Source organism: Chelon labrosus (assembly GCF_963514085.1).
Source record: "Chelon labrosus genome assembly, chromosome: 11".
Lineage (NCBI taxonomy): Eukaryota > Metazoa > Chordata > Actinopteri > Mugiliformes > Mugilidae > Chelon > Chelon labrosus.
Window position 1 is genome coordinate 6,259,049 of NC_140344.1, and position 58,919 is coordinate 6,317,967.

A 58,919-nucleotide genomic window follows, 5' to 3' on the forward strand; every position below is an offset into this window, starting at 1 on the left:
CTCTTAATACAAGATCAGTCATTTGATCGTAGTATAAACGGGTTTCTGTAGTTAAAAAGAAAAGACACCCACCATAGAATTTTACAGGTTACCTACTAACAACTCTTAATAATAGTTCACACATTATCAGGGTGAGATGATCAAGTGTGCTCCATAATTCCTAATGGGCATAATATGTGCTTAAGTGCAGATTCATATAGTTTTAATTCTGAAATTTGTTGGGGTGTAGTGCATTTTAAGAACATAATCATATATATCTGAGGTCTAAGATTAGACTAGTAACTACTGCCGTCAAATAAATCTAGTGGAGCAAAAAAAGTACACTTGCCCATGCAGAGCTGTAAACTGCAATCATGTACTGCTGCCAAGTCCAAACCAACATCTCTATAGTGTAATTTAAAACTGGAAAGTAATGCTAAGATAGTGTTTACACAATACAAATTTACATTCCCAGACTTAACCATTGTGTATGGTGTTGTCTTTGTGTTTGTTTTTTAATATTCAAATGATGAATATTCTACATATTATGTATTATTTACTATACTAAAATTTAAATAGCCTAAATAATCACATACTGTATATATTTCTATGACCTATAGGTATTTTTGCATTTGAGGCGAAGTAAAGTTGAAGGCAGCAGTTTAACAAGCACTCAGGTATACAAAATCAACTAGTCATTTAATCACACTTTTTTTCTTTAATTAGAAATAGCATTAGCTGTACACTGCACTGTGCACTGTGCACCATAAACATTAGAAAGCATTTTTCACCTCTCCCATATTTTTTGGTTGAGGGACAAAATAGCATGGCAGAACTCCAGTTATCAAAATCCTATGTACACATAAAAGCTAAGTTTGTTTGTGGAAAAAACATGGGGGAAGACTCATGATTTCTCCTGTCAATATTGTCTTAGTCCTAAATCATTGTCCATAATGAGTCCATCAATCATCCAAGCCTGGTGACTCCCCTTGCTGTATTCTTGATGCTATTCTGATGGCTTCCTCCAGCGAAGGCTGATCACTGATCTTCAGAGAAAAGGAAAACAATGTGAACAATACAAATATTGGCTGACATTCTGATTATCACTGTTAATCAGTCAGTACCAGTGACTTAAACTATTTTTCTGCCACCCCTTTAAAAGACAATCTGTGCTCTGACCGTGAGTGATGGTGCTATAAAATCCGGAGTTTCATGCATGACCATCACATGATAGAAAATGCGGAAAAAAAACAGTGTTTGCTTTGTAATTACCATGATACAAAGGTGCAAAGAGGTTGGTCACCAGACCAGCAGCCTCTGATGAGATCATTGTCCCTTGGGGGGTGGGGGTGGGGTAGGATTAAATTGTTAAAGTATTTAAATTAAATGTAATCCTGTACTATGCAGAAAAAACACAAGTTTGAATGGACGAATGTTCCTTTAATGTGGTGAATTTGTTAGACTTAGAGATAACCTGTGTTTTTATTTAAACACAAATTATTTGTTCAACACCAGCTTAAATTAATCTACTTATTCTTTTAGTGATGAGCGTTAGTACTAGTGTTAAGAGAAAAACAACATCTTTTCTTGCAGGAGGTCAGTGATCATCATCAATTTGCATTACATGTAAACTTCCACATCATGTGGATGTAACTTTTGGTTTAGTTTGATCCCCAACTGAATGCACCAGCAGGAGAGTAACAGCACACCTACACCTTCTGAGCTGAACCCCACCTACCCAAGATTTTTGTTAAAGCATTTACACAAATAGCTCAGCAGGGTGGGACCTGACAAAAGATTATTCGGGGAGAGTAACTTCATTACCATTAGTCAGGACTGAAACTACAGTCAAGATCCTATAAACCTCCAGCCAGTATCATATAAACAAGCAGAACAAAAGAGACTCTCACAGAAACGACTCTGTAAGACCAATACCAAGTTTAAACTTATATCTCTACATTTTACAAGTCTCTACTGTTGAGCTTTGATTTCCCAGCAACAAACTACACATTTGATTACTTTTAACAAATATAACAAATATAGATATATATTATTTTTTTAAAAACTTGCTGCGGCAGGTGAATCTGGTTGTCTTCTTTATAAAGCAAACGAAACTAATTGACTGACTGAAACTCACCCAGCCAGCTAATTCACTCCTATGGTGTCTTTCTACCAACCTGCACAGCAATGTGAGTGCCATTGGAGGTGGCCAGTAATGTGACGGGATGAATATCATCCTGCTCTTGGCTATAACCTGCTTCCTCCACAGTTTGGAATGAGGCCATGTCGGGTGTCATGATGGCCACCTGAGGGCGACAGAAACATGGTTCTCAAGTCACAGTGTTTGGACACAAATCAAATATGAACAACCTCTACTGCCATAAATAAGGTTTACCAGAGAACTTGACCATACAGTGTTAATTGCCCAACAATAAGGCTAGAAATGGACCAACATTTGGCCGGTCTTTATTTCCAAAGTTAAAGGAGACATATTGTGCTATTTCCTGCACACAATAAACATATAATGTTAAAATACTGGAAGTTCATATTAAATGCAGCCAAAGTATAAAATAATGAGGTAAACCTTTCTCACAGTAATCCCTGTGAGAGGATTTCTCCATATCATCATCTACTCCATCCACAGCACACCCACAGAGTCAAACAAGTCTTTCTAGAGAATGTATGTACTCATTTTCACAAAAATATTCGCATTATAGGCATGCCAACTATATGCTAGAGTAGTAAAAATAGTTTAGAAGCTGAAATATCTCTAATTGATCAAATGGGGACAATGAGAAATTGTAACCCTGTGAATACCCTGCCCTAATAAGCAGGTAATCTCTGTTTCTGCGGCTATCTGTGCTATCATTTATGGATTGGTTTGAGAATTTGCTGTTTCTAATCAAACAATGGAACAGTTTGCTCTTGGAACATCCACAAAGACATGAGGAGGACACATGCTCCTTTGTGAAGGTTTCTTCAAACCCTGTTGTCCAGAGGTACGTGGGCCTGTATGGAGGGGACCACAAAGAGCCCGGAGCTGATATACTCTGTTTTCAAACTTATCTCAACTCAACTTGAGATAAGTAAGATTTTTGTGAATCATGAAAAGCTACTCAAATAGAATCCCAGAATAAAAGCACAGAACTGGAAATTAATCTTTGTTTGTAAGAGCAGTCAGTTCTAATAATTTAGTTATGCATTGACATTTTACACAACTTCACACAAAATCTTTCTAAAGCAATAAAGAAAAAGAAAAAACACATGATTCTGATGACATTTTTGTACAGCCTACTGAAAAATAATGTTTACCTGTTCATCTGAGCCGTCTGTTGTTACCATGGTAACAGAGTGAGCACCTTGTGTTGCCAGTTCATGTGCTGGGATGGTTATGGTTGTGCCTTCTTGGGTTACCATGGTGATTGTGCCACCCATAGCTTGTAAGTCCGCTTCAGAGATACTGACCTGATATGGAACACAATACAGAGAGAAGAGCATACGGTTACACTGTAAATCATTCGGCACAACACTACTTAAATCCTATGTGTTATTGAGAGTCTGCAACAACTCTTCATGTTTTTTTGTTTGTTTTTGTTTTTCTGCAACAAGAAAAAAACAAGAAAAAGAGAAAAAAAGTATTAACTAAGTAGTATGGATTAGGTTTTTCTTTTAACATGAGTCCATTTTAATAGATGCATTCATAATGTATAAATTTACTGTGTGGGTACAGCTACATTTACGCTTAGATACAAGACACTCTGGAGAATTTTAGTGGGAGTGTGTCAGTACATAGCATCACATGGCATCACATATAGTTATGAAAACATAACTACTATATATGTGATGTTGCTACCTTCTGTTACCTGCTGTTGTGTTCCATCCTCCTGAGTTACCAAGGCAACATGCTGCTGACCGACCATATCTGAGCTGTCCACTGGAACCTGCTCTGAGCCGGAGTCGTCTGCCTCGACCACCGCTGTTGTGTAGCTCACATTAGGGTCATCAATGGCATCTGATTTGACATCAGTTGTTAATCAGTTTTATTCTATCATCACCAATCTTTACAGCAAATGATCTGAAACCATTTTTTAATGAATTTTGCTGCCTCATTAGTTTTACACTTACCTGTCGGGGGTTCAAAGTAGGCCTCTTGCTCCTCCTCAATGGGCTCTGTGTCGTTGTGTGCTGTGCGTTTGTGCATGGCGAGTGTGGAGATCTGCTTGTAGGTTTTTCCACAATGGTTGCAGTTGTAAGGTTTGCATGGTGTATGAACAACATGGTGTTTGTAAAGGCTGGAGTATTCTGTGAAGCGCTTTTCACACCCAGGCACTGTGCACACATACGGCTTTTCTCCTGGAAAAAGTAGGAAAGCAGTCAGACAATGAGTTTGTTTACTTATCACAACTGTAAGAAGTTGTGAAAGCCCCTCTTTTTAATTGCAGCCTGGTACAGAAAATAAAGAATTTGTACGTGCTTTACTTACAGCTTGGTATAAGGACTAAACTGGAAGACACTTAGACTCTAAACCTCAGCTGTCTCAGTTAACTGGAAGAGAGCAAGTGATGAAGTAATGTGGAAAAGGAATTACCGGTGTGAATCCTCATATGGTTCTTGTAGTTTGTGGCACTGGCGAATGACCGTCCGCAGCTCGGCTCAGAGCAGTAGTATGGCCGCTCGCCGGTGTGTGTGCGGATATGAACTTTACGAATGTTTGAGGTGGTAAATGACCTGCCGCAGCCTTCGACTGGACACTTGAAAGGCTTCTCTCCTGCAACATAAAAGATGAGACAACAAAATAAGAAAAAAGCACTCAATTTGCAGTTTCAAATCCCCATACCATACTGATGAGGACCAAAATTCACAAGAGGATTAAGAACATTATTGAAGACAATCGTTGTTCTACATGGCACATGCTAGTGTGTTCTGTGAAACACTGTATGGCTGTTAAATGTGTGTTGTATTTCAAAAATAAACAGCAGCATCTTGATGACCAAGTGCCCGCCCTCCGCCAGCCCTCTGGTGGGTGTGGAAAAGTCGACTCCCCGCATTCAACACAAAGCCTCAGGTTGTTCAGCTAGTACTGGCAATCTGTGTTGTTTCAAAAACCACTGGTGTGTGACTTGAGTCTGTTAGTTCAGACTAAAATAACACAAATTCAGCTACAGACCTCAAACAGCCTAATCTGTATTAAACTAAAAGCCTGGAATCCAATAGGTTTTTATCAACTGTAGCAAACTGCAGTTAAACTCTGTGTCAGCTCTATGACACAACGTAAGACTCACTATATGTTGCAACAAATGATAGCTGGTCAGTGAGTTTCTGGGTGTGGCCGTGTACCTGTATGAGTCCTTGTGTGCTTTTGAAGGTCTCCAGAGGTTTTGAAGGACTTGCGGCAGTTCAGCTCCTGACATCTGTATGGCTTCTCCCCCGTGTGTGTGCGTGAGTGACTCTTCAGACCATACCCTAAAATCATCACAAAACAGAAGTCAAAAAGTTCAGTTACTTAAATTCCGCTAAGCCATTATTTGTGGTGATAATAATCTTATGTTTGTTTGGCACCACCATTAGAAAGCTCAGGCTGGTTTTATTTTGATAAAATAATTTTAATATAAATAAAAACTAAATCTAACAGCATTATTATCCATAGCTACCTGTTGCAAACTTCTTCCCACAGCCAAGATAGTCACAGACATACGGTTTGTCTCCAGTGTGAGAGCGCTCATGTACCTGCAGGACACACAAAGTTAGCTCTTTTAATGGTGGCTGAAAGAAGATGCTGTAAGGGAAATATTGTCTCAAAACAATGCAATACTTGAGGAGGCATAAGTAAAGCAGCATGTATTTTTTCATGAACACCTAAATGTGCGAACACATTTACAAAACACCCACACTTACCTTGAGGTGGTGGGCTGTGGTGTAGAGCTTTCCACAGCCTTCATATTCACAGCGGAAAGACTTCTCTCCAACGTTTGTGACCCTTCCTGGCCTGTTGTCTTGACCCTGTAATACAATCTGCCAAACAGGAAGCAAATTTCAAAACCTAAACCAAAACCTAAAGTTAAATGTCTTAAAATAAAAGCAAAATAAGAATACAGTACCTGCATGTGGACACCGTTGTCTGTTTCCACTCTGCCAAACCCCAAGGGGTTTTCTATATTCTCTACCTGAGAGGGAAAAGAAGGGACACTTCCGTTTATAGTCTGCTGAATTATTGTAAATAATTACAAGCAAGGTAAAAGTATATATAATTACCAACTGCACAATTACCTACTGTACAATTACAAAAGTTTCACAAGATAAATGAGGGATCTCCGCAATAGGGAAATGTTAAGTTAGTCTATATTACAAAAAATAAACATATTATGGAATACATAATGGAAAACAATATTATAAAATAACATTTAAGTGTAACACTACCTGTTCATATAGCATATTTGTCTAAACATCTAGACATTTTTCAGTGGGTGAATATTCCGTCTTTTTTGTGCGGCCGTTTTGAATTTATACTTATTACAATTAATTCTAGTTATAGCATTTCTGAACATTTTCATACTGGTGTCACTGTTGCTTCTTTCTGGGTAAACAATCATATTGAGACTTATCATTATAGTACCCAATAATATTTAGGAAAGGCTTGCTTTGGCTGCGTCTTTCTATTAAGAGCTGCACGATACATCAGGCAGACATGACCACAACTAAAACAGAAAAGGCAATTTGCGAGAGAGGATGGGCCAGGCACTGAATGTTGCTGGAGAGTGCTGATATACTGTTACAATATTGTTTTCGTGGGGAAAAAGAATGATGAGATGAAGTGCTCACAAGCGCCAACACAAAAACACTTTTCAGTATAGAACTTGGTCACAACCTGGAAGTGTATACATCAGTGACACAGCACATTTACCTTGGTTGTGTACTGTTCCAGCACGCTGATGGTCTCTGGGTCGATGGCCGTGGCCTCAGCCTGCAGGTCTGCGATGGTGCCATCAGCCTGTATGGCCAGGATGGTGTTGGACTGAGGCATGTGTACTGTGTGCTGGATGTAGGCGGTGCTACCATCTTCCAGTTGCACTTCCTGCAGGCTGCTCTGGTCATACGTATCTGAACAAGAACGAAAAAGATGGATGCAGAAAAAAAAAAAAAACAGGCTTGGATCCAGTAAGAAATCTGAGCAATGCACTCACTCAGACCAAGTTTAATGGAGTTTAATGCAGTTTAAACACTGCATATTGTGTTTAAAGTAAAGTGTTTGACATGTTTATAAAAACTCTGCATTGTCCATAGAATATCTGGATACCTAAACTGTGTTAACAAATCTACTATTCCATTACTTCTCTAGAATTTGTAAAAGGACATTATAAGAAAGAAAAAGCAGAGTCAGGATGAACTAAGAGTTAAACAAAACATGACATTTCAACACAGTTTTTTCTTTCTTTACCGTATCTCTCTTTATCTCTCTGTTCCTCTCATTATGACACTGACTTCACATTGGTATGTAATAAATGCGAAATTTTAGAACATACATGAATAAAGATGACCATAAAATTCTCAGGTTATTAGGTGTTAAATGTTTACCTTTGGGTGTGTGAATATAGGCAGTTGTTCCATCTTCTAACTGAACTGCCTGTCCATCTTCAAGCTGTAAACTGCCCCCTCCTATAATATATAACAAAAGTACAGTCAATTCCCCCTCACAAACAAAATCTTATATACAGGAAGAATACTACTAAGCTTCCTATTGGTATTTAGTACCAAGAGTTTTACCTGCTTTAGGCATTGACACATGCTGAACATAGGCAGCAGAGCCATCCTCCAGCTGGATCACCTGACCGTCCATAATCTGTCCATCTGAAAAGGAAGCTTTGGAGTCGTGCTGGATGTATGCGGTGGATCCATCGGCTAGGGTAACAGCCTGCAGGCTCACTGTGTCCATGCTTTCCATCTGATCACCATCTGGGAAATGATTTGACAGTGGCACCACTTCAACTGTCAGCTAAGAGATCATGTTGTCGTAGATGCAAGTTCATTGTGTTATTTTGCAAACTTTCCAAAATGACAGTTTAATATGGACAACAAATGCAAATTTTAAACTATATTTTGTGTCCACTTTATTTATGATCCGAGTCAATTTTTACATCATTCACTGATCCTAAATATTATCTCAGTTCAGGTTTGTTCATTTTAGGTCTTTACTGTCTTGCCACACTTACTTTAGCTTCTGTGAGTGGATTAACTGCATCATGTGCTATTTCCAGAGAAAAAACTTTACTATTCTCTTTTTCGATTGCTTTAAGTTATATTTACTGCACATAATTACATTATTAAACTAATGTAAACAGTAAACAGAGTTAGAAAAATGACAAGTTGAAGTCCTGGAGCTCACCTGCCACTGTCACAGCCTCTGTCAGACAGAGTGTAACCGGCTGCCCATCTGCATCGTGAAATTCTGCCATTCCCTGGGAGTCCCGGTTTATCTGGGCCAAGAGCATGCTTTAGCTGCTGTAGTGACAGTGTAAGACAATGCAGTCTCGTTAACATAAAACTTGTAAACTGCCAGTCCCTCTTTAACTCCGATTGCTCCCACAAGTGCAACAGATCTAGTTTTTAATATGCTATATGATGTGGACAATAATATGCAACAGTGGAAAAAAAAATAAAGATAATGAAGGTCTTACGACTACATTCAACACGGACATCCTCTGTGTGTCAAGATCTCACAAAACATCTGATGCCCTTGTAATGTCAGCAACCGTGTTGCTTTTGTAAAATATATAACACACCTTCTGTTTAACTATAACAAACCATTTTAAGCAGTTAACCTAAAGTTTTGTGGCCCCTGGAGCGCAGGCAGCAGACATTTGGTTTCCCAGTCTGTTTGAGCCCCGTTTGACAAATGTCAACTTTAGCAGTTCATATCTTTGACATAAACCCCGTTTGATTTTTATCTTAATGAGTTACCACTATCCGCATAGGGTTTAATTTGAGTCAACTTCTGTAACCGCTAATGTTTTTGGCGCTTGTTTATTTGAACATAGCAGCTAGCTTCCGCAGCTAGCTACGGTGATGACACAACCATAACTTGCCGCATTTGACTCCATTATTTAACATTATTAAACCAGCGTATTGTAGCTGCATCAGTTAGACTAGGTTAGCACACGTGACAGTATGTCTGAATGGTCAATCACTTGACACCCACAGTCGCCCAAACGATATGTCAGAACGGCGTGAGCTAGCTAGCCGCTATGCTAACAGGAGTGATAACTGCGCAAACCAGAGCTGTCACGACTTTCAGCGGTTGTTACCAAACTGATTCTTGAATATTGTGCTTAACGAGGGTACAGTTGTCTTAAATAGGTGCCGTCTAAGCAGGCTGTGTATGACAGCTAGATGGCTAGCTAGCTCTCTCAATAGAGCCTCTAGCCTAGTTCGACGAACAAGCGACGCAGTTAGGTAACAAGAACGAGGAATCCATGAGCTAATTAATGATAACATAAGCATTTTGGCTCGGTGGATGTCATTTTATTTATTAATAAAACGGCATTCTCTGGTCTTCGACTGAATCCCGGTAGCCGCCTATCACACCCTCTCACAGAGATGGCTGTGGGAATAATGCACACTGGGTAAAAACCAATTTATATACTAACCTCCGAAAAATTTCCAACAATTCCTCCTGTTCGACCACCATGCAACAGTGCAGGAAACGATAGCGATGTCCACACACCAGGAACATGTATGACAGCACAATCCTGCAAGTCCTGGCCCGCCTACTCCCCATAGAGGAAATCTGATTGGTTAACAAGTCATAAATCCCACTCCTATTGGTCAATGTGTTTGTCCATCGGGTCCGACTCGAGCCAGCGTTGCTGTCATTCAGCCTCCTGGGCCCCTGGCAGACGCCATTCCGCGTCGGTTTTCGTATTGTGTCGGGTTTTTGACTGTAAAGGCGCTGCGCCGCCGAAGAAAATAAATATTTAAGCTTCAGAGTAAGACGACAGTAAGCCGGCAATGTGGATTCCGAACCACTGTGCACCCCAGGATGTGGTTAGATTGGCTCTTCGGATATGTAAACAGCGGTGTGTGGGGAGATTTTTCGGCATCCATGTTGAAAACAAGGTCGTGTGGGAAAAAAGGGGGAATGTGGGCAATGCAGTGAAAAGAGGCTCGATGGGATGAAATGTCACAGTGCAAACTACACAGAGCACACCCGAAAGCTAACTCATCAGTTTCCAAGACCTTCCAAAGTGGATTTCAACTCATGAATATCTACAAAAATAAATATTAAAACGATGACATTAGAAATTTAATTTAGAAAGCCAAGTCAGAAATTAAATCAGTGACATAAATATTAACGAACTCAAATCTGCACTGAGAAACTACACTAAAATGAAGACAGTAATACAGGGGGCTGTCATCCTGAATAGACGGGGGTGTCAAATGCAGAAATTAGGTTTTAAAACTATACAAACATTTATAACCACTAATCGACTATATAGTATTTAGTAACGTATGTAATTATATAGTAATATGAAATAATATTTACAATCTTACAAACATGTATGCGCGAGACTGGAGACTGCGACAACTACTAGCCTACATGAACACTGTACAGTAGGCCTACACAGACAGAATCAGCTCTAACAGTGATGGACATTTATAATTTGAGGCACTTGTAGTTTGAGTATTTTTTATTTTATTTTATTTTTCATGCTGATTCATTCCTGCTATATTTCACAGGGTAATATTGTACTTTTTTCAAATTTTGAACTGTTTTGTACAGATTAAGAATTTTGGATCCAAAACAAAGCATCAGGGATGGCGTGTTACTAGTTGCCTGTTTTTAGAGCCGAAGTAATATGAGAGTCTATCTCTATAATAATCTGTAATCGGCAACATTTGTTGTGCCATATTTACAAATCATTTTAATTGTTCTTATATTAGATTTATTAGTAGGGTTAGGGTTTTAAAGTTTGAACAAAACAAACATCCGTGGGTTCCCCTTTCAATCAATCAATTAATTAATAACAACAGAATAATATTTAAAAGCAATATTAACGTAAACATTAATTGCATGAAAAGTTTATATACGAATGTATCAGTAATGTATAAAGGTAGACATTTTATGTATTTATTTATCTATTTGTTTTAATACTTCATGAAGGTACGTTTTCGACATTATACTTTAGACCCATTCTTTTATTTGCAAGTGTACATTTTCAGAGCAGGACTGTTGAAAATAGAAATATAAATCAAGGCTCATCGCCTGAATACAGAACTAAAAAAGGTAGCACTCCCATTTCCATAACCAACATCTGAACAAACTGATCAAAGGAACAAATGAGGATATAACACAAAAGTAGACTCATGTTGTCCTAATTTTGATTATGCATTAAATTTACTTCGTTTCAATTATTATGTTAGACTATAAACCAAATAGAATGAGGCCTGCAGGCAAATAAAAAACAGCCTTTGGTTTGGTCTGCATGTCTTCCGAGTGAAATTACAATCGAAATGTTACGCCTCGGTGCCGTAATTATAACGCATAACATTTCAAACGCCCTATGGTCAATTTTCACTCAAAACATTTTTAACGGAGTCACGATTCAGCAAAGTGACGTATTGTTTCGGTGTTTTCTGCGTCAAGTCAAACCAAAGTCACATAAATATGGACTGGCTCACACCGGAAGCTGCTGTCAAAGTAAAATCACAGGTTTCAGATCCCAATACTGCACGTCCAAAGAGGCATTGATGGGCTGCAAGCCTATATGCTGGTATTTTAATAGGAAGCTAATAGTGGCTAAGTCTACTGTTAATGTAGCCCATAGTCTATGAAAACATGGAGCGTAATGATGCTGGTAACAGGTCAAAAAAAAAAAAAGTCGCCACCTGGATTTAACTAAGCAAATAGGTACAAGCCTCCTGGATAATTACTGCATGGGTGATTATCTTTCAGCTGCCAACAAGTTATTTAACCCATATTGATGTAATGAGTAGCTTCTCATTTCTTAAACAACCATGTCTAAAGACACATCCTGTGGTCGTGGAAAAGATGTTAGTCTGTTTGAGAAGGGTCAAATCATTGGCATGCATCAAGCAGAGAAAACATCTAAGGAGATTGTAGAAACTACTAAAATTGGGTTAAGAACTGTTCATCGCATTATTAAAAACTGGAAGGATAGTGGGGGACCATTGTCTTTGAGGAAGAAATGTAGTCGGAGAAAAATCCTGATTGATCATGATTGGTGATCACTTAGATGTTTGGTGAAATCAAATCGAAGAAAAACAACAGTAGAACTCAGGGCTATGTTTAATGGTGAAGGGAGTGGGACTGAACAGCTGTGTAGCCTTAAGAAAACCACTAATCAGTGAGGCTAATTTAAGATTAACCATCTTAATTAAGATTAGACTCTGGAGCAATCGAAGAAGGTCATGTGGTCTGATGAGTCCAGGTTTACCCTGTTCCAGAGTGATGAGGGCAACAGGGTAAAAAGAGAGGCAGATGAAGTGATGCACCCATCATCCCGAGTGTCTGCTGTACAAGCCTGTGGGGGCAGTGCTATGATCTGGGGTTGCTTGATTTTTTCTTCCCTGATGGCACGGGCATATTCCAAGATGACAATGCCAGGATTCATGGGGCTCAGATTGTGAAAGAGTGGTTCAGTGGTTCTTTATCTTTTCCAAGACTGTCTTTGTTTTTATGTGCAACCGTGACCCAGCAATTTCCCTTGTGGATCAATAAAGTCTATCTAAATCTAATGGACAATGTCTTTACACTCTTTCTGGTACTTTGCACAAGGCCACACATAAAACATCCCAGATGATTAAAATGTAAACAGAATCTGTGATGCTACATCACCAATTTCGTTGCCTTTAGAGCTTTCTTTTTTCAAGAGAATGAAAGTAGCAGAATAAGAATATTCGTTTCGAACCTGTGGTTTTATTTTGAAAGTTTAAACCGGAAGTTCTATTGTAAACCAACCTGACTTGACTGGGGGAGTCTCCTCTCCGCACGTACAGTACCGGGGATTCCTCAGCTACAGGCTCGGTTGTGTGCAGGCAGGTGAAGAGCAGGGTAAACAGGACGCGCACCGTCATGTTCACGGGGATGCGGATGGAGAACCGGGGAGACTCCGGCCTCCTGGACTCGGCGGCTCTGAGGCAGCAGAGGAGGCTGAAACAAGCGATCCAGTTCCTCCACAAAGACTCAGCTGATCTGCTGCCTCTGGATGGACTGAAGAAACTGGGGACGTCTAAACAGGGGGTGAGCCTCATAACAGAGGCCTTACATTATGGTGTCACCATAGACACATTTTTGGATAATTACTGGTTTAATCAAAATAAAATAATTGTTAGAAAGTTTCTTAACTTACCACAGTATGATATTTTATTGATGCTTTTATTATTCATTTGAAGCATATATAATTTCGTAGTGGCACAGCCCATATTCTCATGTGGCATATGGTAAAATTGCCTAAAATTAACGTTTTAATTAAATGCAACTGCAGTTTTCAGACCTTTTTGCACAGCTTGTGAATGTATCTCAAAACAAAACATGTCAAAAAAACACTGACTAGTACTTTGGCCATAAAGAAAGCAGCATCATATGACCTATCTGTTTTTAAATCCACATAGCTAAAGGCTTAGTTTCCTCTTTTATCTCAACTGTAGCAGCCACATAATATTCTCCAGAAGCGCCTGCTGGAGGCCAAGCTGTCCCGAGGCAGGATGAACATGTGTGGAGAAGTCCTTCTGAGTCGTGGCCATGTAAATTTGCACGAGGATGGGAATGAAGAGGAGGAAGACTTCATCCATGTGCTCTGCAAAGTGTGTGCAAGATAAGATTTGCCCTGAAAAACAACAAGAGGATCTATTTCTTCATTCTTCTTCATTCATTTTAATTATCAGAAGAAATATATAATTGCTGCGAATCAAATGATGGTTTTTCGTTCTGTTCCTGAAGTGTTTTTTTTTTTTTTTCATTTTTTCCACTCTGTTTGCAGTGTTTAGGACAGGAAGTGAATGTGCTCATCGACACCGGCTGCAAGCTGAACCTGATGTCCTCACTGACCGTGGAGAGATTAGGGTGAGATGACTTCACATTCGCATTATCTGCCCCATTTGACAAGCACTTTCAGTATCCCACGAGTATAGGATCCAAACACTTGCTGGCCAGACGAGAGAGAATTGTTGACTCACTTTGTTTCAGTCTGAAAGAGCTGGTCGAAGAGAACAAAATGGAGACGGATGGCTTTCCATTTCAGCGTCAGCTCTGCATCGACGGTCGCATCAAGGAGCTCGGCCTCACCATCGGACAGCTCAGGATAATGTGTTCATTTGCTGTAGTGGGTGAGTAAAAGTGGCATGAGTAGAAGTGACAAAGACACTTTCATGGGGTTCAGCGTCATAATGGTGTTGTCCTCCAATTACATACATTTGCAGAAAGTAACAAGCCACTGGTGTCGCTCGGCAACAAGACTCTGAAGTCACTCAAGGTAAGTCGCCTATTTCTGAAACTTCATCAATCGTCCAGTTCCAAAGTTCCAAATCATCAAGGACATAATGATGTAAATACACACAAGGTACAAGTCCATAGACTCACCATGATGTAAATGTGTAAGGTTTTGGTGTGCTGTGTGTTTTGCAGTGTGTAATTGACACTGAGAAGCAGATGCTGGTGTTCGGGACAACCGTGAGGGAGCAAGTGGAGTTTTCCAAAAAACCCTTTAATGAAAGGTAAGATGGTCATTTTATCATTTCATATCTAAGACAGTTTTTGATATCTGTATATAGTTTAGTCGTGTAACATAGTGTTACACATCATGCGCCTCCAGCACAGAATGTTCTACAACGGTTGCATTTTCCAGGCATTGGGCAGAGAACAAGTCTGAACATTTTGTTATTTGAGTGTCAGCAATTTCTTTAGAGTGCGTGGTGGTTAGCACTGATGCTTCACAGCGAGAAGGTTCCGTGTGATATTTCCCGCTGTTCCGACTGGGCCTTTCTGTGTGGAGTTTGCATGTTCTCCCTGTGCCGGCGTGGATTTTCTTCGGCTTCCTTCCACATTCCACAGACATGCTTGTTAGGTTAATTGTCTTCTATGAGTCTTGTTATAGACTGGTAACATGTATAGGGTGTACCCTGCCTCTTGCCCAATGACAGCTGGGTTAAGCTCCTAGATGATAAGTGGTTACAGATAATGAATGAATGAAGATGCTGCTCACACATGAACAAGTAGATGAGGCACGTAAAATAGTTTGCAACACCTAAATCCCAAATTGTGACTTTGTTAAAGTTTGGCTTTATTCTCACACTATAATTACAGCATAGAAGCTGGAGAAATTATATTCTACAAAGTAATCTAACCAAATCATTTCCTCTTTTTTTTTTTTTTGCACACCAGCTCCTCCGACTTCAGAGACCTGGGTTACTGATCGTCCTCCCCCAGAAACACATTGACCAAGAGCAACAGAAATATTTACTCTTGCAACTAGATGCCTCATTAGGGAACATTGGATGTCTCACGTCACATCACACCTTTACTTCTCCTCTGCTGGTTCGTTTGCCGCATTTAGCAGCAACATACTCTGCTCAACATGACTGCACAGATTTTTTCATAAACGCAGCCATTCACACTAACAGTTCCTTATGTAGCATTGGCATCCTTGTAGCCCAGAGTATGTATCTTGTACTAGCTGTCACTACAGTAGTGTGTTCTGTGCAGGTAGTAAACAGAAGCTGTAGTGTTGTAGCGTTTAAGATTCTGATAGAATTGTGATTTATACTGTAGATCTTGTATCCTACAAATGAGTAACTGTTGTGCCAGAGATAGTATTTTGCAACCGTGGAGAACTTAGCACAATCTATTGCATACAGATTTACTGTATCTACCGTGTTTTATAAAGTTGTAAATGTGTTTTCTAGTCTGAAACATGTATTTGCATTGAAGTCACTGCCTTTTGAACGTTTACAAAATAATAGTGACACTTGTGATATGTTTTATCACTCGACTGTAGCAGGAGTGCAGCACTGATTAACCAATAAAATCCAAAATAATGTGACTTTTTTCATGAATCATTTATTCATTTTTCGCATTAAAATTGCCCGGATAACTAGTGCTTGTTCCATTTTTATCTCCGAGCTATTTATGAAACTGCCTGACATAATTAAAGCTGTTAATAAGAGAGAAGTGGGCCTGCGGTCGAGCACTCCCGACACACCAGCAAGGAATATGTGTCATTTCTCACGGCTGTGTTCCTCAGTAAGGCTGTTCCATAGCAACTGTAACATGACAGGTGTGTTTGGCAATGCACCCTGGTCAGCCGGCTGGAAGGAGAACAGCCCCTCCAGTGGCCACGAAGAAGACGACTTGAACACCATGGAAACCAACATCAACAATGAGGTGAAGTTGTCGTCTGCAGCTGACTGTGAGCAACGCAAAAACTCTCGGTAAAGTACTCTCAGCATCGCCTAATAAACTTGTTAGCTATCCATTCAGAGTAAATAACAAGACTTAAATATGTAGGTGCTGCCTTTAATGTTTGTGGTGTTCCTGTCACAGAAGTATTATGAATGTGTTTCCTATTATTGGCAGCCATGGTAGAAAAGTTCTCATTTTCAGTTCTAGTGGTGAAATATACATTTACTCAAGTACTGTACTGAAGTGGTGTTTTCTGAAGCACTTTTATTTCCATATTTCCATTGCCTAATACTTCATGCTTCACTATATTTATCTTATAGCTTTAGTTACTTTGTAGTTTCAGAATAATAAAGTAGACTACAATGAATGAATATCAGTTGTGCTGCACTGTAGGTTAAGACTTTACTAATCTACCAACCAGTTGGTAGCCATTTATTATTACGTAACTGTATGTGGCCTTATGGTAATATCTTAGTTAAGCCAAATGATAGCTGGATGTTTGGCCTGATAATGGAGTATATACACAATAGTCCCTTGTGCCTCCAAAACAGTTGTGACTCATCAGAGAATGGACAAGGGCCTTCTGAGGGTGTCCTGTGGTGTCTGGCAGCAGAATGTTGTTAGTGGGGGCCTTTGGGTCCTATGGGTTGAGCGGAGGGGCCTCTGTGTTTCATCCCACAGACTCTTGATCAGTTTTTAGGATCTAGTGAATTTGGAGGCCAGGTCAACACCTTGTGCTGTTCTTCATGTTGTTTGAGTAGTTCCTAAACCGTTTTTGTGTGTGTGCCTGTGTCAGTCTGCATCCTGCTGGGGGTGGCTGCTGCCACGCATCACAGTGTTATTTCCTTCTCCCGTCAGTGGTTTTAATGTTGTGGCTGATCGGTGCAAAAGCAGCGAACAATTTGACTACAATGAATAAACTAAATGAATTGCTGAACTTTTTCCATATTACATTTCAGATGGTTAATATATTTTAACACATCTATACACAACAAATTACATATTTCTAAAGCAAATAGACATTTTAATTTAAAGGTCACTTAATCCAACAAACTGCTATGTTAAATGTGGTCATCCCTGCCTCTCATTCTCTGACTCTGTCTTTCCTTCACATCATTATAATGATGTTAAAACGACATCAAGACAGATGGAGGCCTCTGAGGCTGCACTTGTTCCACTGTTCCAGGGCAAGCGAGCGTGGAACATCACTTTTGTCCTGGAGAGCTCAGAGAACATGAGAACTGTCCTAGGGTCAGTGAAACGCCTGCTGATCCATTCCCTGCTGACTAAAGCTTCTCTCAGAGACTCTCTTTTCAACATCGTGACATTCTCAGACAAGGTGAGGCGCCACTGACTGCTCATTACAACACAATACTAAATCACAGGGTCTTACATATCGTACTGATACTCTCTTCAATGACATTCTGTTGAACTGCTGATTGGGGAGGGGTTATGGACACATGCATACTGTATTTTTAATCTCAATGGATGAATTTGCTCTGGGGAACATAGACGTAGGGTGGCACAAAAGTGAAGATTTTTAAGTATGTATATAGAAACTAATTTGACCTTAATTCCAAGAATAATTTCAGAATAATCCTCTGGGAACCACAATAGTACGCATGCTAAATTTCAGATGATGTTATGTGATGCTGAACTGAATGAATGAATGATTTAGTCATTACTAAATAACATAATTCTTATATTAATGAAAGTCTATAATGTCCTAACATAATATTATAAACCTATATAAAGCTCATCATTATTTATGTTGGGAGCACACTTAACTTTAGTTCTACAATGACATTTTCTCAGCTGTTGGTGGACTCCTCCTAGAAGTCACTGATTCCTTCTTTCACTGTGCAGGTGAACTGCTGGTCCCACCACATGCTTTCCTGCACTCCGGACACAGTGTACGCAGCTTTCTCCTGGATCCACTCCATGGGCTGCAGCCCTGGCGGGGATCTCCTGGCTGCCCTGAGCATGGCTCTCACCGACCCCGCCTGTCACGCTGTCCACCTGCTTTGCACGAGCCTACCCGAGCAGCCAGAGGCCGTGCTGAGAGCGCTGCCTGCCCTGGCAGCCGGGAGGCCTGTGAATGGTTTTTACCTGCAGGACTCGGGCAGTCATCTGGACGGGAACGCTCAGGACTTCCTGCAGTGTTTGACCCAGGCCACAAGAGGAAGCTGTTATCTGATTCCAGCTGATATGAATGGAGTGTTGCAAAAGGTATGGGCGATTTTTACTGTGTAAGAATCATTGGATTGTTCATGAGAGTACTGAAACACATGGGGTTGGAGAAGTGGAGCCAGGCACATAACCTCCCAAACTGCTGCCTACTGCTGTAAGGGGCTGGCAACTCTTAGTGTGTATGAATGGATGGGCTCATTATGGGCTCTAATAAGGAATACATTTCATATTTAGAGATACAAGAAACAATGTGCCCTGATATTATTCACATTTTCACTGAGATCCGTTTATAAACTCTATTCAATTGGACAATGATTAACATATGCTGTCTTCATGCTTCCATAAAAGAGGGTCAGGTCACACAGTGCATCAGTACTGCACATGCAGTGTGGTAAAATGTTCAGCGAACTTGTATCATCCAAATATGTTTCAGTGCTCATTTGAGTCTGTGCCTCTTTCCAAATGTTGTCAGGCGATTCCTCTGTATGTTGCTGAGAGCCAATCAGCAGGGCCAGCTGTCTCTCCATCCAAGTGCTGCTGTGTGCCCACCTCTATCATTACACCACACCCGCACCACACACCTTCACCTCTGCTCAGGTTGGTTTGCCTGCAGGTCGTGCTACCAAATAGCGGCCTCTTTGAACATGGGACATTTCAGGTAACACGAATTGACACGCCAACTGTCAATTTTGCTTGACTTTGACTCCCAGGTGCAGTCTGGGTAATCTGATCCGTCCTGTTAGCTCCTGCGTGCTGTCTGGTCAAAACACAGGCAGTTGTCCAGAGTTCTTCCCAGGATGCAGAGTGCTGGCCAGGAGAGAGGTGGACGGCCTTTACTATCTGGGCAGCGTCATACAGCAAGTACAGGTGAAAATATACAGCATGCACTGGCAGATAGTGTCAAATAGTGAAATGAATACAGACCTCTTCATATGCTGCGATTCAATTTTAAGACTGCTCCTAAGCACACAGCCAAAAGCAACCCAATTAAAGTCCTAATTTTTGCCTCACATTTACAGTTATACAGAGACGACAGACCTAAAAAGGTGCCACTATATATTTACACACTGCTCTAACATCTTTGTTCCACTTGTCCAAACTCAGGGCCGCAGAGGAGTCTGGGTAGTCGAGTTTGACCAGTCAGGAAGTGCCAGTTTGGGAGCTGTCTCTTCCCAACGGCAGCTGGTTTGCTCACTCGACATGGTCAGCGACAGTAGATCTCACAGACACTGTGTTATACCTGGCGACGTTGTCCTGTCGCCATGGGAACCAGATGGGAAGAGATTCGGTCCAGGCCGAGTGGTGGCGGCCATAGCGCGCAGAAATTACTTTGGAGGTGTGGGTTGGAGGTTACACTTTTAAAACTATATTCAGTGATATAGTTTAACGTCAGCAGTCACAGACACCTTACCAAACAGTTTGTTTGAATAAATATTACTGATGTCCATTCTTGATCACCACTAGTAATTCACCATAATATCTCATTCTTCTTCCCAACAGCGGATCCTGTCACAGTCCTTCGGGTGCTGATGTGGAACAGCTATGTGACTCTGGTTCCTGACAGCGTGGTTTTGCCCATTTCAGCTTCTCACCATGACAGAATAGTCAGGGAGCTCCAAGTCCTAGTACCAGCTCCCAGTCAATACTGCAGCCAGTTTTGTTCCCGCAGCTCCTCCTGCACTCCCCGGCTGTTCTGTTCCAACTATTGCCAGTCATCCCCTGCTCCTTGCTGCTGTCCAGTTACAAACCACTGGCCCTGCATAGTCCCATCCAGCTGTGAAGCCAGTCTTAGAGGAACTGACGGATTTAACAGAGCAGAGCAAGATAAGCATGTGCACCTTAGTGACACAGATGCTGGAAATAGTGACCCTGAGGTTCCCTCCTCCTCTTCATCATCTCTTTCGGAGGATGGGACCAGAGCATCGGTTTTGTCTGCAGTGAAGCTGAGGAGTAAGCAACAGCGTCCTCCCTGGAGGTACTGGAAAAGAACTGGATCGGAACCACAGCACAGACAACCAGGTGAGACACACACACAGGCTGAACTCATGCTACATTCAGGCCTTAAAGTTATGAACAACTAGCTACATTTAAGTAAATGTGGCTAAAATAATAGCTTTGCTTGGGCTTCCCCCCAATGGGCCAAAAGCTGGGGGATCCAACGTTTAACCTGCCTTTCACCCAGCGAGGATAGACTCAAGCCCCCCGCAAACCTTTTACTACTTTATCTTATCTTATGTTCCCTGGTTGTTTAGCTTAATTTTCAATGCTGATTTGCTAGTCTGACTAGTTTATTATTATCACACTGGGCAATTAAAATTCAAGCCATTTATTCATGTGTAAAAGAAACACAAAAGCAGCACTTTTGTTTTACATATTGCAAGTCTAAAGTTCCAACAAAAACAGCCAGCTATGGACTGTAGTAAAAAATCTGCAGACTGGTTATATTTCCATTTCTGTCTGCAGGGAATGCGGTAACCAGGAGGACATCACAACCTCTAAGGTTCAGCTTTCCTGTCCCACAGATCAGCGCTTCACCAAATCACAGCTCCCTGTTTCAGTCACTTCCTGGTACAAATCGAAGAAGAGCAAACATCCGAGATGTTTTTGGAACGACCAGCTTTAAACCTCGACCTCCTCCAGGACTCAAGACCCTCTCTGACAACAATGCCACAACAGTTAACACATAATAACTGAGTGTATATGTGCCGTAAAACATGACCACATATGAATAAGATGTTGGTCAAACAAACAATTGATAAAAAATACTTTATTTAAATACACAGAATGTGGTATTACCGTAGGTAAAAATATTCTTAAGTGCATTACATGATGTTCTAGGGCTCACGATCTAAATATTATAACAGGTATGCAATAAAAATATGGCTTCTCAATATGCAGCAAATAAAACATTTTGATAGCAAAATAAGATGTAATCTCTCAATACAACAAACAAGCTAGACACGCACAGCAGGAGCATTGGTCAGTTTTGTAATTGAAGGTCAAGAGTGACTGGTTTAGTCAGGTGCAGCGGTTAGAGGTTAAAGGTGAGGTTGATGCTCTCCCCAGCTTTAACGCTGACCAGCTGAGTCTGCCCCCGTGACTCTGGCAAACTGGCAGTGATGGAGTATGTTCCTGGTGACACCTCGATGTAAAAATCTTCATCTACAGCCGACACACGGTCCTGCAGAGATTGAAAGATTTACATTTTAGTTTGGTGTTAAGAGCTCTAAATATAAATCATTCTGGACCGATGAAAGCTTGTCAGTTTTTTTTAAAAAGCAGCAGGCTGACATTACTTGTCCCTTACATGTTTCCTTGGCAGTGCATATGTCTTCCCAGCCCATGGACGTGTGTGGAACCTGGACATGTGTTTCTTTTCAGTGTTATTGGGCTCGCCGCAGCAGCCAGACTCATAGAACCTCTGCAGCAAAGACAAATCTGCATTTCAGTCTTCCGTATCTGTAGCTCAAAGCGCAAACAGGGGTGCAAGATAACACAAGTAATGTGACAAATATTCCCTAACCTTGCAGTGATGGGTTGTTTGTGCCATGAACTCTGTGATGGCTGCAAAGGCCTCATTAAGCTCCGTGTGGCTTTTCTGTAAACCAAAAACAGGGAAACGTGACCTTATAGGACGTCCAGTTAAACACCATTCTACATCAATTCTTGGAAGAGGGATCCATAAACTGCACAGAAAGACAAGTAGGCACCTTGGCAGCCACATGTCCGTCGTCGTCTGTCGTGGTGGGGGTCTGGGACGCACCGCTACTTGTCCAGTCTACGCTCCGCCTGGAGGCGCGCTCCAGCACCTCCAGACCGAGACTGGCAGAGCGCCGCAGGGAAGACTCCAGCCAGGCTTGACTTGCCATGAACGGTGGAAATGCAGGTGACCGTCACCTGAGTGGAGGAAGAAAGCAGAAAGAACTCTATCAGTCGGTTTACTTTTTCTATATACTTTTTGATATAGAGACTGTCATATATATGAAATTAGAGACTCATTTTAAAGCAACATAGCACTTACTGTGTTCCATCTTATAAAATTAACATTTGTGACAGAATTAGACACATCGCTTTTGGCAGCAGACAAAGTGAAGCATTTTCCAATGGCAAAAGTCTAAATATTTTGTTACCATCTGATCTCAGCACATAACAATAATATTAACAAGACACTATCACTTTGTCTGAATCATAGAAGACCCTTCTGAAAATGCCTTTGCAGTAATAACAAACATTACCTGAGAAGTTACTGGGCAGATTAACAGGAGATAAAAACTATCTGCCGTAATTTGATATCGGTACAGATGTAAAACAACAACAACAACAACAACAAAAAATACTTTGATCCTTGTTAGCTTTAGTGTATACCTACTACAATTTAGATGGTTTAGGTTTTAAAAAATCGCATTAGTAACTTGAAGCTTTTCTATCTTTTTTCCTCTGGACTGGCAGTTACATTCAAATTATGACCTTTAAACGACAGGAAGAAGACAGAACAATATCCAGTATTTACAACATGTGAACGCAGCCCTAACCCTGCAAAACCAGGAAACTGCGCATGCGTGCAGATTCAACGCCCAACCCAGCAGCTGCTTTCAGAAGCGACTTACTTTCTCTTTTAAACACACCACCGTTTCCCTCGCCAGCTCACGAGAAACAGCGAGACGTGAAACGATTGGAACGCGTTACACTGCTACAGTGTCGTCACAGAGTCACTTCGCTGCTCTGTGCAACGTCAACAAATCTCTAAAGAGATTATTTACTTGTTTACCTGCTCGGCTCCTCGTCCAGTGACTGCTGGACGTCTCGACTAGAAAGGGTTTTAATAAAGGTACTCTATCAAATGTGAGTCTTTGTAGATGGCAGCGCTTCTTCGTTCAGTTACCTTTTCAGTATGTAGTCCTCACATTCTCCTCGTTCATCTTTCCAAGCCGAGGTTCACACACCGTAGATGTAGCCGTGCTGCTATTTTGAAAAGACACGACAGGAAATCCTGCAGTTTAACCACGCCCCAAAGGGGCGGCGCCAGTATTCTACACACTACTTCCAATATTGTTTTCCCATTTAATCAAGTGATTTGTAAATATTTCAGGATAATTATACCCCCTTTATTGTGGTCATGTTAGAGATCCAGAAAGTCAAACAGTTGACTAGCTCTGTTTGTGCTAGTGAGTTGTTGAACTTACAACAAAAATTAATTGGCTGATAAGTGTAATGGAGTACCAAGTACTCTATTTTCCACAAAAGTGGCATATTAAAAGTATCAAGTGCCAGAAATGCTCAAGTATAGTCACATGGTCAAAGTTAGAAAAGCAAAATTATTGCTATATCAAAGGCTTCAAAATAGTTGTAACCTAACAAAACCTTCAATGTGGAGTTGCTAAATTTTGCCGATACACCACAAGCCAAGAAGGTTGAGAACAGGTGCCATTTGAAAATTCTACCACATATGGCTTCCAGATGTGAACACAGGTTTCCAGTTTTTGTTTTTTCACCAAGACGCAAAACCATCAAGTTTCCGTGGTTACAAGAATTCAATGTCAAATTAAAGTTTTAAACAAAATCCAGCAGTGGTTGTGTCCTTGTCCTTACTCTTCAGTCCTCCAATAGAAAAAAGCTACTGTGAGTATATATCTGTAAGCTAATGTTATGTTAGTAGTACCACTTAAATTCAGACATGACAAAATAGCTTGTTGTTTCCATTTGTACATTTTATTTTAGCAAAATCACACTGACAGGAGGATTATGCCATCAGCACGCAGGCTCCTCCCGCTGCCTTGATCTTCTCCTCGGCCTGTCGGCTGAAGAACTTGGCCTTGACGATCACAGGCTGCTTGGGCAGCTTGCCTTTGCCCAGAACTTTGTAGTAACCCTGTGAAATTAAAAACATTAATGTTATTTTATGTGGCAAACTACAAACAAAAATAATATAACAGCTGAAGCTACGACATCTAGATTGCATGTGAAGATTGACTGCTAATATACAATAGAAGCAACAAATAGGAGAAATTCAACTATAAATGAAATGATTCAACACATCCAGCATTTTTCAGTGAATGCATAAGAAAATGCAGTGATTGCTCTTGAAGGCATTTAAAGAGATCCAAAATGGAGCACAACAGGTACCATTGCTTAAATAACACCATAGCTGTGTTCCCACCTTCAACAAGTTCAAATACAAATCTGTTGAAGAAACACTACCACACAGAACATGTGTAGACTTTACATTTCCTCCATGTCATTCTTTGCAGTTCAGTAGTTATTTTACCATGCTTAGTATGGAGCATGACACGTATACTTTCCACATTAAGTAATTTCATGGTGAGAGCATTTGAGAAAATTGTTTTCACAGGATATCAGCCTCTAAAATATTCAGGTAATTTCCTGTGTGACTGCTCCATGTAGGTATATGTACGGTTAGATCTGTTCAGTCCAGAAGACATGTGACAGATTTGTTTAGGGACTTAAAATACTGAAAACCCAAACATGTACACTTGTTTTCCATGCAAATCATTTGGGATCTCACTTTCCACAGTGAATGACCATGGCAACCCAGTTATGAGATCAGGACTTTCAAGAAGCTGTTTGTAATCACTAATCTCGGCAGCTCATGAAGAACACTCCAGTGTTATGACTACCTGCTCTTAATACCTACTCTATTGACCAATTGTTAAGAGTCTACATATTGTAAGCAGAGCAGAGTAATTGTTCATCTATGCTTCTAATGCAATATCCCATCCTCTCTGAAGGATTCCTTTAAAGTTATGTTCCTACCCTTGACTATCTGCATGTTTATTATTTCAAAGGAAGAAATGGTTTCCTTATTTAAAGAACTTTTTTTTGTAAAGGCAACATTGACGAGTACTTACAGCGCGCACAGCATCGATGATGGGGGCAGGTCCCTCAGGCTTCTTGCTGTAATTGATCCTGGTCTGCTCGCTCACCAGAGTCCACAGCTTGTCCAGGTTGATGGTGGGGCAGTGGGATGCATTCCTCTTCAAGTGGTAATGTCTCATACCCACCTTACCGAAGTACCCCGGATGGCTGGGGACAAACAAAGGAAGGACAAATGATGAACTCACCTAACCATTAGTAGTGGTGTGGAATAATAGTTTAACCGGTTAATCCATTATAATAAAAATAAACTAAATTTGGCAAAACAACTCAATGGATTGAGATCTTAACTTCCATTCCAAAATATTAGAAAGGCACAATCATCTCACTCTACTACAGACACTTAAGCCCACTAAAGCCCAGTTTTGAATTTACTCAATTTCACTGGCATGTCAATGTGAATATCCATATTGATGCACATAACATCAACCCAACTCAGAACAGTTTTTAAGCAGGACATAACTTCACATGTTCAATATTCCCCAGACAGTTTGTTTTGAAAACCCAGTGTCATCAACATGTGCATCAAACTTCTAAAAAAATATCTTTCCTGTTAGTTGACTACTGAAAATTAGTATCTCTGATGAATACAACAGCTTGTAACTGCCCATGTGGTTGACTGGACTATAAGGGAGTCCAGTCGGTGAATAGGACCAGCCTTCACTCTAAGAGGACTCAAGCACACCAAGACAATGTTGTGTGTCAAGATGAGACTCTAGTCTCTACAGAAACACTAACCATTACTAGACAAACAAACTTGAGCCAAACAGGAATAACAGCTTAGTATAGATATTGGAGTGGTTTAAATTTCATTTATAACCAATAAAAAATTCTTTACATTCTGTTGAATGATATTTAATACATTTTCTCATGGTAATCTCAACATCACACAGGTTAATGGGAGCACAACCACACTGCTCCATTGCAAACAGGACTGTGCTGCAGCTCAGCATAATTATGGGACACTTACTATTTGTCAAAGTTGATTCTGTGGTGATGCAGACCACCAGCATTACCACGACCTCCAGGATGCTTTCTGTGCTTGCCTGTAGGGTGGAGAAGTTAATGTTAACTTCATCTATGAAGTCTCAATGACTAAAGAATCTTCAGTTAGAAACACTGGAATGCGTTTTTACTTACCAATGCGACCATGTCCGTGGCTGACATGTCCTCGGAGCTTCCTAGTCTTGGTCTTCTTGGTGGGCTGTCAGGGAAGGTTGAATAACTGTTAAAATCACCGGATCATATGGTCTTGCTCTCAATCGTAGCTCATGAAGCTAGCAAGCTAGCTACTATAGCTCAATAACACCGTTTCTGATTTGTTTGGAAGCTGGACATTCGTCTCTGGTGGGTATCAAAGATTTTACATGAAATCCCAGAGAAGAACGTTTCTCCTCTGGTGAGCTCAACTACAGTACGTACCATCTCCAGATATATACATGCTGCCTAGCGTCCTACAAGCTAATGCTAACGCGACTACAGTACCCGGTAGACTTTACAGGCTCATACAACGTTACTCCCGGGCTCCGCTGCTCTTCACTACCACATTAATGCGAACTACATTTATTTCCCGTGTGTGTAGATGGAGAGAAGCTACAAAATGTTAGTTGAATGGAACAGCCAAGGCCCAGGAGAACGGCGCTATCACACTATGGACTTCTCACAGATTCGTATTATGTCCTCAAATCACGCCAATAACGCCCTATAATTGCTCGAGAGAGATACGTGTATTATAAAAAAACATCGGATGGCCATTTTTTGTACGAATATACAAGGATTGGACAAGATTTAACTCAGTCCGAATACCCCGGTATTCATGATAGCACCTACCATCTTGGAGGCTAGTTGAAAGAGGAACGGGATTTGCAAGCTTCGCGACTTTGTGCGAGATTTGCGTCCTGAAAACAAAACGTGAAGGAATCCACAGCGACGCCTACTGACGGAGGGTGGAAATAAAATTTTCTTAGTGAATATCACACAGACGAACCAGCCGAACACTTAGGAAAAAAAATGTGGGTACTAGTGGGGCAAGTTACTAGTAGGCCTAACCTTTTGAAAGGGCCAAGGTTATTTCAAACTTTCTCAAAACTACCATATTCACCTGTGCATAATTTAAAAATATAATATGTAGATTATTAAAATAGCAAACATGACAGTGTGTGGGCAACATGTGATTTTTTTTCTTTCCTCATTTACTGTAAGGATGCAATACCTTTATCTTCTGAACTGTACTCAACTAATCCATATTGATGCACATAATAACATCAATCTAATTCAGAACAACTTTTAAGCAGGACATAACTGCCCAAGTTCAATATTACCCAGACAATTCCTTTTGTGTCATCCACCAACATGTGCATCACACTTCTAAAAAATATCTTTCCTGTTAGTTGACTACTGTAGGTTAGTATCTCCAGTTCTGATCTGATGAATACAACAGCTTGTAACTGCCCATGTGGCTGACTAGACTATGAGGGAGTCCAAGAATCAAGAATCCTTTATTGTCATTATGGGAGAACATAAAGAAATTTTGGGCGGTAGCTCCTGGCTTAAATAGTGCTATATAAAAATAATAGAATAGGCATACGAATAAAATGCTGTACAGATATGTACAAATGAGTAGTCAGCAGCAAACCTTGTAAACATACAGTGCAAACATTGCAATGACTTGTAAAGTGTCCATGGTGGTGTGTGTGTGTGTGTGTGTGTGTTGGGGGGAGGGTTGAGTGTGTCTGTATGCGGGGTGCAAACAGTCCATGGCCTGGGTAGGTGGGATCTGCAGCGATCCGGCTGGTCCTCTTTCGGACCCGGTTCACGTGGACAGAGTCCAAATCCGGGAGAGGACACCCCACAATCCCCTGTCCAGTCGGTGAAGAGGACCAGTTTTCACTCAAGCACACTAAGACAATGTTGTGTGTCAAGGTGAAACTCTTGTCTCTACAGAAACACTAACCATTACTAGACAAACAGAAAGACTTGTAGCCAAACATGAATAAAACAGAAGATCAAAATCAATTTAACAGCTTATTATAGATATTGGAGCGGTTTAAATTTCATTTATAACCAATAAAGAAAACTCCTTTACATTCTGTTGAATGATATTTAATACATTTTCCTCATGGTAATCTTAACATGACGCAGGTTAATGTGAGCACAACCACACTGCTCCATGGCAAACAGGACTGTGCTGCACCTCAGCATAATTATGGGACACTTACTATTTATCCAAGTCGATTCTGTGGTGATGCAGACCACCAGCATTACCACGACCTCCAGGATTTCCCGTATTATACAGAGGTGGGGGAACTGTATCTCTATCTGTCAGATTTACAAAAGAATCTAGGTCAGCAGTGATTGAAATAAGCTAAATGTACTGCTTTTTCTGCATCATCAGGTTATTTTTGTTAATTTTGGAGTTAACACCATCTTTCCATGATGATTTACATAGGGTCTGAATTATTAATCACACCACTGGTCAACACCACAGCCTGGAGTTCATGCTTAGCCTGTACACAGTGAACTTGGCTTGGCTACAAGCTGTCTTTGCTATTGCAACATTTTCTTCTTCTTCCAGAAACTCCCTAATATTTCATAAAGCCTGTCATTAGTTTATGTGTGGTAAATCACTGAATGTCGAATGATGCAAACCTCCTCTATTTAAATGAATTTCCATTTATATTACTTTATTTGTCACAGCAAATCATTAACATGACATATTTCAAAGAGATGTGTACTATAAAATGCAGGCGGGTGGATCATGTGCACACAGTTTCTGATTACGTGTGTTATACTTTAAGTTTGAAGTTTCAGGACATTTCATTATCAGTTTGCTGTGATAACAGATGACAGTTAAAGCTGATTTACATGCAGTGCGTCAGTTAATCAGACTCTGGGTTAACTTTACAGCGTGTAACTTTTCATTGGTTCTGCTCTCCCGTGTCATAGTGAGACGTGTCGGTGAACACTCCTATGTGTGACAACGCCTTCCCAAGAGGAAACCCCATGTGAGGGAGGAACAGTCAGCATCCAACTTCTAGACCATGTTGGATCAATATGCCGGCCATTGAAACATCATTGAATTTTTCTCGTGTGCAGGAGTCCCAGAGATACAACAGCATGATTTGCATATATTATGCCTAGGAACTGCAGTTCCGTTGTTCATCCCTGACCTGGTGAGTCTGCTGTTGAACGTCTCAGCTCCTCAGGTGCTGGTGATGGAGCTGGCTCTGCGAGGATCTCTTGAATTCCTTTTTGAACGTGAGAACCGTAGCATCAACCAAGAGCTTCAGCACAGGACCTTTGGAAGTATCTTTGGAAGAATTGCACTGCATGCCTTGTGTTCTGCAGTCTTTTTTTTTTAGGTTTTTAGGTTTTGCACACATGTGAGAAATGTCTCTTGTACTCCAAATTACAATTGAGTGTAATTTTGAAGCAGGCTGAGTGCTTTAAATGGGAGCTTTAATTTCAGTGGCCGAGAAGCGTTCAGAAACATATCCCAAGTTAAAGAATCCATACTGTTTCATTCAAAGCATTGTCGGACTGATGAAACATTCAATGTGAAACATTTGTTTGTGTGCTGAACTGTCAGGGGGCCGAGGTTGAATCATTTCTCCACCAATCAAATCACTTGTGTCCCCCTTGATACTGGACACACAGAACAGTGCCATCTCTCTCCTCCTCAGCTCACATCCACCTGAGGACACATTCAACTGGATTTCTGAAGCAGACATCTTATTTTTTCAGTGCTTGGCTTCACACTCGGGTAAGGTATGATTCATTTTCAAATTAAACACTGTTGTTACTAGATGATCATGCTCTGCTCCCTGTCGCATACACAGTGTGTATTTGTTTTGTCATTCATGTGATATCTAGAGACATGTTTTGTGCAGAAGAGCAGTCAGACGGGAGTTTGATGGATCTGTCCACTGTTTCTTTGGTGGGTTTCTGTTTGTTTTGATTCGGCTACTTTGTCTTCAAACACAGAGCACGCTGGAGATTTTGAACTAGCAGCTTCTTCTGTGTTTTCTTTGTTTTTTCACCCCAAGAGGCCCAATCTCCTGGATATGGCCGACTTGCCTCACCGATGCCATGGCAACTTTCCACAAAGGCGGGCCACCCTGTTGCCACGGGAAGCCGGGCTTGGAGCACGGCTGGCACTGGAGGCCATGTCATCTGAGACTGGTCCAGATCTGGCAACCGCAGCAGAGGAGCCAATCCCCTTGGCAGAACAAGTAATACAGATACACATAGTGTTAAAAACAATTGGATCATCAAAGTGAGGGTTATGCTGAGAGCTAGCGAAAAGAAGAGTTAATGAATATTCAGAATCTTAGCATGACTACAAAGACGCTAAATCTCTGTTTTAAAAAATAGCTCAGCATTACTGGATCATCTGAGATGGAAAAAGAGACAAACCAGTCATGCAACGGAAGAACCAGAGTGGCCTCTCCATCGTCTGATAAAAGGGAAAGACGTCCTCACAAAAGTGTACAAGCTTTTATGAAGACAATCAGGTAAAATAAATAATAACATTGTGAAATTGCTCAGATAATTTATTTAAAGGAATAGTTTGGCATTTTGGGAAATGCACTGTTGCCCAGAGTAAGAAGATTACTAATGTCATGTATGTTGATTTATTATGGAGATGCATGATTATCTTTGTCTAGCATAAACATTGGAAGCAAAATGAGAGAGCCTGGCTCTCTCTAAAGCTAAGAAATCCAAAGTTAACCTATTAACTCATATTGCATATCTGTAAGTTGCAAAAGTAAGTGCACCTCCGGGATTGCAATTTCATTTCAAGGCCAAATTAGAGTCCATCTGTTCAGAAGTGTTTCCAGTTAATGTAATGAGACTCAGGTGTCGTTCAGTGCCCTGTTTAGCTTTAAGATTTGCCACAGTCTGACAGCACTGACAAAAAAGGAGCTTCCCTGAGTACCCCAGAAAAGGAGTTGTTGTTACAAAAACATCTCTAAAGAGTTTGAAATCCTCAAATCCATAGTCAAAATGTCTGGACATCTCAGCTAGTTACATCGGCTACTGAAAGCAAGGTTTCATATACTTTTGCAAACACAGATATGCACAAATGATTAATGTCCTTGAATAAATAAATGCACAAGTGTGATATTTCTGTTTCGTTTGCGTGAAAATCCACTGATGTATTGAACTATTTTTATGTAGAAATATAAAAAATTCCGAGGGGCACAAGTCATTTTAAGTGCCACTGTACAGTACATAACGATCACAAACAAACCACATTCTCACACAATATATATGGGGCTGCACAAAGTTGAAACAGAGACATGCAATAATGGAGAATGCATTGATTTGTTATGGTCACTGTAAGTGTTTTGATGAACATTTTACAGAACCTGACTCACTGTTTCCTGTCTTTTATGCTAGGCTCTGGTAATCACTTCAAAAATGTCATACTATTTTTTTTTTTAAATCATGTTAAATCCTCCACGTTGGATAATATTGACAATGCGTGATGTAATAAAACTCAGTTTCGACAGATATGCTTTTGCTTGTGCTGCAATTGCACAATGTTTTTACTGCAAACAGAGCGTTCACCTAGCCCTAATTTATTGTCACAGAATTAACCCAGAAGCGCAGAGGATTCTGGGTAATTCCTGCATAGCTGTGGTGAGCCTGGAGCGTCTGAACTTCCAGTCTGTGTACTTATCATCGCTGCAGCCTGTGGTGACTCTGGTACGACTGCCCGGCCAGACACGAACTGAGCTCCACAATGACTTGCCTTTAAATGGTCCTCAGCAGGTACAGAAATGAAGGTCTAGACACTAAAATGTGTGACAAAGATTTTACGATTATTTCACTCTTTTCTCTGCCTTTTTTCCTTTCATCTATACCAATAGAATGGCTTCAGTCCAAATGAGGCAGCATCCTGGACTGAACCAATCTGCTCTGACAGCTCCCCGTCTGGAGAACCAGAGCAGGACTCAGGCTTTGACTGTGACTCTAATCCAGATCACCCTTACATTGTGTTTGATTCTGCTTCCGATAATGGGAAAAGCGATTCAGAGACATTTTATTTGGATCCAGATCCAGACCAGACCATAGTGATTGAACTGGAACCGGAGGCTGAAGCAGACCGGGCTCGATGCCTGCAGCTGGAGGAAGAACCCCAAAATAAATGTGAGGTTGATATAGTGGATGACAGTGAAGACCAAAGACCTGATCTCTGCTGCTCACAGGAACAGGCTGACTTATCTATCGTGGAGTCTGAAGCTGGACCTGGGGCCGAGGAACTAGAGAGTGAAGATTTCTGTGCTGTCTGTCTGAATGGAGGAGATCTGCTCTGCTGCGACCGCTGCCCCAAGGTTTACCACTTGGCCTGTCATATACCTCCTCTTATCAGCTTCCCATTGTAAGCATCATGTGAATACACACATCTGCTGCGCCTTTATCAGCTCTGCACACACTCTCATGATGATAATCAGTACACTGTGTTACAGTGGCAGTTTGCAATTGTGGCTATTGACCAAACAGAGGTCCTGTATGTTCTGCAGAGGTGACTGGGTGTGTACACTGTGCAGAACGGACCAGGAGCCCGTGGAGGCCTATGATTGCGAGAATATGCACTCCTGTGTGGGAGTCAACGCACCTTACACACTGTCCAACCAGGACCAGAGGGTGAGCTGTAGTGCAGAGTCAGTGGATTGATTTCTGCCGCTGTTTAATATTTAATTCAAGAGTTAGGTGAGAACTAAACACTTGTTTCATGTGATGTTCAATTTCCTTCTCACTCAGGCCTCTTCTGATATCAGCGAATAAAAACAATTATTAAAAACAAATTGTGTTTTGGAGACTCAGTATTCAACCACAAGATTTTGTCTGTCTCTTTTTCTCTCTGCAGAGGTGTGAGAAGTTAACTCTGTCCTTGTACTGTCACCTGCTCAGCGCTCCATTCCATGAACCTGTCAGCCCTCTGGTCAGTCAGCTTAATTTATGTAAAACATCTGCACCAAAACATCTTAAAAAATTCCCATCAAATAAATCACATTGGCGGTAATGTTCCTGAAAACACCCCTGACAGAGGTGAAACTTTCCACATGACATTAAAATGACACTCTTCCCTCCTATAGCGATCTAATTTCTGTGAATGTGCTCCAGGCCCGAAACTACTACCAGATCATCAAGAGGCCCATCGACCTGTCGGTGATCCGCAGGAAACTGGACAAGAGCAACACTCTCCACTATTTCACAGCTGAGCAGTTTGTTGACGACATCCTGCTGATGTTCAAAAACTGTGCTACTTTCAATTACGTAAGTCTGCCACAAGAAATATGAGTGGATTTTCCACTTTAATCTAGCTCCTAGTGTTAACTGAATTATTTCTGCACTTACTTAGACTGTGGGGGAAAGTTCCATGTGTGACAGCAAGCTGAGCCACGTTTCAAGTAAAAAGACTCTAAAGCCATGTGCAGCTGCTATGTCTAAGTGCAGCTTAGATACCAGCATGCTAACATGATTATGATGTTGAATGTGCAGTTGCCATCTTAGTTTAGCATGCTAGCATGCCAATGTTAGCATTTAGCTCAAAGTACTAGGATGGTAAGATGACATGTTGACATTTGTGGCCTAGGACTTGCAGAATGTTTACTTGATCAGTATACAGAGATTTTTTTCTGTAAATTACAGTTTATAGCTTTCTGTTTTTTCTTCTTCTGTATCCTCTATGTGTAGCCAGACTCTGAGGTGGGCCAGGCTGGTCGAAGTCTGGAGGTGTTTTTTTTAAGCAAGCTGAAGGAGATTTTTCCTGACCGGACTTTTCTGTCAGCCAGCCAGGACAGAATGGACAGAGCTCGCATCCGGTGGATCAGCAGGAAGAAGAAGGAAAACTACAAGAAGAAGAGATACATCTTCAAAGGGAAAAAATATTACCTGTAGCTTTTTATTGTTTCTTCGTTGCCTCGTAATTAATAAAAACAGAAAATGGATTTTGTGAAAACTGCAACAATTACTTTGTACTTACTTTTTGAGGATGAACAGTCAATTATGGGGTTCTGATAAAAGTGTCACATGCAAATCCGTTGCATTATTTGTGTGCATCTGTACAAACAGAAAACATTCTACTTTTTGTGTAAATGAATGGTAAATAATGAACATTTACAAAAGTAAATCGTCTTGGTAAATGTACCAATAGACTTCTATGTATAATGCCAGTTTGAACTTAAATTAGGGCCTAAAGGGTCAATGTGGATGTGGTAAGTGACCCAAATATACTGGTAACAGTATATGCTTTATGTCCCTGCCATGTGTTTTGATGACAAGCGCTTTCAGTTTTGTCATCATGGTAACATTGTTTCAGTTGCTGTTCAACATGCTTTTCCAGGCACTATCTGTTATTACACACATACCCATCAGAGGGCGCGCTTGTAAGTGTTTTTATTGGAGTAACATCTTTTTAAAATACACTATCAATGAACTTTTCAGTATTTCTAGCAGGGCATTTAAACCTTAAAGGATTTTTGTGTTTTCTTTTTCCATTTACATGATCTTTGTCTAGGTTTCTTCCCTTTCCATTCGCACCGCTTTTGCAGCTCATCAGCTTTGGTTTTCCTCCCTGCAGAAGTGCTGTCATTCTGTTTTGCTTGGAATAACAAAAAAGACCCAATATGGTTTGATTAGATCATTTATGAGTCGATGATTGATTTGTCTTTATTTAATTGTGTGCGGTTATACTGTTAATAAAAATAAAAAATCACCGGAAAGCACTTTTCAGGATATGATTTGGATAACTTTATGGGAAATAAATAAACATGTCACATATCAGACAGCTTACAGCAATAATATATTAAGTTTAAATGAATAAATAAAAGGCTGAAGTGATGCACCTAAAATGTGCTTGCAATATGATACGGAAACATGGAGGAAAAACTAATAAAATCAGCGGCTGTGCTGCACAATGATTAAGTGAAATGAAAATTGCTCATTAAAAGGCTGTGACTCAGACTGACTGATATTTTTCATTGAAGCAGTTTGACTCCAACTGGTGGAAAATAAACCTTTTTTACTGGTTTCTCCCTAGAGACCACCACCACTGTTGCTGAACTCCATCAAGCTGTCTGCACAGCACCGTCTCTGCAGGAACACACAGAGACCTGCCAAGTGTCTCACAAACATGAGACCCCGGCTCATGCTCTCAGAATGACATCATGCAGAACACTGTCATTAAAACACAGTGCAGGCTTATTAAAAGGCGCTATGTCAACATGAACTGTATGTCATGTATGTTAGAGTTATGATCAGGAGTGAGTAAAACAAAGATACACTGATACAGACATGCGCAGTTTGTTTTATCCAGTACCGTGCATTAATACTTTATTCTAGTGGTCCCATTTTACACAGTTTTATGTAGGAAAATATTGCACCAATGTTCACTACCAGTATTACACAGCAGTAGTTATGAGTGACTTTGAAGACAAACCCATACACACAAAATATCTTACATATAAACTATATTGTTTTTTGCACAGTAAGGCAATAATGTATGTTATTTTCACAACAGACTAAGTTACTAAGTTAAACTAACGTACTAGTACATCAAGCAAAGAAATCTATTCGAGTATCTATCTGAGTATATTTTGGTATAAATTTAACCCACAAACACTATAGTGTTTGTTTTTATAAAAAAATATTTTTTATTTCAGAAGGAGCAGTCAAAGTGGGCTGATGAAGAGCTTCAGGCAAAAGGCCACACACCTCCAACTTCACAGGGAGGTAACCATAAAGTCAGATGATCACAGAAGAATGGAAAAGGTAGTTTAATATCTAACTTATTTATTAAAACAATTTATTTCTGTCCCCAGCATGCTGTGACCTGTTGTACTGAAGTGCATCTGGTGTCACCAAATCAACCAGGACTGAAACGTTTTAGGTTTACACTTCAATCTTTTAACTTCATTCTTTTTTGTAATTACATCCTTGTCATAATTTTTCACCAAATAATCATTTATACACAAATACAATTGTATTTTTCATTATACTTGTGATTACTGCGCTATTTGCTAGTAATTTATGAAACAGAACATGCTTTTTCAGGTGTGCTTTTTTCCAAATTCAGCATTAAAATATTACTTTTGGACCGACCCTTTGCACGGGAGTGGGAGCCAAGAGTTAAGGAGCTGAAGCTTGTCAGATGAGGTTTAAGGAAGGAACCCAAAAGTCTCTGTGGTATTGTATGAGTTGATATAATATATCACAAACAGTTGTAGCATCATAAAGAGAAACTGAGTGGAAATATTCTTTAATCAATTTCTATTTCTTTAGTTGTCATGGCCGTAAGAAATCCACTTAATCGCCACATTGTACAACCTTTACTGCTGACGTATGTAAACTCACAGATTGTTTTAATTCTTGCATGTGAATAAATCTACCGATAAACCTGTTTGTATTACCATCCAGTTGTGGATTCATCAGTAGGATGAATGCGTTTCTCCAGGACTCTGCTGCAGTCCTCGGTGGTCTGCTCCCTGTGAGTCAATTCTGTCGGTTTCTGATTGTGGTTTTCAATTTTTCAGCTCTTAAACACGATATACTTTCTAAAGTGTTTTGGGGACATTTTGTCCTTCCAAGATGCTGCTCAGAGCAATTCATCAAACATGAAAGAACGGAAAGTGGCTTTTCCACGTAGTTGAAGCCATTTGAGGTCAAAAGCTCGGACTTTCGTGTGCTTTTGTGAAAATGCTCTTCTGAGTAACGTCATCAAAGAACAAGATTCAACATGTACTCTATGAACTCTATGAGTGTTGCAATTACTGATAAAATCCACTCTGGGCAGAGCAGAAACACTAATGCTTTGATCTGACTGCACATCCAGAAGGATCTAAAATGTGTCAGCTGCTGAATGAAGAGAAAGGTGATAGCAAGTGTTTAACGGCTAGCAGCCCCATGTTGAATGTTAAGAGAAAATGCAGGAAATAGACCGTGAGATGTTATTAAAGGAAAGTTTATTCCACACTCGTGTCTTTTAAACCCACTTCATTCAGTCCATTAAACCTTAGTCACATGTCCGTCCTTCGTTTTCCTCTACAGTTTTTCTTCCTTCTTCTGTCTTATATTGTGCAGATGTTTCATTTGAGAACATCAAAGTCTTCATGCTCTGTCTGTCTGTCTGAAGCTGGGTGAATCACTAATGCACACAAAAAGGAGGCAGACATACAGTACCTCCAGCTGCAAAGGAGAACATCCTCTTTGAGATAAGACTTACATGTAATGTTTATACCAAACTCTGCAGTATCCATTAGCTGTGATTAGACAGCTGATATTTTTCATTCATCTCACAGGAGCATCGTCACACTGGAACAGTTAAAGACGTATACTTTGTCCAAAAAAAACTGCTCGCCAAGATTTTGCTCTTTGTGTTATTTAGGGTTGGTTTAGCCTCATTTCCTCACTTACAGTCTTGATAAGTTAAGGCATTAGAAAAGTCTTGAATTATTGTGTCTGGGAGAAGGATAAGTGCACAATGTTTTCATTGGACCCTGTTGAGAGCAGGGCTGATAGTTTATTATACCCTTTTGAAAAGAAAGTACACCTTTAATGAAACTGGTGTTGTCAGGATGAGGAAGTTAGCTCAGTAAAGACGTATTTTAACTTTACTTTTGACTGTATCTTTGGGTAAAAGCTCTAGAATACTAAAAAGAAAGGAGATACGGCTGTGCTTCATCATTTTTGAGATTTCTTTGGGCTCAACGCAGAGATTTTAATTCATTAAACCCATAAACCTCAAACCAGAATGAGCTCAGAGACCACCAACACACCATCAATCATCATCATCAGCCGTTTCACTTCACAAATCCAACATCTTGGTAATGGAAACATGTTACATCTACCCCAATGCCCAAATATGGGAAACAAACAAAGTTTGGGAAGAAGAAGAAGAAGAAGAAGAAGAAGAAGAAGAAGAAGAACAAGAACAAGAAGAACAAGAAGAACAAGAAGAACAACAATATGTAGGAAAAGAAGAACAACAAGAAGTAGTAGAAGAACAACAGTGAGTAGTAGCAGAAGAACAACAACAGCATGTAGAAGAAGAACAACAAGTAGTAGTAGAAGAAGAAGAAGATGCAGAGGAAGAACAACAAGCAATAGAAGAAGAACAAGGAGTAGTAGTAGAAGAACAACAACACCAGCATGTAGAAAAAGAACAACAAGTAGTAGTAGAAGAAGAGGAAGATGCAGAGGAAAAACAACAACATGTAATAGAAGAAGAACAACAATATGTAGGAAAAGAAGAAGAAGAAGTAGTAGAAGAAGAACAAGAAGTAATAGAAGAACAATGAGTAGTAGTAGAAGAACAACACGTAATAGTAGAACAACAACAGCATGTAGAAGAACAACAAGTAGTAGTAGAAGAAGATACAGAGGAAGAACAACAAGTAATAGAAGAAGAACATGAAAAAGTAGTAGAAGAAGAACAAGAAGTAGTAGAAGAACAATGAGTAGCAGTAGAAGAAGAAGAACAACAACAGCATGTAGAAGAAGAACAAGAACAAGTAGTAGTAGTAGTAGAAGAAGAAGAAGAAAAACATGTAGAACAAGCATAAGTGTATGTGTTTTGTCGTAGGTGCAGTTTTAAACATTGACATCAGTCTAATTTCTCTGAGCAGCATATGAGACCAAAATGATTTATGGATGCCATCTTAAACCATTATTGTCGTTTCAGTACATAGCAACAAAATGAATACCACATTTTTCCAAAAGTCTGTTACAAAAAAACATTTTTTTTCTATTTATTTTTCCTGACAAAGATGAATAGTCACTAATTATGTTTTTCCCCATGTATTCAACCTAAAATGTGCAGCTGCCTGAAATTCTGACAGCTTTTTCACATTTTGTACCAATAAAAACAGCACCTCCAGCATATTTTGCATCGTCCATTATATTTTTAGAAAGTCGAAACTTTACCTGCAATAAAACCACTGATTTTATGTAAAGATGGACAAAGTGGAGTGCTTTGGTACAGCATGATACTTTCGGTGATAAGTGATGGTGCTCATTATTCATTCATGCTGTTTCTTTATAATTATGAGGCTGAAATATGTCAGCTGCTGTGTCTATTGAGCCATTGCCATAATTAATCGCATCCTATTAGCCGACTTTTATTTATGTTTTCTTTTGCACAATGAACATATTTGTTTCATTATTTAGTGTTATTAGATTTTTTACTTTTATTTGGTTCATTAAGTTACTAACGTTAAATCAAAATAATGTAATTCATGTTAGTACTCGGCTAAATTACAGTAAACGAAAACACTATGAGATGGCTTACCTAACATACAATGAACATGTAAATGAGCACCAACCAGTTTTAAGATGAGCCTTTTTGGTTTCTTTGTGTATTATTTCTTATTCTGAACATATATTCTCGGCCACTCAGCAGGTTCTAATTCATCAACATTAAATTTAATTAGGCTAGACTAGTGCTTTAGCTAGACTAAACTAATTAAATTTTTTTCAATTCAATTTTATTTGTATAGTGTCAATAACAATACAAATCGTCTCAAGACGCTTTACAAAAACCCGGCCTGAAACCCCCAGAGCAAGCCTGTAGGCGACGGTGGCAAGGAAAAACTCCCTTTTAACAGGAAGAAACCTTGAGCAGAACCCAGTGGGAGGAGAGGGGAGGGACACACAGCAGTAAACATTCTATATAGTAATAGCACAGAATTGCATGACTAGTAGTAGATAGGAAATTAGAGGGCAAGAGCTCTGTGCCAGAGAAAAGAAAGTGGAGGATGTGAGAGAGGAGAGAGAAGAAAGAAGGAGGACATGTGTTTGGTGCATCGTCCCCCAGCAGCCGAGGCCTATAGCAGCATAACTAAGGGATGGTTTAGTCCAGCCCTAACTATAAGCTTGATCAAAAAGGAAAGTCTTAAGCCTGACCTTAAAAATAGAGTGTCTGCCTCCCGAACCCAAACTGGGAGCTGGTTCCACAGGAGAGGAGCCTGATACCTGAAAGCTCTACCTCCCATTCTACTTTTTGAAATTCTAGGAACCACAAGTAGGCCTGCACTTTCAGACCGAAGTGATCTGTTGGGATGATATGGTACAATGAGGTCTTTAAGATACAATGGAGCTAGGCCTTTAAGGGCCTTGTATGTAAGGAAGAGGATTTTAAATTATATTCTAGACTTTAAAGGGAGCCAGTGAAGAGAAGCTAAAACTGGAGTAATATGATCTCTCTTGCTAATTCCTGTCAATGCTCTTGCTGCGGCATTTTGAATCAATTGGAGGCTTTTTAAAGAGCTATTTGGACAGCCAGACAGTAATGAATTACAATAATCCAGTCTGGACGACACAAATGCATGAACTAGTTTTTCAGCATCACTCTGAGACAGGATGTTCCTAATTTTGACGATATTACGCAGGTGAAAGAAGGCAGTCCTGGTCACTTGCTTTATGTGACATTTAAAGGACATATCCTCATCAAATATAACACCAAGATTTTTCACAGTAGTACTGGAGGAGTAGTACTAAGGTGACTAAACTAAGCTACAACAAATTAGATGCACCCAATTAATTTTGGCTGTCAGAACATTTATTAAACACTGATTCTTTCTGGAATACTATTTTGTTTTTCAACTACATCTGTTTAGTCTGATGAAACCAATTAAAAGTTAAGCATATGCTAAGCGATACAAGCATACAATCATAAAGTCTGTTTTACATTTATTTATTTTTTATGACATCCTACAGCTTAAAGGTAAGCTAAACTATAATAAACATGGCCATCTTAGCTTGGCGCTGTTAGCTAAGATGGCTGTGCAGCTCCACTGAAAACTGCTTCAGTTCACATTGGTTGTCATTTTTTTCTATATATACACTGCCTGGCCAAAAAAAAAAAAGTCGCCACACTTTAATAATTCGTTGGACCGCCTTTAGCTTTGATTACAGCATGCATTCGCTGTGGCAGTGTTTCGATTAGCTTCTGCAATGTCACAAGATTTATTTCTATCCAGTGTTGCATTAACTTTTCACCAAGATCTTGTATTGATGATGGGAGAGTCTGACCACTGCACAAAGCCTTCTCTAGCACATCCCAAAGATTCTCAGTGGGGTTAAGGTCTGGACTCTGTGGTGGCCAATCCATGTCTCATGCTCCCTGAACCACTCTTTCACAATTTGAGCCGCATGAATCCTGGCATTGTCATCTTGGAATATGCCCGTGCCATCAGGGAAGAAAAAATCCATTGATGGAATAACCTGGTCATTCAGTATAATCAGGTAGTCAGCTGACCTCATTCTTTGGGCACATAATGTTGCTGAACCCTGACCTGAGCAACTGCAGCAACCCCAGATCATAGCACTGCCCCCACAGGCTTGTACAGCACTAGGCATGATGGGTGCATCACTTCATCTGCCTCTCTTCTTACCCTGATGCCCCCATCACTCTGGAACAGGGTAAATCTGGACTCATCAGACCACATGACCTTCTTCCATTGCTCCAGAGTCCAATCTTTATGCTCCCTAGCAAATTGAAGCCTTTTTTCTGGTTAGCCTCACTGATTAGTGGTTTGCTTAAGGCTACACAGCTGTTCAGTCCCAATCCCTTGAGTTCCCTTCACATTGTACGTGTGGAAATGTTGTTACTTTCACTATTAAACATAGCCCTGATTTCTGCAGTTATTTTTCTTCGATTTGACAAAATTTTTAAGTGATCGCCGATCACGATCAATCAGGATTTTTTTTTCAACCACATTTCTTCCTCAAAGACGATGGTTACCAATTTTAGTAGTTTCTTCAATCTCCTTAGATGTTTTCTCTGTTTTCTTTTCCAATGATTGGACCCTTGTCAAACACACTAACATCTTTTCCACGACCACAGGATGTGTCTTTCGACGTGGTTGTTTAAGAAATGAGAAGCTACTCATTGCATCAGTTGGGGTTAAAAAACTTGTTGCCAGCTGAAAGATAATCACCCATGCAGTAAATATCCAATAGGAGGCTCGTATCTATTTGCTTAGTGAAATCCAGGTGGTGACTTTTTTATTTTTTTGGCCGGGCAGTGTATTATACATTAGTATTCTTGGATCATTATATTGTTTTTAATAATAACAGGTGTCAACCTAAGTTAAGCTAAGCTAAGTCCAAGATAAGATATAGTAAACTAAACAACAAAACCAAGCTAGGCTTTGCTGACAGAGCTAACATACAATATTCGTAGAACGTGTTTTTTAAGACTGAACAATGTCATTATTTTCCTTTTAATAGCATTACTTCAAGGAGAAAACATCATTAACTAGACTGCTAAAGTAAGCTAAAATTAGCTAAAATTAGCTAAACATCTCTTATCCTGTTTACAATGGCAGCATATTTGTAAGTATCATTATTTAATTCTTATCAAATCTTCAAGTGACAAAGTCAAAGATAAACTGCTTCAAACTGAGCAAAAATAAACCAAAGTGTAATGAGCCAAGATCAATTAACAACATCAGAGCGTTGTGTAAATACTGTACTTCTACTGAAGATTTTAATATCTGGTTGTCTACCTGTAGTTTCACTGTCTAGGTTTGAAATGGTGTCTCAGGTTTGGCTAAAAGCCATAGGACACATAACTTTTGCCATGTTATATATGGCAGATTATCTCATTTCACAGGATAAAGAGAAACCTCCCAAAAAGGTTCCTCCTACGCAGACGTTATGTAATGATGTTGTTAATGTGCTGTGTTGCTCTTTGATGTTGATTTGTTGAAGTTTCTTGGGTGTGTGTGTGTGTGTGTGTGTGCATGTGTGTGTGTGTGTGTGTGTGTGTCCTGGTGGGAATAATGAGTTCCATGGTGTGTGTAGTTTCGTGGGCACATGACGTCGTCCCATGTGAAAGCCTCTGTACAGCCACGTGTTGATCAACTCAGGAGAGGTGCTCTCTCTTCTCTGCCTGATTAAAAGCTGTCATGGATGGCTGCGCCTTCCACCGCGTGCTCACCTTGGAAGTAAAGCGGAGGAAACAAACTCCTTCCTGATCAAGGCAGGAATGTCCACCGACAACATGAAGCATGAGAAGAAATGCAATTTTATTTAACATTTTTGGAGTGAGCACGTTGGGTTTAGGATCCAACATGCTTGTGGCTGATTCAGTGAGCTTCAAGTATTTCAGTATTCATGGCTAATTAGAATCTTCACTTTAATGGTTTGGGATTAGCCGTGATTGGGGCTAACATATTTTCACAATATGCAATATTAATCTCTCCATTTTTCAACATTTTTTGTTCCGATGGTGGAGTCAGAGAATGTGAAGTGACGTGTTGGTGATTTTAGTCCTCGTCTGAACTCCCAAAGCACAACAGTGCCTGGTTCCAATTATTTTGCCTCATGGAATCTGATTCAAAGGGCATATGATACATAAACATCACTGAATGGAAAGAGGATAATTTAGTAAACATTTCAAAAGCACATTCAGTCTGCGTGAAGTCCATTATGAATGGATTTGGACGTACATAATGTGGTCGGCTTGTTTTCATTTCATAGTTATGGCTTTTGTTCTATGGCATTTAAAGGGCCACATCTATGATCCTAAAGTCAACAATAGGAGAGTTCTTTCAACTCCGAAAAAGGAGGTCTGGAAACATGTTTCACTTTGAGTTCATCATGTGCAGACTAACACATGGAAATTTTGAATGTATATTCAAACTTTAAAAGCCCTGCTTATGTTTCTAGTGTTTAAAATGGTCCTGAATTTTGATGTCTCTATATCAAACCATCACAATAATAAAGATGCTATGTAAACACACCAAAACAACCAAAAAGGCTCAAGACAGTGTTGTAACTATTGTTGTACAATGCTGAAAACACAAGAAAAGCGCAACCAAATCATGACCACACTTTCTAAAGTCTCACATAAAATGTAAGAATATCTGGAGCGAAACTGAGACCAGATTAAATGAAGTCACGTTGGCAATGGGCCCAAAATGCCAAGAACAGATCTACATGGAGGGCAGGGGAGACAAATATGTGGCTTTAGAAAAAGAATATTCATTTTGTTGGCTGACGTTAGTGTCTGTGAAATCGAAGCTACTGCAGGATGATTTATTGGCTGTAAGTGCCACATTTTGAACGGAGGCCGAACCTGAAGTAGATGGATTGCTTGTCTGAACTGATTCCATTTGATGCCTGGTGTATGACTGATGCTGTAATCAGTGCTTTTATTGCTGGCTTTCTCATGGTTATGCATTCATGCTGCCCTCAAAGCCTCGACTTCACTATGCTGCTGCAGGCTGGTGAGCTGTGACTGTATGGTTGACAAAGTATGTAACCAAAGTCGTCAAAAATCTTTCCTCATCAGATCACTGCTCTCACTCAAAGCCAAAACACCATTAACAGTGGACTCAGCTGGAAGCTGCCACATCTTATTACAATAACATCAGAATAACTTTCTGAAGATAGAAAATTATGAAAAGGTAACTAAGCTAAATTTCATCAGAAATGGGGGTCTTTTATAAATTATTTCAGATCCTTGTTAACACTGCCTGCTGACTAATTGGGTATGATATTTGGAGGGTCGTTATTTTTTTTTTTTTAAATGTATGTATTATATTACTATTATTTATTATGTCTTCTTTTAATCCATTATGCGCCATTAGCTGTGTAAATGTGCATACAAACATTTGGTTATTTAATTTTGTACAGACACATGTTCAGCAGTTTTGTAGTTCTAATGTCCTACTTGTCAAATAACAAAACTATGAGTTGGAATGTATAGGGTTATTTATTTATTTATTTATTTAAAAAGATCAGAATAACTCCAGCAGGCTAAGAAATACATTTTTGGGCTGATCAAAAAACACATTATATGGAGGAATAATAAAGAAAAAGGAAAAATAAGAATAACCAAGATCATGACATTTCCCTATAACAACCAGCAACCGCAAATGAAGCTGACGGAGGTCAAGTTCCTCAAAAGTCTCCTTGAGGTTTGCTCCAAAAGTGAGATAGTTACATTTTGAGGAAGGTGGACGCCAGGCTGCGGAGTAGGATCTGGAGCTACAGCGCAGAAGTCACGCACAACATCGTTACATAAAATCAGTGGTTACAACTTAGCACCTTCTAAGTTGTAACTCATTATTTTTACTCATTATTTTTTTTACTCATTCTTCTGACTTTGGTGCAGTCATGTTAAAAAGCTTGTTTTACCGTGGGAACTAGGGATGTAACAACCGATATGAATCGGAAATCGGTTTTGATTTAAAAGATGTGAGTGCATCGATACACAAGCCCCTGGACCGATCTAAATGTACCACGAACCGGTCGATGGCCCGATTACAAAGTTATGAATCGGGTTATTACCGTAATTTCCAGACTATAAGGCGCACCTGAATATAAGCCGCACCAGCTAAATTTTGGGGAAACTACAGATTGTTCCATATATAAGCCGCACCCGACTATAAACCGCACCCAAGCCGCTGGTGTTTTAATGTTTAATTACCGTAAGGGTTTCTTCTAGCACGGAGGGGATTGTCGGGACAGAAATGACTGTTTGGAAACGCAAAGCGTCCCATTTATTTACATTTGAGAAACACAATAAATCTTTCAATCAATCGATCGATCAAACTTTCACATCTTTGACATTACAAACAGCATTCATGCAGTGCACAAATAATACAATGGTGCGCTCCTAGCGCACTTCCTGCAGTCATAGTACCGTAGTAGTGCAGTATAACAAAAAACAAAGCTTACAACGCTTGACGAGGCAATAACGTTAAATGGCTAAATTTAATTTGTTTGTAAAAGTGCTTGCCTGTAACACGGCAGCAAAAGTGCAGTAACCCGGCTGATCAACTAAATAACCAGCATCTTTTTCGAACACAGCCAACACAGCAGTAAAGGTGCAGTAACACGGCCGTTTACTGTATCAAAATAACCAGCCTACTATACCAGAAAAGTCAGCCAGACCGATCGCCTTTAACTTAAAAGCAGCTCTCGTACTGCATTTGGACTCACTTGGTTTGTTTTGCTCTCGTTACCTGGCGCAAACTGTCTGTCTTGCTCCTGCGCTTCCATGATAGTGCGCCCCTGGTGACCGTTAGCTGTAAAAATCCATAATTCGTTGTAGCCTATAAACCGCAGGGTCCAATGCAAGTGACAAAAGTAGCGGCTTATAGTCCGGAATTTACGGTATATCAGCAATACAGCTGGAAGCCCCGCTTGCTTATTCTCTTTCTCTCTCTCTTTCCCGCAAAAACCTCGCGAGACTCTATTAAACTTATCACTATGAAGGTAAACAATATCACATTTTTAGGATTGATTTAAGATCATTCATAATGTAAAATGTCTACTTTAAACAAGGAACTATATCGGATTACTCTCTAGGCAATTGAATCAGGTCAACTGGACTTGGTTTTTGTCTGTGTCTGCGGGCTAGTCAGACTTGCCTGCTAGTCTCTCGAACTGATGAAGCCACTTGGATAAGGAGCGAAACGTCTTCACAGACAAAAACCAATTCCAGTTGACCTGATTCAATTGCCTAGAGATGCCTTTGACCTGGACAAATGAGTATTTGCACAGACTCATCGGATTACATCATATTGCACTAGATCGTACCGAATCGTACCGAATCGGATCGGATCGGATCGGATCAAATCCTACCGAATCGAATCGAATCGGTTGTTTTTAAAATGTATCCTTCCTGAATCGTTTCGCACCCCATGTATCTAGATACGTATCGAATCGTCTTATATTGGAGAGAAGCACACCCCTAGTGGGAACCTTTGGAAACATGGATGTTGCAAGAAATACAAATGAATCACAGTATCAACCAATGAAATGCTGACATGTTCTATATGAAAATTACATACAGTTTCATCTTGCACGAAATGGTCTGCACTCAGCAATGTATTAATCTGGTTTCTCGTTATTTTATACATCTGAAAATGAATCTTTTTTTCCTGGCACCAATGTATTTCCATATAATCAGTCTATGAAGAATAGCACAAATGCCCATAGATGGCAGCAAGACTACAGTTACAGTGTTAAGAGTAGAAGCAGAACAATAGGTTTAGTCAGACATGACCTTTGAGGAACCTGTGAGGGAGGAGGGTGAGACAGAAAAGACATATATAAGCACAAGAGGATAGAAAGGGGTAAAACGGATAGACTGAGGGAATTGAGGGGAGATAGAAAGCTTTATTGGAAAAGGGAGAGGTGTGAGAGAGAGGTAAAGAGCTCTTAGCACACAGACAGTGAGAGAGAGAGAGAGAGAGAGAGAGAGAGAGAGCGAGAGAGAGAGAGAGAGAGAGAGAGAGAGAGAGAGAGAAGAGAGTAGAGAGGGAGCTTGTTTTCCCCTTTCTCCTCGCCCTCTGGTTTTAAAAGCGAAACAGATCTTTTTAACACAGGGGAGGGTGGGTGGGGGGCAGTCCTGTACTTCCAACCCTGCCTGGACTATAAGAAGTATTTAGTGTGCTGACTTTAACCCAAATACCAGACACAACACAGAGCTGCAGCCAGAGAGCCATCTGAGGACCTGACAGAACACAGGCATGAACGACATCAAGCTGGCCCTGCTGGGAAGCCAGGGGGCTGGGAAATCAGGTGAGAGCCTAGAGCTGGATTTTGTTTCAGACATAATGGAACAAATAAGTAGTTCTTTCAGGTTTGATTTGAGTAAAGATATGAAAAAAATTACAGGTAAATCTGTAATGTTATGTTTATTAGATGTAGTGACGAACGACAGTCTGTTACAGGAGAGGAGGCATCAGTTAAACTGCTCGTTTTACCATCCAGACACTAAAATGTGTTGCTTTAATTTAAACTGAAAGCCACTCCAGTGACTCTCTGATTGTATTTAATTTAATTTTAATGCAGTATGTAATGTACTCTTTTGAAGTGGGTTGCAATCTATGAATCAATTCCTTATTTTCTGTGATTGATAATATGTGTCTCACTTTCTTGCTTAATCAAATCTAATCATTTGGTTTATGGATTTCACAACATAGTGAAAATGATGTTGAGTCAAATACTTGCTAATTCCAAATTTAAGGTGATATGCTTAATTGTGTTTTGCTCAGGGGAAAAAAACAGAGATATACATTACAAAACGGTGTAAAAATGAGAAAATGTTGTAAACCAACACTCTGGAGAAGGTACAAACTCAGCCTGAAGAATTCCAATATATATATATATATATATATATATATATATATATTAATCAAAATTGTTGCTGTTCTACACTACTCACTGGATTTATCATTGCAGCTGCCATAAGATAGCGTTCCACCCTGTCACAAATGAGTTAAATTAAATTTGATCCCAAGCTGCCGTATGAAGAAATCCTTTGTTAAGGTGTAATAACACTCCTTCCTGAGGCTGGCTAAAATGTATATAATGAGATTGTAAACACTTGATACTAGACACAGGACTGTGTGTCTGTCTGTGCATGATCCTGCTCTTCGTATTTTGGGGGTATTTCATCTTATCAGAGTCTCCGCATAAACAACTACTGAAGCTTGCTTTAGAGATAACTTAACAAATCTACTATAAACAGTACTGAGGCTCCTGTACGTTACAATAACTGCTCCACAATGTGATAGATTTATGTAACATCTGTTCCAAGAACAAGTTAGTCCTCTGAGATTTGTTTCTTGTAACTTTAGAGTCAAAAATTAGTTGATACCGCGTACAGTAGGCTTTACTAAATATCTACTGAATGACGAGCATGTCTCTTTTTTTATCCTACTATTCTACTATTTAGATAAACATGCGCAGAAGGACTGGATGCTGAAATCTTGAAAATTTTTAACAAGAGAGAATCGAAATGAAGCAGTGTTGGGTTGTGTAGTGGCTTACTTGTCAATTAGCTGAAGACCCAGTTGCGTGCCAGGTGGTACGTAAATTGATTCTTGACCTTGTAAACTACACTCATGACGACGTATGAATTTAATTTGCAAAAAAAAAACTTTGAGAAAACATTAGACGAACAATCGATTAATGTGAATTCCTAATCACGGTTAATAATGTGTCTGATAGCCAGAACTGAGCCAACGAAATCTCCCACCTGCTGAATACATATCTACAGACATGTCAGCAATTTGGTAGAAGTGCTGCTGCAAATGCACTGCTGCTGTCATTAGCCTACATTAGTGTCTGGTTTCGCTTGGTAATGAACTGCTCTAACACAACAAAATAGTTCATTCAGCCTATTTACTGTATATTATATTGTGTCTACAAAGCATGGGTACACTTAGGATGTTTTTTATGTTTTTGCCATCACTGTGTGGAAGCAGCATGTTCTTTAGCAGCAACAAACTTCTCCCTTTTCCTCCTTTGGTTTACTATTACATAAGCAGACAAAAAAAACAACTATGGATTACTGACTTAATCCATTAAGGTCTAATAGTTTAACCAAAACATTCATTCATTCATTCATTCATCTTCTGTACCCGCTTATTCCTGTTAAGGGTCGACACCTTTCAGAGCACAGCAATCTGCAGTACAGAGAAAAGTGCAAAGCTGCAGCTTGTAAAAACCAAAACAATGAAATTAAACTCACCTCCAGAGAATCTTTGCCGTAGTTAAATTAAAACTCCTATGTCACGGGGCCTATTTCAAGGACAGAAAAGGGGAAGCTCGTCATAGACGTTCAATCAGTGAATCATCCTGCGTGCTCTATGTTGCTTGGTTCATGTTGAAATGAACTAGATCAGGCCTTTGCTTTATTGCGGTGACAGTTAGTGTCACTTACTACTACTTTACCTGCCTAACTATTGCGAGATAAAGATGTGTTTTGGAGCTGATTTTTACCAATGTACTTTCCTTGGACTTTCAACTCATCATACTTATCATGTCATCATACCTCACATTTGCCAGGTCAGACACAGTCCAGAATGTATTTTTAAACTGAGGTGAAAAACGGTGTCTAGGCAGAGAGCGGGGGAGTTACAAGACCCTTGTTGCTGCTCAGGGTCTTGTTGCATTTATCAGTATTCAAACTCTGTGGTGGTGGTTAAGACTGACTGGCTCTGTGCTACATTCAGTCCTCATGAAACAATGGGAAGTCTCAATTCTCCGTGCCTGGAAGAAAAGCGTTACTGTGGAGATGCTGTCGTCTCTTGAGGGTGTACGTGAATGCCTTTGTCCATTTAATATGTTTCTTTTTGTAGTCTTTGCTTCTCAGCTTTTTGCCTTGTGCATGTATCAGTCATTCCATGAAGGTGGCCACTAAAGAATTCCTTTCGAGTTTACTGTCTTTTTCCAGTGTGCATGCATGAGTGACTTGCCGTAGGTATCCAATATTTGTGTGTCCCTGTAGCCCAAGTATAACCTCTCTACAACCCCTCCAGAGGCCCGCCACCAGCAACAAGCCTCCAGAGTTCAGCACTTGAAACTTCAGCTTTTAATTGAAAGTGATTGTCTGCGGGACCAAAAGCGACCCGGTCAGTCCGTTTTATGTGTTGCTTGCAGTAAAGAGGCAAAGCAGAGGGAGAAATATAAAGATTGAGCTTGCCAAGTGTGCACACAGACCTTCCAGCAAAGCCACGCAACCTCTTTCATGTGAGGCTACAGTTTCACCGCACCAATCCCAGACTGTTGGCACTGCTGGGTTGAATACGGGTCCTTTACAACCACCTCCACCCCCCACCCACCACCACTGCTGCCACCTGTAAGGGATGAGAGTGTGACGATGCCATGATCCATTACCTTGTTTTTCATTTCTTCTGGTTCCTCAAGCTGTCCTTGTGCGGTTCCTGACCAGACGCTTCATCGGCGAATACGCCTCGAACGCCAGTAAGTGTTTCCAGATTTGATGAAAGTGGCGCTTTGATGAGGGTTTGGTTTTTGGTCCTGGAGAAACATGCTCGTCTACAGACACCTTGGATATTGCTGCTCAGTCACTTAGAGAAATTTGTATAAATTTCAGTTGAGCGTTCATGTGCTTAAAGGAACACTTTGTACTTTTGGGAGCTTTTTTTTTATTTTTTGCTGAGAGTTAAACATCAAAATGAGGAGTCTTTTTTGTGTTTCCCCCATTGCCAGTATATTTGTGCCAAGCTAAGCTAAACTGCCCTGACTGTAGTTATATATGATTGATATAAACACATAGGGGCACCCTTCATCTTGGCATAATTCAATTACTTAACATAAGTATCTGAAAAAGCTCATTTTGATTAATGTGACATAAATCAATTATTTGTTGTTCATTTCTGACTGTTTTGAATTTTCCTCACAGACTCCCTGTACCACAAAAGGATGTCAATTGATGGCAGGCAGCTGAATCTGGAGGTGTTTGACCCCTGCTCTCAGGTACAGCATATCTCAAACACACACTTATAACTTAAGCAAAAGAGAATCTGAGACTAATGAGAAAAAGAACAAAAAAACAACCCCCTTGTGCTGTAAAGGTAATATTCTAGTATTATTTTGTTTCAGTGATGGTCATTACAGCAGACCACAACCAACATTCACCTGTGTCTGTCACCGTCTATTATAAATGCATGTAAAAGGGTTTCAGCTAGCAGCAGTAAAACACTGGGTGGATTTAGAACAGCTGGGGAAGCTGTGGTACGTCTGTGACCTTGAGAAAGTCGTAGTCATATATTTACCTCTGGTCGGCACGTGCGCGATCCGTGCAGCACTTAAAGTTGGGAATCCAAAAGGTTTATGAGAGCGTCCTGAGGCGATGTATGCCAGAGGTTGTCTCTTTGAAGAAGGGAGCCATATAACTTGCTCACTTCTCCTTCAACATTACTAAAGACCTAAGAGGTCTCGCGTTAGTGTTTTATTAGAATACCCCTAGGCTCTGAAGAACAAGGACTGGTCATTGTCTTTTTGTCAGTTAAACTCACTCTAATGCCACCCTTACAGAAGGAACGCTGAGTCAATATCCTGCCCTTCTGAATTGGACTGCAGAAAGAAACAGAGTGAATGAAGAGAAAATGTCTCAGTGGGGTTTAATAGTGCTCCGACGTGTCCCTGGGCCTCATGTCCTTTTCACTGTGTTTATGTCGCCTCAAGGTCAGAAAAACATGTTTTTCTGGTGTTGTTTAAGTTTTTCACTGACATGCTCGCAAAATGTGTGAAATACAGTTTGAGACCAAGCATGTAATTTCTGTAAGTTGCCATGAATTTTTGTTTAACAGGTTTACCAGAGATGTGCTGCTGTTGACAAATGTATTCATTTTTACGCCATGGCCGCGTGGTCTCGTCCATCCTCTTGTATTTAGGTTAACTGGTCAGGAGCACCTTGAAGGAACTCAACAATGAGCTGATTAGTATTAGGTGGTCAAGTGTCATCGTTAATTGACTTACAGGGCAAAATGACAAAAAGGTCAAAGGCCAACTTCCCTGTAATAATATAAGGATCTGCAAAAACACAATTCTCAAATTCAGTTTTCATTACATTTAATAAATGGATTTGGATAGACTGGAGGATTTTAAAGTAAATATTATCGAGTGTAGCATACCGGTGACATCGTACTTCCAGCTCAAAATAAGAAAAAGGCAAGGTTAAAAAAACATTTCTAACAGTGTTAGCATCTGCATCCATTAGGGCAAACTGGGTTAAATTTAATTAATGTGACAGAAGCCAAAGCCACGATGTCTAAAAGAAAACGTGTATAGAAAATTGATTTTGACTATTTCTGTCTGCTAGACTGTGAAAACAAACCAGATAGCCCATATACTGTGGAGCCCAAATTACAAAATAAAAGCACGCGTTTTTCTTGGCAGAGCTCAGAGGCCAGGTGTATACTGGAGGAGCCAGTGGACTGGGCCGATGGCTTTGTGGTGGTGTACAACATCAGCGACCGCACTTCCTTCATCAACGCCAAAAACATCCTGAGGCAGATTCGGGAAGCACGTGTGGAGAACTGCAAAGGGTGGGAAATAACATGACACTGTTTGGACTTAGAAACTATTTCTGGTAACTTAGAGTTGTTTCAGCACTGTGAAGGTACATCAAACATATTTAAAGCAAAATATTGTTTTGGAACTTCTCTTCAATTTGACAAAGGGATAAAACCCCAAATGTCAGCTAAACAAATAGATGTTTAGCCGATTTATTTTAGTGCTAATTGTCTCCATATGAATGTTTGCACCATAACTGCTCAACATGTAAATAGGAAACTATGTCAATTCATGAGATATGTAATTGTAACAAGAGTTAAAACTTGTTTCCACCGTCCCCAAACGTCCAAAAAAATCAGCCATCGCAGGTTTAAAGTTACCTTCAGTGTCCATTTAAAACATTTAAATAATCAAAAGAACAAACCAGAATGATGTACCTTTACCATGTAACCCTAACTTGATGCAAACACTATAGGAAAACAGAACAAAACAAGTATTGTTGCCCTGGTTCCTTTGAAGCTGAACACAGATCTTCATGCACTTCTGAGTTTGAGGAATGCTGGGAGTCCTGACTGGCCCTGGCAGACTCAAACTGATAAATGATTCATGGCGACGAGCGAGGGATTCACTGTGAACCTACAGGCATTTAGTTAATTTGGAGTGCAGAGAAATGGGCCATTCACATCCATCAAGCTGCCTGGCCTGTGCCAAGCCGTCCCGATAACGTGGAGGGAAGAGATGAGTAGTGTAGTGACAGGTATGCAGATCAGTAGTTGCCGGTGGAGATAAGGAGTGGAAATATTAGATTTTGTGTACATAAATCAAATGCAACCAGCCGAAAATATCTGCTTTACAGTCAGAGGGGAGAGTAAGTTTATAACTGGGAGAGCGCCGGGTGTGTTGGTTTGCCTGAAAACAGCCCAGACCTAATTTGGAAGTCGAGCATATAAAAAGGTTCTACATGAGTAAATCTGAAAGCAAGCTAAAGTAAAACTATACATCATGAGCGTAGGCTAAATGAAGAAAAACTGCACAGATAAATTAATATAATGAAACAGAAAGCTGCACACTGCAATGTTATGAAGTGATGCTGCATTCCTTTAACCATTTAAAGTCCCCTAAAGTTTCTTTTTGTAGAGTAGTCCTCCATTATAAAATAGTTCTGGGAGCTCACTGTGAGCAAATGGTCATTTTCCAGGACAACTCTCTTTCAGGGAGACGGACGTTCCAGTGTGCCTGGTGGGCAACAAGCAGGACCTGTGCCACGCCCGGCAGGTGCGTGAGGACGAGGGCCGCTGCCTGGCGCAGGAGAACCGCTGCCACTTCCAGGAGGTCTCAGCAGCCGAGAGCTACCAGGACATCGCCAACCTCTTCACACAGCTCATCAGGCAAGTGATGGAGCACCTGAAGTACCGAGCCGATCGGCGTCGCTACAGCGGCTCCAAGTCCATGGCCAAACTCATCAACAATGTGTTTGGCAAGAGGAGGAAGTCGGTGTGATTGGCTCGGGGAAGTGAGCGGTTGATCAGCCGCATGGACTGGGATGTTAGTGCTGATGATCGTTATGATCTCACATGCTGGGTCAGAAAACTGTTATGGACAGTGGTGAAAACACTAACCTTGTGTACATATAGTGAGCAACGCTGTCGTGCCTAATGGGTTCACAGTTACAAAATCTACAGGCAAATATCAGCCTTGTGAACATGTTTGGCAAATTACTTGCACCGGTTTCCACTGAACAGCTATTTAGAAAGAGCTTATGATGTTTTAGTGATTCAAACAAAGCAGATTATTCACCATTTCATGGGTTTCCAGGACAAGAAAGCATGAAAACATATTCAGTACCTAACGATTAGCTTTTATTCAGCCTTTTCTGGCTAATTGGACCTTGATTCAGTTACAGCCTGTGTTTGGCCGCATATTCCAATGTGTCAGATGTATGAAAGTATTGCTGAATGTTCAAGGGCCTTTTACAAATCAGATTTCAGCATCAGACTGACAGATTTCACAGATGGTGATTTGACGGTGTTAGACTTTCAGGAGCGCTGATAACTCACCTGGTTGAGAGGCCCTATGAACTGTGGGTATATTCCTCATTGCGCAATACAAACACAGGGAAAGGATGATTGATAGAGTGCATCTACAAAACATAAGAGGTTATGACCTTTGTGTGTGTGTAAAGGTGTGCTGGGGGAGAATATTGAGTCTCAAAGTATACTAAATCTGATGAAAGACCAACTAAACCTGACAAAAAGAATGAAACCAAACATACAGTCTCTGCTTTCAAAACTTTACAGGTTTGTGCACAGTTCAAACCTTTCCAATCATAATATCTGGCTTGTTTATGGCCACTGAATCTTTTTTTAAATCTAAATGCTGAAACAAGCTCTGATTGGCTGTGATCAATCTCCAATTTTTCCCTCATCACACAGTTCATCTGCTCATCGTGCAGCCATGTCACAACACGGTCGGCATGCCAGACCTATTAGCTGCTGATTAGCCAGTGACAGTGAAAAGTTCTGGCCAAATATTTGTTCAGGATTCACCGCAGTCGACCTCATCAGAGCGCTCGCAGCATGTTACCAACTGCTGGCCAACGCTGCAGCATGCCGAGTGAAAACATCAACATATGCATGATCCTGAGGATACCACACTCAAACCGTACTGTACTTAAAGCACGTCCTCTCTCTGTGATTGGTTCAGTTGATTGGACCACCACGGCGTAAAACTCAGCAGGTTTCTACAGTCCAGTGTTGTGCAGCCCGCTGCTCACCATGTTTTATATTTAAGATGAGGAAAAAGACTGTCAGTTTATTAATCATCATGTATAGTTTTAAAAAAAAAATTATATTCATAGTAATGCTACACTTTGGAAGCCATAACGTTTGTTTTAGTTTATTACGGTTGTCATGGGAATCCTCTCTAAAATCACTCCCCAGAATTCATGCACAACACAATTATTAATATGTTAAAAGAATCCTGTTTGTAGCAAAAGTCTGAGAAGAAGGATTCCAATTAAATTGAAAAACAGATTGTTTGCCTAATTAAACTACAACAAAAGGTTCAAACTTGAGAACCGACGAGTACGGCCTTCATTAGTGAGATTCCAGCCTTCTTCATGATGACAGATCGGACCCTCCTGTGCATGGACGACGGCCGTCCAGCACCAATCTGTGGAGAGATGTTCAGCTACGCTACACAGGCAATTCTTTGCAGCTGCTCTTTGCTGTGTGGACAATCCCAAACTTGCCTACACAGTGCCATCTACACATGCTACATTTCATATCAATAATCGCCAAGCTCCTTTTCACGTTCTTTCACAAAGTTCTGTCTTGCTGTTTTGTGCTACTCTGCGAGCAACATCTGCTTTCCACAGATCGTCTCTTTGTTTTTTCAGCGACCTGTGTTTCATATCATGTGTCTTGTGGCTTCTGTTATTTTATTATGCAGCCTCTAATAACTTCCAAACCACTGCTGCAGCGTGTTTCAGCTGGAGTTCAGAAGGCTACTAGTGCTCTCTTTAAGTTTCTTACTTCTTCATTAAATTAGATACAGTGATGCAAACTCGCTTCTGTTTCAGGGGTCACAGGTAAATGGACTTTTGTTGAACACTTTGATTTAAACATAGTACAGTCAATGTAAAATTCTAGCGATAATACACAGGAATGTAGCCAGTCTTGTTGTTCATATACTGAATGTATTTTGTACATATTCACTGATGCATGTAATATGATAATTCTTGTATTTATTTGTGTCCAAGAAGAAATATCCTCAACATGAACCGTACTTCAAACACATACCGAGTAAGGCCGTGAACTCAGTCACAGTGTTTTTATTGTTGGATGCAGTTATGTCACAATGATGCTGTACAGAAAGAATGTACCACACATCATGAGAAAAAAAAAAACCTCCACGTATACAGTGTTGTGCATGAATGTTCTTTTTGTAAATACTGTAAAAACATCAGTTGTTCCAGAGGAAATTAAAGTTAAACATTAAAGCTTAATAAGAGGGCTGCTTCAGCTCTCCAGAGAGGCCGCCGTGTCACTTTGAGCTTAACTTTAATTGGATGACCGTGAGAGGAGGCGTTTATCTGAAACCATCAGAAAAAGAGGAATTTCCTGTGTGTATTTACTGAAAATAGCGCCTCTGGAAGCAGGAGAAGCAAGAAATGCACCATTGTTTTAATGAATCTTGGCTTCTGAAACGAAGCAATGATCCCAAACCTTTCCACTAGGTGGCAGCACAGATACCTTTTAACCTTCTTCCACAGACGTTTTGAAAAACGACAGTTGCACTCTATGTAAAGGAGGTCCTACTGCTCTGCATCCTAGTTCACTGTCATATTGGGACACTATGCAGCTGTGCAATAATTAATTCAACAAATACAAATATTTGACAACAAACAATAAGAATGAATGAAACAAACGAATGAAAAATTAACTCTATTCTACAGGTAAGTGACAAATTCAAGGGAAACCGACCAAAAGAGACACTGATCAAGCATAACATTATGACCACTGACAGGAGAAGTGAATAACACTGACCATCTTGTAACTATACAATGTTCTGCTGGGAAACTTTTAGAAGTAGATGTGGATGTTACTTAGACATGTACCATCCACCTAGAACAGACCAGGCACCCCCACCCATAGCAATGACACTACTTGATGGCAGCAGCCATCCCCAGCAGGATGCAGCCTGACACAGACACACACACAAAAACACTTTAGGAACAACTAAAAAAAAAAAACATGAAGAACAGCACAAGGTGTTGACCTGGCCTCCAAATTCACTAGATCCCAAACTGATCAAGTATCTGTGGGATGATCCACAGAAGGCTCATGTCCATTCTCTGATGATTCACAACAGTTTTGGAGGCACAAGGGAGACGCCATATTAGGAAAGCGGTCATAATGTTATGCCTGATCGGGATGGAGGACTGAGCTTCAATGGTAAACCAAACTAAGTTCCATCCTTGTAACAAAGTATGAAATCTGTTCCTCGTTCTGGCACTAAAACTGATAGTTATTTCCACTGTTCCATTTTATTTTTCTCCTCTGAGTTGTTCCCTAATTTGTCACCATCTGCATGTATTAAAAAGAACTGAGATTAAATGAAAACATTTTGATTTTTAGCAGATTACCGTCCTTATGGTCCCGTACAAAAAAAAGTATGTCTGCACTAAAGGGGAGTTGAATCACAGTTTAAACTTACAGTCGCAGCATCTGACATATCTCCAAAATCGAAATCAGAGACAACTTTATTGGGCAGTTAGTTTTTAAGCACACAGGGTATTTGACTTTGATTTCTAACAGACACGGATGGATTACCTAACGGATCTACCAGGCACAGACCCTGGGGCCCTGAGTTTGGGGAGGGGGGTGGGGGTGGGGGTGGGGGATGCTACTTCTCCATGAAGTGACAGTTAACATTTGTTGTTGGAAAGTCAATCCATCAGCCACAAAGAGACACATAATGAGATGCAAGATGAAATGAAACAATGACCACAAAGAGAGGAGCAAAACGGCTACAAAGAGATGCGAAAGCAGAGATGCCTAACTACGACAAAGGGATGAAAAATGACCTTGGAGAAACACAAAATGAGCACAATGAGAAAAATGGGGGTAAAGGAAAGAAAAATGACCAC

General features: G+C 40.2%; 5 protein-coding genes across 10 annotated transcripts; 2 read left to right on the forward strand and 3 right to left on the reverse strand.

Moving 5' to 3' along the window:
• Positions 1–670: 670 nt before the first annotated feature.
• znf143b (zinc finger protein 143b) lies at positions 671–10,103 on the reverse strand. 2 transcript variants are annotated; one of them, XM_084555638.1, is made up of 15 exons: positions 9,621–10,103; positions 8,360–8,475; positions 7,741–7,929; positions 7,552–7,632; positions 6,881–7,077; positions 6,078–6,143; positions 5,875–5,991; positions 5,631–5,706; positions 5,317–5,442; positions 4,568–4,747; positions 4,105–4,332; positions 3,843–3,991; positions 3,292–3,444; positions 2,157–2,285; positions 671–1,025 (listed from the first exon to the last, which is right to left on the reverse strand). In XM_084555638.1, exons 2-15 carry the CDS (start codon positions 8,463–8,465, stop codon positions 942–944), a joined length of 1,881 nt encoding a protein of 626 aa, XP_084411764.1. In that variant the 5' UTR covers positions 8,466–8,475; positions 9,621–10,103; the 3' UTR covers positions 671–941. The 2 variants fall into 2 exon arrangements, with proteins under 2 accessions (XP_084411764.1, XP_084411765.1); XM_084555639.1 differs by lacking the exon at positions 9,621–10,103 and having other exon boundaries at positions 8,360–9,564.
• A 2,870-nt stretch (positions 10,104–12,973) lies between these two features.
• LOC311495258 (nuclear receptor-interacting protein 3-like) lies at positions 12,974–15,889 on the forward strand. Its single transcript, XM_084554652.1, has 7 exons — positions 12,974–13,234; positions 13,642–13,797; positions 13,974–14,056; positions 14,180–14,319; positions 14,413–14,465; positions 14,618–14,706; positions 15,374–15,889. Exons 1-7 carry the CDS (start codon positions 13,067–13,069, stop codon positions 15,402–15,404), a joined length of 720 nt encoding a protein of 239 aa, XP_084410778.1. The 5' UTR covers positions 12,974–13,066; the 3' UTR covers positions 15,405–15,889.
• A 4,927-nt stretch (positions 15,890–20,816) lies between these two features.
• Positions 20,817–23,685, reverse strand: akip1 (A kinase (PRKA) interacting protein 1). 5 transcript variants are annotated; one of them, XM_084554450.1, is made up of 5 exons: positions 23,463–23,685; positions 22,291–22,477; positions 22,104–22,178; positions 21,888–22,001; positions 20,817–21,761 (listed from the first exon to the last, which is right to left on the reverse strand). In XM_084554450.1, exons 2-5 carry the CDS (start codon positions 22,447–22,449, stop codon positions 21,612–21,614), a joined length of 498 nt encoding a protein of 165 aa, XP_084410576.1. In that variant the 5' UTR covers positions 22,450–22,477; positions 23,463–23,685; the 3' UTR covers positions 20,817–21,611. The 5 variants fall into 5 exon arrangements, with proteins under 5 accessions (XP_084410576.1, XP_084410580.1, XP_084410579.1 ...); XM_084554454.1 differs by lacking the exon at positions 23,463–23,685 and adding an exon at positions 23,349–23,363; XM_084554453.1 differs by lacking the exon at positions 23,463–23,685 and adding an exon at positions 23,188–23,215.
• A 582-nt stretch (positions 23,686–24,267) lies between these two features.
• Positions 24,268–27,345, reverse strand: rpl27a (ribosomal protein L27a). The gene is made up of 5 exons (XM_084554620.1): positions 27,302–27,345; positions 26,612–26,675; positions 26,442–26,517; positions 25,447–25,621; positions 24,268–24,449 (listed from the first exon to the last, which is right to left on the reverse strand). The coding sequence occupies exons 1-5, from the start codon at positions 27,302–27,304 to the stop codon at positions 24,321–24,323; spliced, it is 447 nt and encodes a 148-aa protein (XP_084410746.1). The 5' UTR covers positions 27,305–27,345; the 3' UTR covers positions 24,268–24,320.
• Positions 27,346–47,967: 20,622 nt separating this feature from the next.
• On the forward strand, positions 47,968–58,263 carry rerglb (RERG/RAS-like b; the record flags this gene model as incomplete). Its single annotated transcript, XM_084555652.1, has 5 exons — positions 47,968–48,019; positions 51,155–51,211; positions 51,654–51,727; positions 53,153–53,301; positions 54,484–58,263. The coding sequence occupies 5 exons, from the start codon at positions 47,968–47,970 to the stop codon at positions 54,767–54,769; spliced, it is 618 nt and encodes a 205-aa protein (XP_084411778.1). The 3' UTR covers positions 54,770–58,263.
• Positions 58,264–58,919: the final 656 nt, after the last annotated feature.

Excerpts from the sequence above, each read along its gene's own strand:
- znf143b (XM_084555638.1), bottom strand. The coding sequence starts at position 8,465 with ATGCTCTTGGCCCAGATAAACCGGGACTCCCAGGGAATGGCAGAATTT. Across the intron at positions 7,078-7,551 it reads CTATATTCACACACCCAAAG|ATACGTATGACCAGAGCAGC; the intron begins GTAAACATTTAA and ends GTTCTTGTTCAG. Across the intron at positions 2,286-3,291 it reads CAGACGGCTCAGATGAACAG|GTGGCCATCATGACACCCGA; the intron begins GTAAACATTATT and ends TGTCGCCCTCAG.
- LOC311495258 (XM_084554652.1), top strand. The coding sequence starts at position 13,067 with ATGTTCACGGGGATGCGGATGGAGAACCGGGGAGACTCCGGCCTCCTG. Across the intron at positions 13,235-13,641 it reads TGGGGACGTCTAAACAGGGG|CAGCCACATAATATTCTCCA; the intron begins GTGAGCCTCATA and ends TCTCAACTGTAG. Across the intron at positions 13,798-13,973 it reads TCATCCATGTGCTCTGCAAA|TGTTTAGGACAGGAAGTGAA; the intron begins GTGTGTGCAAGA and ends CTCTGTTTGCAG.
- akip1 (XM_084554450.1), bottom strand. The coding sequence starts at position 22,449 with ATGGCAAGTCAAGCCTGGCTGGAGTCTTCCCTGCGGCGCTCTGCCAGT. Across the intron at positions 22,179-22,290 it reads ACGGACATGTGGCTGCCAAG|AAAAGCCACACGGAGCTTAA; the intron begins GTGCCTACTTGT and ends TTTGGTTTACAG. Across the intron at positions 21,762-21,887 it reads ATGCACTGCCAAGGAAACAT|GACCGTGTGTCGGCTGTAGA; the intron begins GTAAGGGACAAG and ends CAATCTCTGCAG.
- rpl27a (XM_084554620.1), bottom strand. Across the intron at positions 26,518-26,611 it reads CCACGGACATGGTCGCATTG|GCAAGCACAGAAAGCATCCT; the intron begins GTAAGTAAAAAC and ends TCCACCCTACAG. Across the intron at positions 25,622-26,441 it reads AGAATCAACTTTGACAAATA|CCATCCGGGGTACTTCGGTA; the intron begins GTAAGTGTCCCA and ends GTTTGTCCCCAG.